The 60,948-nt window shown below is 39.7% G+C and overlaps 2 protein-coding genes across 2 annotated transcripts; one reads left to right on the plus strand and one right to left on the minus strand.

Annotated features, from left to right (window-relative positions):
• Window positions 1–11,808: 11,808 nt before the first annotated feature.
• DHRS7 (dehydrogenase/reductase 7) lies at window positions 11,809–28,701 on the plus strand. The gene is made up of 7 exons (XM_036434973.2): window positions 11,809–12,026; window positions 18,101–18,253; window positions 20,411–20,517; window positions 20,969–21,208; window positions 23,485–23,607; window positions 25,019–25,234; window positions 28,486–28,701. Exons 1-7 carry the CDS (start codon window positions 11,894–11,896, stop codon window positions 28,531–28,533), a joined length of 1,020 nt encoding a protein of 339 aa, XP_036290866.1. The 5' UTR covers window positions 11,809–11,893; the 3' UTR covers window positions 28,534–28,701.
• Window positions 28,702–31,589: 2,888 nt separating this feature from the next.
• PCNX4 (pecanex 4) lies at window positions 31,590–59,960 on the minus strand. The gene is made up of 11 exons (XM_036434960.2): window positions 59,567–59,960; window positions 50,748–51,492; window positions 47,039–47,218; window positions 46,434–46,948; window positions 46,035–46,135; window positions 45,787–45,909; window positions 42,896–43,256; window positions 39,701–39,804; window positions 36,956–37,992; window positions 36,393–36,579; window positions 31,590–32,328 (listed from the first exon to the last, which is right to left on the minus strand). Exons 2-11 carry the CDS (start codon window positions 51,434–51,436, stop codon window positions 32,077–32,079), a joined length of 3,549 nt encoding a protein of 1,182 aa, XP_036290853.1. The 5' UTR covers window positions 51,437–51,492; window positions 59,567–59,960; the 3' UTR covers window positions 31,590–32,076.
• Between the last annotated feature and the right edge of the window lie 988 nt (window positions 59,961–60,948).

Consider the following 60,948-nt stretch of genomic DNA (forward strand, 5'->3'; position numbering starts at 1 on the left):
ACTCAAATTATTTTGTAGAATCTGAAACTCTTCTATGTGGCTTAGCATCATGGGAATTTTTTTGGCCTGCTCTGTGAAGGTAGCATGACCCTCTCTCAATGAGGGGTGTGAGTTAGTCACTATTTCAAACCATACAATTGCTTCATTATGTCCACACCCACATTTTTCTGTTTTCAGCCAAAGAAAAGGCCCATTGTTGGCGCTAAATCACCATCTGAATACAAGAGTATCATAATTCACCTAAAATATCTTAGACTGTTCCTGGGAACAGTATATTTTGACTGGAATGCAATTTCCAATTATCCCTTATTTAAGACAATGGTGTTAAATCTTTCTAGATGTTTAAAGGTATTAATCTTTGCAGGTATTAAAAATTATTCTTCACAAACCCCAGAACTTGTGTTTTACTTTTAAAAAAAATGTTATGTGTCTTGCATATTAGTAGTTTATCCACAGAAACATGGGCTTCTGGCCTGTGAGAGTTGTAGAAAACTGAAGTGGTTGTAAGCCATTGTTCAGAGACCATTGCATTTCAGTGTCTCAATGGAGAGTGAGTTTTGATGCCTCAAGGAACCTTTCTTTCCTGAAAACAGGTGGTGGGATATTGTTACTGCATCTTGGGAACTGAGGCCAGGGATGCTGCTAAACATTCTACAATGCACTCAACAGCCTCCTACAACAAAGAATTGTCTGGTCCAAAGTGTTAGTGATGGGACTGAGAAGCCCCACAAAAGAGATTTTCAAAATCTTATTTGTAGGACTTTTTACATAGACCCTTCATTTTATGTTCCTTGTCTTTTGTACTTGCCTCCATCTGTCTTACAAGTAACTTATTGTATATACACAGCTAGTCAGTCCATCTTGGTTATTTACAGCTCATGAGGGTGCCCAGTAGTGATCAATGTTCATAGAAGCTCTATTTCAGGGCTTAAGGTTCCAAACTACACTAAAAACAATTTTTGTGAGCTAGCCCAAGAACCTCCCCTTCATTTAGAATGTAGAAAAAGCATCTGCTAAATTCTAGTCTTGGGATGAACTTTTGGAATGCTCATGTTTGAAAATTGGGTGCTTCCTTGAGAGCATCTCTCAGTTCAGAACATTGGGATAATAGTTCGTGTCTGCATTGCTCAACTTCATGCTCCTAGGAATTCTACAGAATAAGCTGTCTGTTGGCTGAGTGCTGAGTATCATGGGGGCGGGTTAGTGGTTAAGATACTGGGCTGTGGATGCAAATGGGCTTTGGAGGGGCAGTCTTCCAGCTCTATCCCTCAGTCTGCTCATCTGAAGACAGCGATTTTTACAGAATTGTTTGAATCATATGAAATGGTTTATCCAAAACATGTGTTCCAGTGCCTGGTACATAGTAGCTGTTCAGTTAGCAGTCATTCCCTTTTCCCCACCTATTTTTTTTAGAACTCTTCCCTTCTTCCCGTACCTCATAATGAAACAAACATCTAACCTTTGGAAGAAGTGGGAAGGGAACTTCTGTCCTTACTTCTGTTTGTTCTATTCTTCTTCAAGGGGGAGGGAAGACCCATCTGATTGTTGAGATTCGAGAGAAGCATATTTAGTAGAGTCCCATTGAGTTCCCATGGAGCTTTAGTATAAATGAGACAAAAATTCCCTTCTGGATGGACACAGCCCTCTGAACACAGAGCCTGATTAGCAGACATATGTACTGATTTTAGAGAGAGGTAGAAAGAGATGGAGAGAGAGAAAGACATCTATCGGTTACCTCTCATATGTGCCCTCATCAGGGATCGTACCTGCCACCTGGGTCTGTGCCCTGACTGTGAATGGAACATACAACCTTTTTGGAGTATGGGATGATGCTCCAACCAATTGAACCAACCAGCCAGGGCAGCAGACAGTATTTTTATATAACAGACTCAAACCCGTGTGCCCTACTTGGCTAGTGGAGTGTGGGCTGAATGTCAGCCCCCGCCTGCCCCTCAGCTGGCTCCTTGCACAGGAAATAACTTGCAGTCGGGTATGCAATCACATCTTTAGAACTGCCCTGCTGCAAAGAGCAATCCTTTCCTTCCGCCCTGGTTCTGTGGGTAAGCATCCAAGGGCCGGCTTCCAGAGGCAGGCCTGTCTCTATTCTGTGCTTGACAACTGGTGAATGAATAATGATGAAACGAATTAGGAAAGAGGGCACGGAGGGACCAGAGTTTTAAACTTGTTGCAAGCACATGATGTCCTGCGTGTCACCTTTAGTTGTCTAGTAACTGGGTGGATATAAGAGTTTGAAGAAAATACTTCTTTTTTTTTAAACTAATATATGCCAGGTACTATGTTAAATGATTGACATGCTTTATTTCATTTAATTTTCCTCAGACTCTGTGAGCTGTGTATCACCATCTCCACTTTATAGATAAGGAAAGCAAGGTCTTTCTCAAGGCCACACAAAGATAGAGGTGGAATTGGAATCCAGGTTGTCTGTGCCAAACCCCATGTCCTTCAAGGTGAGATGATGGAGGTTGGGGTTGGAGGGGCTGGTTTGGAAGTCTTTAACCCAAAAATGATAGCTCATTCTGCATTTGCATTTGTCTTATTAAGATTGCACCCAGGTGTTCTTGTCACTGTAATTTATGGCATATAGTTTAATTTATATAAGCCTTCCTTCCTTCCTTCCTTCCTTCTGTTTTCCTTCCTTCCTTCCTTCCTTCCTTCCTTCCTTCCTTCCTTCCTTCCTTCCTTCTTTCCTTCCTTCCTTCCTTCCTTCCTTCCTTCTTTGTTTCCTTCCTTCCTTCCTTCCTTCCTTCCTTCCTTCCTTCCTTCCTTCCTTCCTTCCTTCTCTTCCCAAGAGATCCTTGATCCTCATCTAGTAGTATCTTTTAATTACTGTTTATTTTTCCTACCTTATAAGTCAAAATTGGGGCTAGATTTCAGTTGGCTTTAACAATGTTACTATGTTGTCGCTCAACAAACCACAATTTAATCTGCTTTGATAGAAACATAACATTTCCAAAACGGGAGGACCAATAGCTGACCAAGCTCACAGATTACATTTTCTTTCAAGAAGTTAAAAGGTTTATCCCATGAGCTAGAATTAGCATACGCAGCATAAAAATTGCAGCTGGCAATGTCACAAAGGAAGTATTTATTTACTTGAATTTATTTTTGAGGTTGCCAAAGTTAGACAGCAGTTCCCATTTATTTTGATGAGTATTATCTGTGTATCACTCTCTCACTCTACTTATCTGTTGTCTGACTCTGTTTGTTAATGCATTAGAATTCATTTTTAAAAATTATAATTCTAAAAATAGAAAATGAAGGCTTCTTTAGAGGAACATTTTATCAGACCATACTAAGAGACACGAAGGAATATCCAGACAGCTCAGGTATCTTGGTTTTCATGCACCTTCCATTGAAGTTAAGAAAAAAATATCAAAAATTCTATTTAAATTATCTTGGACAAACTATTGAGTAATAAACACAGATCATCCAGTAGAGGGCAGTGCTGACTTATTCATGGGCACCTTCAATATGAATATGAACACAAAATCTAGTTATGAAACTCTCCTTTTTCTCTCTCTCCTTCCTTCCCTCCCCCCTCCCTTCCCTCCCCTCCCTCTCCTCTCTCCCCTCCCTCCCTCGCCTCCCTCACTCCCTTGCCTCCCTCCCCTCCCTTCCTCTCTCCCTCCCTTTCCTCCCTTCCTTCCTTCCTTCCTTCCTTCCTTCCTTCCTTCCTTCCTTCCTTCCTTCCTTCCTTCCTTCCTTCCTTCCTTCCTCCTTCTTTCCCCTCCCTCCCTCCTTCCTTCCCTCCTTCTTTTTTCCATCCCTCCCTCCCTCCCTCCCTCTCTCCCTCTCCTCTCTCCTTTTTTCTGTCTTAACAGACAATAGGTGGTTTTATCCAGGATACTTTGAATTCAGCAGCAAAAGTGCCTTTGTTACATAGGAGCACAGCCATCAGCTTTGCTCTCAGAACATCCAAGTTTCTGAGCTGTCTCACCCTCAGTACTTATGAAAAGGCACATTTCTGAATGCAGAGCTAGACTAAGGTAGTGTAGACACCATGTCCCATTCCCCCAATTCCAGTCCCCATTAGTGTTCCTTCGCTGACTTTGCTTCTTCGGGACTTGTGCTGGGGAGGATACTTCCTTCCCCTGGGTTCACGTCTAACCACCCCCATTCTTGGATCTGTAAGTAATACCGTGTTTCCTCCAAAATAAGACATCCTCCGAAAATAAGACCTAGCGCATTGAAAGATAAGACATCCCCTGAAAATAAGACCTAGCGCAACTTTGGGAGAAAAAATTAATATAAGACACTGTCTTATTTTCGGGGAAACAGGGTAGATCCTGTGACTTTGCTTCCTTTGTGTGAGTGTATTGAAACTGTGCTTTCTATCAAAGCATCTCTAAGATTTTGACTATCCCAAGAGAAAGCTTCGATGCTGATAGATCTGTTGCTGACCCAGTGTGGGTGGCTTGTGCCTTCTCATTCAGCAGGCCATAATTTGGGTATTATTAATTTAATACACCAACTATGGGTCTCCCAACACAGACATATTTTTTAAATGAGTATTTCATCATATTTTTATTGAAATATTATTGATATATCCTATATAATAAAGAGGCAATATGCAAATTGACTATCACTAAGATGGCTGTCCCCATGTGGACACAAAATGGCCACCACAAGATGGCCGGCAGGGGAGGGCAGTTGGGTGGGACCAGGTCTGAAGGGAGGGTAGTGGGGGGCGATTGGGCCTGCAGAGGAGGGCAGTTAGGGTTGTCTGGGCCGGCAGGGGAGGGCAGTTTGGGAGAACCAGGCCTTCAGGGAGGCCAGTTAGGAGCAACAGGCCTGCAGGAGAGGGCAGTTGGGGGGATAAGGCCTGCAAGAGAGGGAAGTTAGGGGCAACCAGGTCAGCAGGAGAAGGCAGTTGGGGGTGACCGGGCCTGCAGGGGAGGGCAGTTAGGTATCAATCAGGCTGGCAAGGGAGTGGTTAGGGGGTGATCAGGCTGGCAGGCAGAAGCAGTTAAGGGCAATCAGTAGGCAGGCAGGTGAGTGGTTAGAGCCAGCAGTCCTGGATTGTGAGAGGGATGTCCAAATGCCTGTTTGGGTCTGATTCCACCAGGATTCGACCTAAATGGGCAATCAGACATCCTTCAAGGGGGTCCCAGATTGGAGAAGGTGCAGGCTGGGCTGAGGAACAGCCCCCCATCCTGTGCATGAATTTCATGCACTGGGCCTCTAGTAACATTATATTAGTTTTAGGTGTAAAACAGAATGATTTGATATTTCTATATACTAAAAGCCCCACAATAAGTCTAGTTAACATCACCACATATATCTACATTTTTTTCCTTATGATGATAACTTTTAAGATCAATTCTCTTAACAACTTTCAAATACACAATACAATATTATTTACTACTAGAGGCCCAGTGCACCAAATTCATGCACTGGGGTGGGGGTGGGGGGGAGTTGTCCCTCAGCCCAGCCTGCACCCTCTCCAATGTGGGACTCCTCGGGTGATGTCCAACTGCCAGTTTAGGCCCAATACCCCAGTTTAGGATCAGGCCTAAACTGGCAGTCAGACATCCCTCTCACAATCTGGGACTGCTGGCTCCTAATCACTTGCCTATCTGGCTGCCTGTTTGCCCCTAACCACTTCTGCCTGCCAGCCTGATAGCCCCCTAACCACTCTCCTGCCAGCCTGATTGATATCTAACTGCTCCCCTAGTGGCATGATTGAAACCTAATGCTCCCAGCCAGCCTGATCACCCCCAACTATCCTCCCCTGCAGGCCTGGTCCCCCCAACTGTCCTCCCCTTCCGGCCATCTTGTGACAATGTGGGGGCGGCTATCTTGTGACAACATGAGGGTGGCCATCTTGTGATGACGTGGGGGTGGCCATCTTGTGACAATGTAGGGTCAATTGGCATACTACCTCCTTATTTTATAGGAGGATAGTCACCATGCTATTACATCTCCAGGACTTATTTATCTTATACAGTAAATTAAAGTTTGTACCTTTTGGCCATCTTCACCCATTTCACACACACTCCAACTCCTGCCTCTGGAAACCACTCATCTGCTCTCCATGTCTTTGAGTTCGAGGTTATTTATTTATTTATTTATTTAAAATTCCACATGTGAGATCATACAATATTTGTCTTCCTCTGTCTGACTTAGTTCACGTAGCACAATGCCCTTATGGTCCATCCATGTTGCTACAAATGGCAAGATTTCCTTCTTTTTATGGCTGAACAATATTCCATTGTACCTGGATTCCACATTTGCTTTATTCAGTTATCCATCGATGGACATTTAGGTTGTTTTCATGTCTTAGCTATTGTAAATAATAATGCAATAAACATGGAGTATGGATACCTTTTTGAGTTAGTGTTTTTAATTCCTCTGGATAAATACTCAGAAGTGGAATTGCTCGATCACATGATAGCTCTATTTTTATTTTTTTGAGGAGTTTTTTGCTCTTGAGGGAGAATATTCTCTCCCCAGACTTCCTCAGCCACTCTTTTCACTCATAGGATCTTTCTCTTTTTTTCCAAGAGACTGCCAAGATTGGAGGATCTGGATTTTTAAAGTTATTTTTTATAGATGCTTTTATTATGAAAGTTGACAATTTTCTTACACACAACTGCCTTCATCTTGGCTGATCTGTGCTTATAGAACTTGAGCCCATACCATCTTGACCATTACTGAAAGAAGGGAGGGTGGAATACCAATCTATCACAGCTGGAATTCCTAAAAAACTTGGTTGGGACTTTATTCAAAGCATTTCCATGACACTCAGAGAAGACTGATTTATTCAGTTTTAACAACTCTCATTCTAATATCAACTTAAGAACTTTAAAAAGGTTGAACGGATAAGGAAAGAAGAATTCAAATAAATGTTATATTAATATTAAGCTAAGTATTGTAGGTGCTTCAAAAGACACAAGTTTTGCTACTGTATCTCAAAGAGCTTAAAGCTCCATTGGGGCAATAATATATTAACCCTGAAAATGATTAGAGAACGTTATCAGATACAATGCCCATCAGAAGCAATTGTAAAAGAGGTGAGACTAGGCAGGAAGTGATTATGTCTTCAGGTAGCTCAAAAAACATTTCTAGAGAAGAATGGGAATGGGGAAAAAGAGGGAGTGAAGATTTGCAGAGGAACTGGAAAAGAAGAACTGCTTAAGGAAATTTAATTACTGCAAGTACCATTCTTTAATACATTTCAAGATGATAAGGAATGTTTGGTAGGCAAGACTGGAAAATAAAACATTGAGGGTGGTCTTTTTACTTCCATTATTGTTTTAAAGTTGTATTTGACTTCTGCCAAGGAAAATAAGCATTAGAGCATGCAAGGTATTCCAAGAATTAGAGAGGCCAGAAGTTCTGCTTTCTCCATTTGACAATCTATCGCTCTCAGCCATGACCTAGTTTCTATGCACTCTAACTGGGTCTCTGTGAGGCTTGTGGATTGAAAACTCTCTTGCTTTTAAATGCTTAAAAATCATAAAGTTGCACATGTAAAAAAGAAGGATCTCTTACCCTTTGAGACAGCATGGAGGGACCTGGAGAGTATAGTGCTTAGTAAAAGAAGCTAGTCAGAGAAAGACAAGTATCACATGATCTCACTCATATGTGGAATCTAATGAACAAAATAAATGGATAAACAAAATAGATCCAGAGGCATGGAAGTGTGGAACGGACTGATGAATCTCAGAAGAAAGGGGGAAAGGGGGCTGGAAGAGATTAACTTAAAAATGTATATGCATATATGCATAAACCATGGACACAGACAATAGTTTGGTGAAGGCCTGGGGGTGGGGTTGTGGGTGAAGGGAGAATGGGAGAAAAGGGGACATCTGTAATACTTTCAACAATAAAGGTAAATTTAAAAAAACAAATAAGAAAGTTGCTGCTGTTGCCTGTTCAATACATGCAGGTGGTAAGTAGGGAGCAATTAAATATTTTGAAGCTCTTTCTAGTGGAAATTAATCAAGAATAGCATCTTAAGCTAAAACCGGTTTGGCTCAGTGGATAGAGTGTCGGTCTGCGGACTGAAAGGTCCCAGGTTCGATTCCTGTCAAGGGCATGTACATTGGTTGCAGGCACATCCCCAGTAGGGGGTGTGCAGGAGGCAGCTGATGGATATTTCTCTGTCATCGATGTTTCTAGCTTTCTATCCCTCTCCCTTCCTCTCTGTAAAAAAATCAATTATATATATATATATATATATATATATATATATATATGAATAGCATGTTAATATTTTGTGTAATTAGACTATGGTGTTTTGCTTTCATTCTGTTTTTATAGTATTGTTTACTATTAAGATGTGAATCATGGCTTGGTTAGGGGAGGATTTAGCCCCAAACTAGGATATGGTTTGCCAAAACAGATACTTCTGCCAAGAATAAGTTTGTGTGTTGTCAGAATCATGTAGAGTGCTGAAATAGAACATATGATTTCAGTCTTTTTCCCCTAATTGTGAAAGGACCCTGTCCTAACTCATGGATCATTGCCTTGGCAATGACTCACGCGATGACCACATCACTGTTCTGGCCTCATGAAAAAAACAAACAAACACACACAAGATTTATCCACTGGCATGGCTCAGGTTTAGCATAGACATCTGAACCAGATCATAGTTAGATTCCAGGTCAGAGCACACGCGTGGGTTGCAGGCTCAATTCCCCAGTGTGGGATGTGCAGGAAGCAGCCGATCAATGATTCTCTCATCATTGATGTTTTTAATCTCCCTATCCATCTGCCTTCTACTCTGAAATAAAATATTAAAAAAAAAAAAACCACGAAAAACAAAAGCAAAACAAAAAACAAGACTTGAGGAGAAGGAGCAGCCAATAGTGCTCCCAAATGAAAATAGTCAAGGGGGACTAAGCTGCAGTGATTCTCTTTTTGTCTCCTGACAGTTGCTTAAGAAATAACGTGGCTTATGTTTGAATCGTGTTTTTATAATTATTGAAATGTTATATTTAAATGGTTAAAATTCTGTCAGCTCATGAATGGATTGATCCGGGAGAGACGGGTTCCACGGCCCCATTGAGCTCAGGAGACCCCTCATTTGTTTATCTGTCCTTTGTTTGCTTTGAGCACTCTGGCTCCAAGTTTTGTGATAAATTCTGTGCCAAGTGGGAAGAGGAAATTCTGATGGCTACTATTTATGAAAATCTTGCTGAGCATCTTCCCCAGAGGCAGTAGATTCCGAGGCTCGATTTTTCTCACCGGTGAAGAGAACAGACAATTTTGCAATGCAAAGATATTAGTTATAATAGTTGTTTTTCTGATGAGAGTAACAGATTCTTTAAACATAGTTGAATTCCAAAATGAATTATGCCTCTATTCAGGGAAATTAAAATTTCTGATATTGAAATTTGTATATTAATTTGTTTTCATTTTCCAATGCATGAACTACTGTTGAGGTGACATGACTGTCTGGTTTTATTATAGTTTGTGTATAGTCAGGGTTCTCCACAGAAATAGAACCAATAGGAAATACATATACTACACACACACACACACACATACATATATGTGTGTGTGTGTGTGTGTGTGTGTGTGTGTGTATATATATATATATATATATATATATATATATATATATGGACAGAGAGAGCGAGAGGGAGAGAGGGAGAGAGAGAGAGAGAGAGAGAGAGAGAGAGAGAGAGAGAGAGAGAGGGAGAGAGAGTGATTTACTTTAAGGAATTGGCTCACCTGATTGTTGGGGCCATCGAATCTGAAATTTGCCAGCAGGCTGAGACTGAAGGGAGAATTGATACTGCAGCTCAAGTTCAAAGGTGGTCTGAAGTCAGAACTCCATCTTCTTGGTCTTTTTTTTTTTTTTTAAGTCCTTCAACTAATTGAATGAGAACTATCCACATCATAGAGGCTAATTTGCTCTTTTCAACGTCTACTAAATTAAATGTCAATCACACCTTCATAACAACAATTAGACAAGTGTTTGACCCAAAACTGGACACCATGACCTGCACAAGGCAACACATAAAAGTAACCATCACGGCTTAAATGCATGTACATAAAACTATGCATATGAGTTTACAATAAGTATTGTACATACACTGGAATGAATGAGACATTCATACTGGACCAAATTATCAGATTAAAAAGCAAAGACACATATTTTTTTTTGTTAATCCTTACCCAAGGAAATTTCCCATTGATTTTTTAGAGAGAATGGAAGGGAGGGGGAGAAAGAGGGAAACATTAATGTGAGAGAGGCACATCGATTGGTTGCTTCCTACATCCAGAGCCAGAGATCCAGCCCCTGATGGGAATCAAACCCAGGACCCTTCAATCTGTGGCTGGTCCACTGAGCAAAATTAGCCAGGGTACAAAGACACATTTTTTGAGACTTAGACATTCAGAGCTCACATACACTTCTTAATAGCTAGAGCTGGACAGATTAGAGATCATATTCTTTTGGTGAGTTTTCCCCTGTCCTGAACCTGCTGTTGCATCTCCCACCGCCCTAATTGCAATGTGCAGCTTTGTTCCCCTTTCCTCCTCCCAACAGCTGGAGTTTGTGGTAGGAATCCGGTTACCCATCCTTAGAATGGTCTGGCTTTGAGCACCAAAGCTAACTCACCCCTTACATTTCACAGAAAGGGAAATAGGCTCAGAGGAAACAGTTTGTTCACTATCGTGAGACTCAGTGTGGTATTTTTAAGCATCTTATTTTAAAAGTCATTCTTCATGAGGAATATAAACCCCTATTGCAAAGGTGGCAAATCAAATGAGGGCAACTCTTAGCAATATTATTCCTAGTTGTAATTGGGGTAAACAATCCGTTGGGAGAAAAGTTTCTCCAGCTCACAGCTTCCTCAAGGAATCCAAAACCATATAGCAATTTCTGATTCATCACCACTTAAATATTCTTATCGCTCTCACGTGCGAGGGGAACTTTACAGGTGCAGAACACACAGGTTTGTAAACAAAGTCCCTGACTTTCAGGTTGAAGTCTAAGAAATGATCATAATTAAAACAATAAATAATTGTGATACTTAATGAATAATAAATCTGAACTGTGATTCTCTCCTTGAATTACTGTGTATGAGCCACATCACGGGCACTTTTCCATTTAAGTCATCTTCCACATACAAACTTCAACTGCGTTTGGCTCAGCTTCCCATGAGTGCTCATGGCCGGTCCAGGCCGACGTTGCACTTCCTGGTCCAGCCTTGAGGCCAATGTCACTTGCAACGTGATTTCCAAATTTAAGTTGACACGGGACCCACTTAACTCGGAGACTGTGTTAATTCTTCGATGGGGGTTGGGTCCATTTGATGGTCTGTTGGATTCATTTAGTTGAGGAAAAAGGAGGAGGCGGAGGGAGGTTGCTTCCTTAGGTCCAAATAGATGCGGTCTTCCTGTTGACGCAGCAACCAGAGCGCTGAACACTGACCTCCAAACGACCGCTAAAGAATCGCTTTTGCTATTACAATCGCAAGCCTTCGGTTCCTACCACAACCCTCTATCCCGCAGGCTGGGGGTGCGGGGCTGGGTGGGGCCCGGGGGGAAAGGGGCGCTCCCGTAGGGGACTGGGCTGGGCGGAGCCCGGGGGGAAGGGGACGCTCCCGGGGGCGGTGCGGGGCTGGGCGGGGCCCGGGGGGAAGGGGACGCTCCCGGGGGCGGTGCGGGGCTGGGCGGGGCCCGGGGGGAAGGGGACGCTCCCGGGGGCGGTGCGGGGCTGGGCGGAGCCCGGGGGGAAGGGGACGCTCCCGGGGGCGGTGCGGGGCTGGGCGGGGCCCGGGAGAAGGGGTGCGCCGGGCGGCAGTGCGGGGCTGGGCGGAGCTGCCGGAGGGCGGGGCGGGGGCGGCCGCAGGCGCCCGGAGCTGCGGCGCCGCCGGGGCGGGTCCGCCTTCCCGGCGGAGCCGGCGCGACCGCGATGAGCGGGGACCTGTTGCTCTGGCTGCTGGCGCTGGGCGCGCTGCTGGCGCTGGCGGTGCAGCTGCTGCGCTTCCTGCGGGCCGATGGCGACCTGACCCTGCTGTGGGCCGAGTGGCAGGGCCGACGCCCAGGTGAGGGCCCGCGGCCGCCCCGGGCAGCGCCAGGCCGGCCCCGGGCCGCCGGGATTGCGCTGCCCCCGCGTCCCTCCCGGGGGAGGCGTGGAGCTTCCGCGTCGCCCGGCTGAGCCTGTTCCTGCGGCTGCGGGTGGGGGTGCACGGGGCGCTTCTGCCCTTTGTTGTTGTCTCTCCGGGTGGAGTGGACTTTGTCTGGAATGGGCGGGCGCCGAGCTGTTCGCGGGGTCCCCGGGAGCCTTGGAGGAGGAGGGAGCGCATCCCCCGCTGGGTAAGGGAGGGGTCCCTGTGCGGGCGGGAGCTGCGTGTTTCTACTTGCTGACGTCGTTGATCCACGACTTTTCACTCTCCTGGGGTTTTGAAATGGTAAACGTTGAGGTTGTCAACGAAGAGAACAACTGGACCTCTATAAATTTAGGGGAAAAGGTTTTTATTTCGGTCAAATTGAGAAGAACTCCGAGAATCCTTAAAACTGTGCTTGAACTTGGGAGCGCGAGGGCTGCTGATATAGGTAGTGAAGGAGTAAGCGGGAAGTACATCCATGTCAGAGATTAGCATTTCACACCGGGTGGGAAGGATGCACAGATAAGGTTGGGTCGGCCCCGCTTGTCATTGGGAATCTGAAAACAGAGTTTGGAGATACTTACCCTTCAAGGCAAACTTTTTTTCAGGATGCAGAAAGAACAGCACTGCTTCCTATCATTTATTTTTCATGTGATTATCCCCATGGAATATGCCCAGCAAGGAATTTGAAAGGCCCTATATTCTCCTTTGGTTACTGATTTTTAATGAGAGCAGTTAAAACATTCTCCACATAATCTGGAGTTCACCTACTTACTGGAATAGTAAAGGTATAAAGTTGGCAAAAACTAAATTGGCATTTTGCCCGGAGAAAGGTCATTATTGGCATACTAAGGGGGCATTCTGCATGTCCCATCTGTATCTGTGCTCTGCTTAACATTTATTAAATACATTCTAATAAATGTGCTTGGCCCTTTATTATTTACAAGGACTCGTACAAAATAGGCTTTGCTAATGTTACCTTCCAGGTAGGGAAACTAATGGAGAAACTTAATGACCTGCCCAAAGTTGGGCTTTGGATTCATAAGGGCTGGGGGAAGCGGGGTTTCCTTGGACCCAGCTTCCAGTAGGAAAAGAGTCGTCATTTAGAGATGTTTGTTTGGAAGTGAGAACTACTATGCTTTTAAAATGGGGCCGGGAGAGAAGGGAAGCGGCATTGCTTCTGTGAGGGTTGGAAATTGGTTCTCGGGGACCGAAAAAAATCTTAGAGGGTCCCTCCAAAGCTAAACCCTACCGGACAAAATCTTACTCTGTAGTATTTCATTTCTCTCATTTTTTTATTGGGGAGTAAAACATATGCAACTGACATTATTGAGTTCATGCAAAATACACTACACATATGCAAGGGCAGTGCTACAAAACTGTGACAAATTGATGGCTGTGGTTGGCAGACTCTCTCTTGATGGTTTGCTCCATCTCAGCAGATGGAATGCACGTGCCTGCTGGCTGCTTTGCGGATGTTTGTGTTTGAGCCTCAATGCTTTTGAATTAAATTGGATTTGAGAAGTACACAAAAAATAGTTTACATTTTGTTATTTAATTCTACAAAAAGATATTCAACCGCTGATTATGTCAAACATTGAAAAGGAGAAATGTTGACAATATCTAGCAGCCAGTTAAATGAAAAGTTATTTTCACATATCAAGCAAACGTTAAAAGTTAATGTTACTAAACATAGATTTTAAGAAATTTAATTATTTTTCAATGTTTTACTTTTGCTGGAAAAATAACGATTTTGGAGGATTTTAATTACATTGCTCTTGTGTGGTTATATAATTTGCATATGTAACATTACACTAAAAGTTACCCTGCAAATACGGATGTAAAAGTTAAGTGTTCATTTTTAACTTTTAATTTTTAAATTTAGCTATTCTTACTGATAGAACTCTTTATGTACAGTATGTAAACAGATATATAGTATTATCAGTGGAATTCAAATTCTATGGGGGGAGTTATTAGGAAGAAAATGACTTACAGGACTCTTGGGGGTGAGGGTGCTACTGAAAAAAAGTTACAGGAATATGGGGTAGACTCAGGTTCCAAACAGCTCAGACTGGGCAGACCAAAGTGAAAAAATATTGTCCTTCTCATCTTCTCTGGAGAGATAGTTTTTGTTACTTGAAAAATAAGCAATGTACTCACATAATAGAAAATTAAAAATACAAAAGGTTGTTTAGTGAAAAGAAAGCTCTTGCTTCCCCAGCTAGCCAGTATGCCTCCTTAGAAGGCAACCACCATTTCCTTATGTATTCTTCTAGAGAAATTCTCCGCATTCCCAAGCATATATCTCTCTCGATGACATTTAAGGGTGACTAATTTTAGATACTGCACCTGAGTCCAGAGGAAAAATCTATGGCACAAGTCCAGAGTGGAGAAAGTCGCAGCAGCACATGTGGCGAAAACTCAGGTTTTAGTTGACAGTCACCTAAATATGAGTCAACTGTGAACTGAATGCCAGAAAAATTAGGCAAGCCCCAGAGATATTTAGTGTCTTGAGGCAACAAACGGCAAACAACAACAGATGTCTCCTGTCATCCGGGTCAGCCTCTGTGCTGGGCCCTGGGGACCCAGCGGTGACTGCTGCAGCCACTGCCCAGGCCCTCACACGGCCTGTCTTCTGGGGAACAGCCGGAGCAATTCCGTCATCTTCCCTTGCTCTGGATTGCGCAGACCCCCGGGAATCCTGTGTCCCGCTCTGCTCAGCTCCTCTCCATAGAGCCGGCCATTGACCAACTAGAGCTTGGGCCAAGGGGTGTGAGCGGAAGAGGGTGGTAACCGGATGCCCTGTCATCTGAGGGAAGGTAGCAGAAATCGGAGGTGTTTATGGATTATGTAGCCTTAGAGAGAAGCAGGAGAGGAGAGGACTTAAGGAGGACATAGCAGCTGACTTCAAAGAAATGAGGGATTGTCAAGTGCGAGACTGGCTTGAGTTATTCTTTCCGATGCCCCAAGGCATCAGGTGCTGGCCGGGAGACATTAAAGGTACATCGTCACATCGCTGTTAGAATCCTTGAACTCCCTGAGTGGTCAGGCAGGTCCGAAAGAGGCTCCTGCCTCGGAGGTTACTAGCTTCCTTATCCCTCGGGGAATAAAGTGGAGATTAGCCAACCTGAAGAGAGAATTCTCACACTGGGTTTGGGGCTGAACTATAAGTTTCCTCCCAATTTGGAGAACCTGCTTTCAGAGGCTGTTTAGGGAGACCGCGGTATATGCCAGATTCTGTGGAATTGGCAAAGGAGAGTGTGCTAAAAAAAGAAAAGATTTTCTTCGGCCGGAAGGTTCCAGAACTTGCAGGTGGACTAAAGTAAGCGTGAGCCTGGGGTTTTTCATCATTGGGTTTCAATAGTATTTGAACATTGGGGTGAAATAAAATCTTTGTTAGTCCTATGCTAATGAGTCAATAGTTATTATAAACAGACTATATTTACCCTAGGGTCTGAGAATTGCAGAACGTTGGAACAATCAGAAGTCTGTGAATGGATAAATGACTATTTGAATATACATTTTGATATTCCTGAGAAAGTCCTGTAGGAGGTGCCTCTGTTGTGCCTTTCCATGAAAGCATATTATATGATGGGAAAGCATTGTAGACAAGACATGGTATTTGGGATGTTTGCATCCTCAGTTCAGACATTTACATGAAACCTCTTTCCCGAGGACAAGTTGCTTTTTCTTGAATGGCTGAAAAACAGTTGGGTTTTATTTTTTTAATTTTTAATTTTTATTTTTTAATTTTAATTTTTTAAAATATATTTTATTGATTTTTTTACAGAGAGAAAGAGAGAGGGATAGAGAGCTAGAAATATCAATGAGAGAGAAACACCGATCAGCTGCCTCCAGCACACCCCGCACTGGGGATGTGCCCGCAACCAGGGTACATGCCCTTGACCGGAATCGAACCCAGGACCCTTCAGTCCGCAGGCCGACGCTCTATCCACTGAGCGGCCGACGCTCTATCCACTGAGCCAAACCGGTTTTGGCAACAGTGGGTTTTAAAACATTGGTTATTTTAAAATGCGGGCACCATAGTCTAGTGGACTTCGGAGCTAGATGTACCTGGGCTCATATCCCAGCTCTGCTAGGGCTCTTGGGTGATTGTTCTACAGTTATTTATATTAGTGTGCCAGGCACCGAGGATATAGCAAGGAACAAGGCAGATAGGGTCACAGCCTTAAGGGAGTTTGTAGCCCAATGCGGTAAATCAATTTCTGTAAACCTCAGTTTCCTTTTTTTACAAAATGGAGATAATTCTTACTTCATAAGGTTCTTCTGAGGATTTTTATAAGGTAATGCAAACACATAGGAAATAATGAACAAAATGGTAAACAGTTACAGTTAGTAACCCCATTGCCCCTGGCTGGAAAAATTGGGACATAAGTTATTTATGTTTTGGTTTTAAAATATCTGTTTTTAAGAGACTTAGCAATGATCACAATGGACATTTGATTAAGCTCTGAGTATGAGTCACACACTCTACTGAGAGCTCAACAGGTTTTAACTCATTCCTCTCAGCAGTGCTATAGTCCAATTTTCCGGTTATAGAAAATGGAGGCTCTGAGTCCTCACACAGGAGCGTTTCACTGCTGTGCGGGGTGGAGCGGGGATGTGAACCCTGGCAGTTCCAGGAGCTCAGACTGTCAACCTAACAGGCTGTAGAACTGCCTGATGAAAATAGTAAACTAGTTTCCTGATTTTTCGTATTTCTAATAGAAAACCAGAAATGCACATAAGTGGTTATACTGGTTTACTATTGTTTAAATAAACACTTTTGATTAGTAAGGCGCACAGGAATGCTGCATCACAGTGACTACACTTTCAGATAGACAGGCTATCATCTACATTGCAAACAAGTTTTTTTCATTGGATAAGAGGAGAATAAACCACTCATCCTTGCTTTATTCCTATAACATTTTTACAGGCTTTAAGGAGAACATGATTGGGCCAGGAGAGTACAGCATTTCATCTCACTGTCATGTATTTCATAGTGGGTGAGCCACCGGATTCTCCTGAGATGAAAGTGCAGGCATTTGGGGGAACATGATCTTTACTAAATAGGCATCAGATATGATTGACAGATGGGGAACATATGACTTTCGAAGTCCAGGGTGGTCTCGCCATACCATAGAGTAGGACTTAGCATATTCAGATTCATTATCAATACCTCCATTGCAAGAAATTAGAATAATAGAATTGAAAACTGAATAGGACCTTAGTAGTCATCTTAATCTGAATCTCTTGTTTTATGGAGAAGGAAAATGAGAAACTGAGTCTAGGCAGACTTTCTATTTACTTAGCCTTACTTTTTCCCCATTAAATATACAGATAAGTAGAGCCTTGAAGTCAGACCATGGAGTTATAAAGCTTACCTTGAAGTAAAGTCTGAAAAACTCACTCAAGAGTCTGAATACACAAAATAAAGAATTGATAATTGTTCCCTATATGATTTATATTCATGCTTTTTTTTTTAATTGGGGAGGAGTTGTTTTCTTAGGATATTTAATAATTTAAAAAAAAATTACTTTATTGAGGTATGATAATCATATAAAAGTGCACATAGCCCAGTCGGTGTGGGTCAGTGGTTGAGCCTTGACCCGTGAACCAGGAAGTCATGGTTCAATTCCCAGGCAGGGCACAAGCCCAGGGTGCGGGCTCCATCCCAGGAGAGGGTGTGCAGGAGTCAGACGATCCATGATTCTCTCTCATCATTGATGTTTCTGTCTATCCCTCTCCCTGAAATCAATAAAAACATGTATTTTTTTAAAAAAATGCACATAGTTAATACAAACAACTTGAGTTTGGGGATAAGTATACATCTGTGAGACTATCACCATAATATCAAGGCCATAAACAGAATATTTAAATTTTTATATGCCACACATTATATCTTCATAATTAGAGGTATTTTTAAAATACTTTCTTGGGGGGATAATCTTTGCATATGGGTGTAATCCATAGCTTATTTTCTCCTCTCAATCCTTATCCTTTCTCAATAGAATGGGAGCTGACTGACATGGTGGTATGGGTGACTGGAGCATCAAGTGGCATTGGTGAGGAGCTGGCTTACCAGCTGTCAAAACTAGGAGTTTCTCTGGTGCTGTCTGCCAGAAGAGAGAATGAGCTGGAAAGGGTGAAAAGAAGATGCCTTGGTAAGTAAATCTGAAACAGCAATAAATCAGAATCCAAACTCAAATACAGTTCGGGGAATTTCCTGGGCAGTATACTCAGGCTCCAAACACTCCACGTGTTTTGACCCAAATCCTCTTCCTTCTGGCATCTCTCAATTAGCTGCTCTGGCCTCTTTCTTCCCTTTTTCTGCTGTCTGTCTTCCTTTTTTTGCACTGCCTCTTGGCATTAGGAAGTGACCACTAATTCTCTCAAATGTTGATGGATTTTTTAGAAATCACATTAATGTCTTCTATTTTTCACAGTGGTTCTTATGTATGACACACATGTATGTAATCGCAGAAATTTAATTGGAAAGGATCCTGACACATTCTTGTTTTGCCCTTTGACCTGGCTGACATAAGTGCACAATATCTGCTAAAATGTCAGATATTAAAGCCATGTAGGATGGTATAACATTTTTGTTATAAAAGATGAAGTTTAAAAAAATGCAACTTGCGATGGTATTTTTCTTTTTTTTTTCTTTTTTTAAAAACATTTTTAAATTAAATTATTATCTGTGTACATATTTTAACATTGCCCCCCTCTCCCATACATACCCTCCCTCCCCAGAGTTTTGTGTCCATTGGTTGTACTTATATGCATGTATACAAGTCCTTCAGTTGATCTATTATCTCCCCCAGATCTCCCTACCCTACCTGCTGTAATTTTACAGTCTGCTTGTTGCTTTACTGTCTCTATATCTATCTTTTGGTTCATCAGTTTATAATGTTCTTTATTATCCATAAATGAGTGAGGTCATGTGGTGTTTCTCTTTCATTGACTGGCTTATTTCACTCAGCATGATGTTCTCCAATTCCATCCAGATTGCTGCAAATGATGAGAATTCCTTCTTTTTTATGGCAGCATAGTATTCCATTGTGTAGATGTACCATAGTTTTTTGATCCAATCATCTGCTGACGGGCACCTAGGCTCCCATTTGACCCAGTAATCCCACTCCTAGGAATATATCCCAAGAAACTAGAAACACCAATCAGAAAGGATATATGCACCCCTATGTTCATAGCAGCACAATCTATTGATACAATAGTTAGAATTTGGAAACAGCGACCATTTTTTTGGTCATCTTCCTATCATTCTTTAGACACCTTCTTTCACTTTGCTATGGAACTGAGCACCCAAAAATGAGTCAGTTGCATAAGCTACTAGGGCCCTTTCAGGATATTGATTTTTAGAGAAAGTGAAAGGGAGGGAGGGAAGGAGAAGAGAAAGAGGTGGGGAGAGGAACATCGATGTGAGAGGCACACATCGATTGGTTGCTTCCTACATGTGCCCTATCTGGAGCTGGGGAATGAACCTGCAACCCAGGTATGTGTCCTTGACCAGGAATTGAACCTGTGACCCTTTGGTGTGCAGTCAATATTCTAACCACTGGGAAACACCTGCCAGGGGTGGGCCATTTCTTGTGATAATTCCACTGTCGAGACCTGCAATTCCTATGCTGGCAAAGATGAATCATATCAGCATTTCTTAGTTGGAATGAAGCTGATTATTTTCCTTTTATCTGTTAGACAATGGGTGCAAACTTTTTCTTTTAAAATAGTTAATGTTTCACAATTTACTCCTTTGCCCATAAAACCTTTATATATCTCTCTACTTGCTTGTGTGTGTTTTTTCTTATTGGCATTAAGTATTGTATTCCAAGGTTAGAATTCACAAGAAAAAAAATACTTTTTTAATGACCAGAAATAGAAAGGGCTATATAGTACAACATGTATCCTGCTTGGGAATTCCAGGGTTATGTGCCCTGACCTGGAATTGAACCATCACCTCCTGGTTCATATAGGTTGACACTCAACCGCTGAGCCACATGGACTGAGCCCTCCGATTTTTTCTTAGCATGTAGCACTGTCTTGACTTCTTCTAGAGTCTGTTCCAACATTAGACTGTTTACATACAAGTTGAGGAGAGCTATTCTATTTCCTGTGCACCCAGCCGGCTTTTATTTAATAAGATGTTGCCAGTCCTCTTCTTTATCACTGAGAAACTCTTCTGCAGAGCCACTCAGAAATGAGTTTGTTGCCAAGTCTGGTTGTGGGATGGGTGTTAATGCAAGTAGCAAAGAGCTTGACTGAACTATTGCATGACCTCCTCACTAATTTTTAATGTCTTTATTTAGAGAATGGCAATTTAAAAGGAAAAGATATACTTGTTTTGCCCTTTGACCTGGCTGACATAAGTTCACATGAGGTGGCTACCAAAGCAGTTCTGCAGGAGTTTGGTAAAGTAAGTAGCATTTTGAATTGACATGCTTTGCTTTGAAGTAGCTGCAAAGAGATTCCCATTTGTGGTGCTTCATTAAAAGGGCTTTAGGCAAATGGGTCCACGCAGTGAGATCAAGGCCTATGAGTTGGGCCTTTTAATCTCTGAGTTGGTGGCTTTGTGAAATTAGTACTTTCCATACCTTAACGAGTACTAACTCCTCCATGTAGAACAAAAGAAGCTAAAAACTCAGTGCCTTTTATTTTTATCACACTACTTTCCATAAAGAGTCACCTAGTAGAAATTTAATTCCATGGGTGAATTCTAATTTTTTATATTTTTATACTGATTGGAAATATACCAATCTGTTCCAGTGATGTTTCAAGTTATCAATATAAGTAATCATCCCTAGGGATTCCATCAGTCCATCCATAGGTCATCACCAAAGAGCCTGTTTTCTAATTTTACTGTCTAGATCGACATTCTGGTCAACAATGGTGGAAGATCCCAGCGTTCTCTGTGTGTGGAATCCAGCATGGATATCTACAAGGAGATGATAGAGCTTAACTACTTAGGAACGGTGTCCTTGACAAAGTGCGTTCTGCCTCACATGATCGAGAGGAAGCAAGGGAAGATTGTAACTGTGAATAGCTTCATGGGTATCTTGGCTGCGCCCCTTTCTACTGGATATTGTGCAAGCAAACATGCTCTTCGGGTAAGTCTGCTCAAGCAAACTTTGATAGAACTGACCTAAATGTACATGGGGATATATTAATAATATGGCCATCACTGTAAGAGGTCATTGGAACTGGGCAGTTATGTGGAGAGACAGAAAGAAACCCAAGGAGACCTTTGATAGATATCACCAGAAGATGTTAAAAAAGACTTGAGCCTCACATGCCTCTTTGTAATTCAACAAACATGTATTGAGTACACCTACATTGTGTCATACACTGCCAACAGATCCTGGGGATATAAAGATGAGATATGGTTCCTGCCCTCAAGAAGTATAGTCTAGTCAACATGTCACCCTTCCCCTTCTCATTTCTACCATATCTTCTTGGCAAATTTGGGGTCTACTCCTCACTTTTTTTTTTTTTATATATATACTGCAGGATGTAGTTATCCTCCCTATTTCTGTGACTTTTTTTCCCCTTTCCCCTTTTGGGTGGGATTTATCTTACTTGGTCTAAATGTCAGAAATAGGAACTACCCACTAGATGTTTAGCTTTGACCTTCATATTCTTTGCTGGGATTAGCTTTGACTCAATTTACCCTGGGTGCTTTGAAAGAAGAAAAGCTAGTCAAGGCAGAGGCTAGGAGAAAAGCTTGGTTTGGTTTGCTTAACTTATGAGATGTGAATATTAGAAACATATGAATTTTTTAATGTTGGCTATGAGTGGATATGAAGAATTGTTATTAAACTGCAACGTGGAACAAATTAGATCATAAGGCCAAGAGGAGAAGAATGATTAAAGGAGACACGCAATTTATAATTAATGCTATTGAAGGTCAGTGTACATAGAATGTTTCACTGTTGGAAAATGAGACGAATAACTGTCTGATCATCAGCTTCATGAAAATTTGAAGCTTTAGTTCCTTAGGACGTCCTTTCTGTTGTGAAAAGTAGACAGTTGAAGAGAGTGATGAAATGGAATGCTGCACTGATGATTTCCTCATACCTGGCACTATAAGGTATCAGGCACTTCCTGCAGAGCAGTTGGGCAAGTCTCGGGCTGGCAGATGAGGGAAAAGCAGTTACACCATATGTTTGGCACCAAGTATCTCATAAGACATGCAGGATGTTTTCAGTCAGACAATATGAGTGTCTGGCCTGCCCTTCCAGACTCATTGTTTTGTTATTGGATCTGATGCTCTGACACAATGTGGCAGATTGAGACTAGCTGCTTATATCAGTAGCTGAGCTCTGAAACCAGAAAGCTCTTTGAAGAGCACGTTTCCTTCCCGGTGCCCAGAAAGCTGTAGCATGAACTTGTTTATCAATGAAAGTTCACACGCTGTACCAGATGTGATTTCAGACAAGGAGAGGTGTTGATGTTTGATGTGTTGGCTCTCAGTGGCATCGGTCCTCTCTCTTTGCTGAAGCGGGGTGGAAAGCTAAGGGTTTGGGAGTTCGTTCACTTAGCTTTTTTTCCTGCCCGTGAGTTAGGCTCTGCATGTGTCTCTGACAGCATGAATCCTCACGGGCCCTATTTGTCTGAGGTCAGCATTAAGGGCTGGTAAAACTATTTAATGTTGTTGGATCATAAGTAAATGTACCCTGGGTTAGCTGTTTAGGCTTTTCAGTAGTTAACTCAGCTTCTAGTCTTGGACCATTTCCTAAATTAGGAAAAGAGACTAGGGAAAGATGTTTACTCCCTGTTTGGGTTATAAATGGCCAGTGTCTTTAAGTCTAGAGGGTCTTTAACCGCCCAGAAAAGGTGGGTGTTGGCTGAAACTAATTGTCTGTTAAACTAGTAATAAATAGAAAAAGTTGAATTTTTCCTTGAGAGTGTGTTAAGTACTAATCCCTCTCACTCGCTCTTGCCCCAGTATGGGCACCTTAAACCACAATGAGGGATAAAAAGAAACCAAATCTGAGTGATTTTCAGTGGGAAACATGCACCCTTTTTGGAGTGGGTACACGGGGACTGGTCTAAGGAGGATGTATCAGAATCTCCAGGGGCCAGTTTTTCACCTATCCAGTGCTTGTCTGCCCTAAAAATCACTGATGGCATGACCCACCACTTCCAAACAGGTGAGCCATTCATACCCGGAAAGAGCTGAGAATGCTATTCTTGATTGCCTCCAGTCTCAAGGTTAAAAATGGCTGATAAGATCGCACGATTACATTTCATGTGCTTTATTCAGGCATTTCAGAACATACTTCATAATGTGCTGCTATTGTCCTTCACAAAGACAAGTAATTTCATGCTAATAGTAAGCATGAGATGTGTCTGTGTTTATTCTGTTTGCTTTATTTCATATTAGGGTTTTTTTAATGGCCTCCGAACCGAACTTGCCACGTACCCGGGGATAGTAATTTCTAACATTTTCCCAGGACCAGTGCAATCAAATATTGTGAAGAACGCGCTAACTAATGATGGAACACAGGTAAACATTTCTAGCTGGGAGGCGATTTGAATGGTTTAATAGCCGTGTGTAGGCTTTGCATCACTGCGCCTCAGGGTTTCCATGTTAGGGCTGCTTACGACTTCTTTGCAAACCTTCACTCGTAGCATTGGGAAAATTGTTAAGGTTAGCTGATGGTGTTTTAGCAGCCAATTTTAATAAAGGCTAAAGAAATTGCTGAGATATTATGGTAAGTGGTCCACTATTATGTGATTTTTAAAAACCAGTTTCTATAAATTCATAAATTATAACAACACTGAGAGGTTCTGTGTGGCTGAAGTTCAGTCTATTAAACTGACTGGGCTTTTAAAAAGGAGTCCCAGTGAAGGAGCTTAGAAAAACACTTGTGGCATTTTGATAATTTTATTTCAGCCTCACCCAGGCCCGTGTTTTCCTCAGCTCAGATGACACATCATAAAGCGATTTATCAAATGAATAGCACGTGTCTCACGAAGAATCCAGCGCCACTTAATAATACCCAGACCCCTCTACAGACCAGGAAATTTTTCTTCTTCATTAAAATTTATTTCTACCGAGACATAAGTCTGTATATGCTTCTTTGTAAATGTTAACAGATATAATTTATATTTTCACATTTTTTTGTGTGTGTGGAGGCTTTAAGGTAAAATAGAATAATTACCCAATTATAGGAATCAAGGGACTTGGGATGTAGACCTGGTTATTATAATGATCTGTGTGAGCACAGGTGAGCTGCTACCTTTCTGGGCCTCAGTTTGTCATCCTAATAAAAGGCTAATATGCAAATATTCATCACAGCAGGGAACTGAGACTGCATGGTGCTGGGCTGGGGCAAGGGACCTGAGGCCATGCCCCTGCCCTGGTGCTGGGGCCAGGGGACCTGAGGCCTCGCCCTCCCCAAGACCACGCCCTCTGCCCCAGCGCTGGGATGTAAGGCTGTGTCCTCGACCCAGCAGGGCTTGACAGGGGTGGGGACGGCCAGATCTTGATGTTGCCCAATGAGGGTGGGGCCTGTCGGACACTTCTATTATAGAGAAAGGGCAAATAGCAATATTAAAATACTTCCTCTACTTAATTCTTTTTTAATGTGCACCAATTTCATGCACCGGGCCACTAGTTTATTTATAGAATGGTAGTGGGTTAACTAGATCAGCAGTGCCAGATTTGTTCACTACCAAGAAATCACTTTTTGTCTTTTTGTTGTTTTACCCCCATGGACTCTAGGGGTAGCCTTGTTTCCTTTAGGCTTTTGGAAACCTTATAGGCACCTATTATTTTCCACTGGGTCTGAAAAGGCATGAGGTCACACTCAAAAGTCAACTAGATGACTTCTGGGTCCTTTCTAGCTTAAAAGTTCTGTGAAATGCCTCGGTTAAATACTCAGCATTCCCTTAATGTTTGAAATATTTCTTAGGCTGTACATAGTGATGTAGACCAGTCCCACAAGATGGCAACCGGCCGGTGTGTGCGGCTGATGCTAATCTGCATGGCCAATGACTTGAAAGAAGTTTGGATTGCGGATCAACCTTTTTTGTCGCTGGCGTATTTGTGGCAGTATATGCCAACCTGGGCCATGTGGCTAACCAACAAATTAGGGAAGAAAAGGATTGAGAACTTTAAGAAGGGCCTGGTAAGAACCATTTATAAATTTCTTAATACGTGTCAATCTTTAGGAAAGTATGAAATTTTTGAGCGCTAAAAAAACCTTTCTTATTAACTGCACTAATCTCATGATATCAACACAAAATATACCGTGTTTTCCCGAAAATAAGACATCCTCCGAAAATAAGACCTACTTACAGGTTTCCTTCTGATTGAAATATAAGGCATTCCCCCGAAAGTAAGCCCCACCCCCCTCAGGCTAAACATGAGCGATTTGGCCCACTGATTCTGAAAGAAATAGAGTCACAAGAAATTCACCAGGAAATTTAAAAATTGGATTGTTATGATGATGTTCCAGAAGATGATGACATGATTGTCATTGAATAAATGAGTAAATTCTTGATACTGTAGGATTCACAGTTTGTCTGGTTTGTGTTGACAACTACCGTACTACCGCACCGTATACAGATAATAAATTTCCTTTATTTTCATTTAACAATAAATGTGTACCGTATTCTTCTTCGTGGAAAAATAAGACATCCCCTGAAAATAAGACCTAGTGCATCTTTGGGAGCAAAAATTAATATAAGACACTGTCTTATTTTCGGGGAAACAGGGTATTAGCAGTATTCTATGCCCCATGCATATCTGTTGGTTTATTACAAATTACTGCTGGTCTTGAAGAAAAGAGTTTTCTACAAGGTAAAATCGAGTCAGAGATTGCCTTTTGCTTCTACACTCATTGTTTGACCAGCGTATGTGCCAAATGCTCTTTCTCCTCACAAACTCATATTCATCCTATAAGTCTCAGCTCTGGTGTCTCCCCCATGGGTTGATACTTTAGTTCTCCCCGGGAAGTCAACCTTGCCTGGTGCTTACCAGTTACTGTGCTGTTAAAACTGACGTACTCACGCTGGGAAGTGCTGGTTCCTTTGACTTGATCTAGAAGCACTCTGCACACCTGAGCTGTGCCTATGTCCATGTCTAAGAAAATATGCTGGTAACTCGTTTTTCCAACAGTCATTCTTTTAGGAAAGTGAGGAATAGTATGAACTGCTTCTGAGAAAATTGTGGCCATCAAAAGAGTTTAATATATAGGAAATGTGGGAGTTATGCCAAAAATTATAGATATGATTACACAAAGAAAGGTTATTTCTGTGGATGTTTTAAAAAAAAATATATTTTATTGATTTTTTTACAGAGAGGAAGGGAAAGGGATAGAGAGTTAGAAACATCAATTAGCTGCCTTCTGTACATCCCCTACTGGGGATGTGCCCGTAACCAAGGTACATGTCCTTGACTGAAATCGAACCTGGGCCCCTTCAGTCGGTAGGCCAATGCTCTATGCACTGAGCCAAACTGGCCAGGACAGGATGGTTTTATTGTTGAAGTATGTCTTTCAGTGATACTACTTATTTTTGAAGAAAGAAGTTAGTAGGGATTGACATATAAAGAGAATTCTAAAATGGGATTATACCATATGTATCATTATATAACCTACCACTATTTAAGCAATCCATGAATTGCCAGACATTTATTTTGATTCAACTTTTTGCAGGATAGCAAAAAATGAATTAGTGAAAAAAAAGCAAAAATGCTTAAAACAAAATGCTTTAAAAACACTTAAAGGTTATAAAACTTCCATGCTGCACTAACCTTTCCAGAGCTTGAAAAATCATGAAGATAAGGGGGTAGGGGGAAGAGTTATACATTTTCTACCAAATTGTACTGGGGACTAGTTTGCTTTGTGCCAAATTATTTGTTAGTATTTTGGTAATGTTGGGGCTTGGTAGTGTAGGATGGGTCTAAACTAAAGGTAGAGCTTCTTCAAAGAGAACATCTAAGTTCTATGGAATACAGCTGATAGAGTGGTATTGTGCCCACGGATGGAGAAGAATTCAGAGGGAAAGGCTAGAGGTGACAGCATTCTGGTGCCAGGCTACCTTATTCAGTCCCATGACCTTGGGCAAGTTACTTCTCTGTAAATCAATAATCCCATCTTACAAAATGGAGATTACTGATGACAATAGCATCTAGTCATAGGATTGTCATGGAGTTTGAATGAGTTAGTATGTAGAAGTGTTATACTTATTGAGGATTAGCTGTTAATGCTTTCATTTTGATGGTACAAGGCTACTGAGCTAATAGATAGTGAAGATCAAAGTTAAATAAGAGGCCAGAGAGATAATACATTATAGAAATAGTTGTTTCAGAGGGGAAAGAAGGACCAGGGGCTAGAGTTTCAGTCCTACTCTAGCAGATGTTATTTTGTTTTATTTACACAATATCTAATTATAAAGTATAAATATCACTCAGCAAATCTAGCATTTGATTACATCTATCCTTTGCTAACAGTGATGGCCTTTCACTTCCTACCACTGTCTTTAATATATTGTTTATTACATGTCTTATCGCTTTATTACTTTTTTAAATGATAAACTGGACATCATTTTATTTCCCAGGACCATTTCTGAGATATCATACCTCATTTTTCACTCAAAACCATGAGAACTAAAAAATTGTTTCTCACTTTTTTTACTCAATTCTCTCCTCCTTGCTTCTTTCCTCCACATTATTTTCTATTATATATGTCCATCTCTTTATTTTGATTTGTTTACAAGTATCTAAGTTAAGAGAATGCCAATATAGCTTTAGCTCAAATTAAATGTAGTTGGCAATAATACTTGAATTTGTTTCTGTCCTTGAGGCTAAGAACAGTATGTCTGGAACTTTGATGAATTTTTATTATTTTAAGAGATCAAGAACAATAGCTGCATTGACTTTTGTGTTTTATTTTTTATCATACTGCAAGTTCTTGGAAGTGGAAAATGCGTATCTTCCCAGATGAAATGTTACATCCGTAGGGATAAATGAGTTGCTTTGTTTTCTATTATAAGCAATATACTAAAAGTTCACAAAAACATTTTAGAGTCATCAAATATTTCTATTCTAAATATTCTGACTCTTTGTAATTATTAAGACAAGTCAGTGTGGGTACGATATGCTATTCTAGAGAAGAAATAATAGAGATTTCAGCATTTACAAAATGGCATGAGCAGATGCTTCCTAGTGATAGAGACGATAATGATGCTAAATCCATTTTCTAGCTCTAAGCTCTAGAGTTTTAGCTATGATTTTTATTCTAATTTAAGCATTTACTCAGGTTTTAAAAGAATTCTCAACAGTGAATCATAATTATATATCTCCTTAAAATAGAAGGAATTGTCAAAAACTGGGGTAAATTCAGGACTGACTCATGTTGTTGTCACTTTGTTCCAGGATGCAGATTCTTCTTATTTTAAAATCTGGAAGACAAAACATGACTGACAGAGTACTTGCATTTCAAGCCACTGGAGGGAGAAATGGAAAACGTGAAAACAGCCATTTTCTTGTGCACAGAAGACTAACTTGTGATTTTACTTCTTAATATATACAATCTCTCTTTCAACATGTAATAAGCAACAAATAAAAGATTATTATGAAACTTGCAATAAAGATGGTAATATGTACTACATTCTTGGATAAGAGATCATATATAACATATTCTGGCATTTATACTTATAATCTAGGTTAGTGGAATGCTAATCAAAGAATTATAGAAATCCATTAATGTAAATGTAGGGGCCAGTACACGAAGCTGAGTGCTGGGTAATGAGCATATGTAAATGGTTATGCCACCAAGGTACCTACACTCTCTTAGAAGAATTGACAGGAAGTAGGACTCCTAGCAGCCATGATTTATTCAATACCGGTTATATGCCATTTGCTGTACTGAAGTGCTTTATATATATATAATTTTTTTTTTTTTAAACTAGAGGTCCAGTGCATGAAATTCGTGCACAAGGATGTGTGTCTCTCCGCCCAGCCTGCACCCTCTCCAATCTGGGACCCCTCCAAGTAGGATCAGGCCTAAATGGGCAGTTGGACATCCCTCTCACAATCCAGGACTGCTGGCTCCCAACTGCTTGCCTGCCTGATTGCCCTTAACTGCTTCTGCCTGCCAGCCTGATCACCCCCTAATCACTCCCCCTGCCAGCCTGTTTGCCCCTAACTGCCCTCCCCTGCAGGCCTGGTCACACCTTACTACCCTTCCCTATAGACCTGGTCCCCCTCAACTGCTCTCCCCTGCAGGCCTGGATCCCCCTGCCCCCCAATTGCCCTTCCCTGCAGGCCCAGTTGCTCTCAACTTCCCTCCTCTGCCAGCCTGATCACCCCTAACTGCCCTCCCCTGCAGGCTTGATTGCCCACAAGTGCCCTCCTTTGCAGACCTGGTCCCTCCCAACTACCCATCTTGTGGCAGCCATCTTATGTCCACATGGGGTTGGAGTGACAGTCAATTTGCATATTATCATTTTATTAGATAGGATTTCAGAGAGGAAGGGAGAGGGATAGAAACATCAATGATGAAAGAAGATCATGGATCGGCTGCCTCCTGCACACCCATCTGGGAATCAAGCCCACAATCCGGCATGTGCCCTTGACCAGAATCGAACCCGAGACCCTTAAGTCTGCAGGCCAATGCTCTATCTACTGAACTAAACTGGTCAGGGTTGAGGTGCTTTGTATTAATTCATTTATTCCTCATGAAAGTACAGTAAGTAGGTGGTGTTATCTTCCTTTGTAGAGGAAGAAAGATACCCAAAGCAAGTAGGTATTACTTTCCCAAGGTCACAGGGCTGGTAAGGGGTAAAGTCAAGAGTAAGGAAGAATCCATTGGTAATCCCTTACTCTATAATTAATTTTATTTTAATCTTTAGCACCTTACAGTAGCTATTATGCATAGGCCACTATAGAAAATCAACAAATATTCCTTAACTATCTGCTGTCAAAATTTGGGTGTAAGAGGAGAAAATCCTGGTTCTTTATAAGCAGTTCACAGTTCAGCTATCGCTAAGGTAATATACATAAAATAACTGTAGAATACTTGTTGAGGAAGTTTGAGGCCCCCTGGTGGCTATCCTTGGGAAAGAGGGAAGATGGAAGTACACCATGGGGTACAGCAAGTAAGAACAATGGAATAAATGTACACAGCAACGTGGATATGTCCTAGGAGAATGGCGATAGAGTGAAGAAAGAACTAGAACACAATTATGTTTATACATACTTAAATTGATGTGCATAGAAGGTAGTGCTCATTTTGCAAGAAAACATACAAGAAAAACATTAGATGTATTATAATGATTGCTTAGAATGGGGAGAGAAATGGGTGTAGTATGGGGATAAAATATAATAAACGTGATGAAAATTATGATTAATAAATCAACTCTGCATCTGGGGTAAAAACAAAAGGATGGATTGTGGAACAATTCTAGAATGGTACAAAATAACATGTGGCATGGGACAGACTGTAAGTGCAAAGGATAACTTTTTGAACTAATTTTACTTAATGAATTATGCGGTTTGTATGTTAGTCAATTTTGGGGAAATAGCATAGTTGTTAAGACGAGGCCTGATGTTACTTACACCCGAGTTCAGAGTTCAGGCTTTTGATTTACGTGAGATTTACTAGCTGGACAATTTTATGTATTTTTTGTCACCTATGAAAATTCTCTCAAAAATACTCTCTGCCCTGGCCAGTGTAGCTTACATTTGGTTGGAGGGTCATCCCATACACCAAAAAAGGTGGTGGGTTTGATTTTTGGTCGGGGCACATACCCACGTTGTAGGTTTGATCCCTGGCAACCAATCCATGTTTCTCACATTGATGTTTCTTTCTCTCTTCTTTCTCTCCTCTCTAAAATCAATTAAAAAACAAAACAAAACAAAACAAAAAAAAAAACTCCCACCTAGAAAGAAACAAACAAACCACACTCTCTGTGATTATCTGATTTAATGACTGTTTAACATTGACAGATTTGGCAATACCTTAAGTAATGGACATTTTAAGTTGCTTAGAGATTTTCATTATTATCATAATGACAAGCCATGCTTTTTCTTCGCCTCCCATCCTCCCATGCCTCTCTCCTTCATTCATGGCAAAGTATCCTCATCTTCCACTTGTCAAACCATTCCAGTCTGAATTCAATTTCTACTCTTTCCCCAAAGAAAGTTTTAATTAAAATCCTTATTTAGTTTCAAATTGTCAAATCAACTAGTCACTTTTTGTTCTCATCTTATTTGTCCTTCAAATAGCTTTTGATACAGTTGAGCACTCCTTGAAGCACCTAATGTTGATAATCCTGTCAGTATTAAATGATGAAGGGGATAAATTCTTTTCCTTTAACATGCATAAAAAGGATACTTAGAAGAAAAATATTTTATTAGAAGACATTTTATTAAACATTTTTATGGTTTCTGAATTGAAGTATATGAAAAGAAAGTAATTATATGGAAACATTTAGTCATTCAGACCATGTTAAATGTTAAAATAAAACAGCACAAAGTTTGAAAATACTATAAAATTTATTTGCATTTCAAATAAATATATATACATTATGCAACTTTTAATAGCACCGTTATCATTACTTACAAACACTGATAGGAATATCTTTTTAAGTATGCAAAAATTACATAGTTGTTGACTTTTATAAGTCAAGTCACCTATCACACATTTAAGGAAGCATTAAAAAGTTATTTTCTAATTTTATACAAATGCTTCATATTTAACAAAGCCTACCACAATCCATAGGGCACAAATATTGGCCAATAGTTCTAACTTTTATGTTAGACAAAGTTCCCCGCCCCGCCCCCCCTCTTCCCTCCATTAAAATAGCTAAGAGAATCAACTTATAGTGCTTAGCTTTTCCCAGGCACCTGACTTTTGGGAAGAGAGAGGGAAGGTCAGCGAAGTTTGAAAAATCACCCAGTTACTCTTCTAGAATGAAAAAATAAAGACATTCCATTTGATGACAATACAAGTCAAAATGAGCTCTAAAGCAAATGTATATGGAGAGGTTTTGAAGAATAAATTGGATATCCCAGGGGAGGGTCAGCTGCTTGTACTGTAAGGTTTCTTAAAAGTAGTGGATGAGCTTGTATACTATAACGTTCCTCATCATCATTTGTGGCATAAAGCAATTCCCAAGAAAGATTGGCCCACTGACCTCTAACAGCTTCAGCATTTAACTTCCCAACTTGGATCAGTAGTTCTTGAAGGGTAAGTACTCTCCCAGTGTAAACTCCCTTTAAAGAATAAATGGGATGGGGGGAGGAAAAAAAAGAGATTATATTCAGGTCTTTATATTTTACTTATAAACCTAGAAAAAAAATTCCATTGTTTGAGGCAAACAGAAAGTGGCATATTAAAATGTGCACATGAATTGCTTGTCTTCAGAACTGAGTCACCTTTATTAGGTAATTTTATGGATAAGTATGCGAGAAAAGATTCCCTGACAGCCATTTCACCCATTTCACTCCATGAACAGAACAGCAAAATCTCACTACTTCTATTTCCTTTTCTATTCCTTCATCAGATCTGGTGTCAGCAATGCATAAGTCATAAATACCATTGGAAATCACACAATAGGCTCTTTAAAAAAAAAAAAAAATAATAATAATAATAAAATTATAAAAAAGCTCCAACTAAGATAGAATTCACACTCCATACAATTTATTTATATAAAGTATACAATTCAACCATTTATTTAGTATATTCAGATATATAAAATTATAATCAATTTTAGACCATTTTCGCAACCTCAAAAAAAAAATCTTATACTCTAGCTATTACCCTCCCATCCCTTCATTCCCCCAGTCCTAAGAACCATTACAGTACTTTCTAATTCCATAAATTTGCCTATTCTAGAAATTTCATATGAATGGAATCATACAATATGTGGTCTTTTGTGACTGAAGTCTTTAACTTAACGTTTTCATGGTTCATTCATGTAACAGTATTTCATTCCTTTTTTATAATATTCCACTGCATGGATATACCACAATTTCTATATTCCTAAGTTGTTGAACAGCTGGGTTATTTCCAACTTTTGACAATTATTAATAACAGTGCTATCAACATTTTTGTACACGTTTTTATTTGTATCTATGTTTTCATTTCTCTTGGGGATATACCTAACAGTGATATAACTAGGTCAGATGGTAATTCTATGTTTAATCATCTGAAAGCTGTCAGGTTTCTCAAAGTGGTTGCCCGTTTTTACATTTCCATCAGCACTGTATTAGAGTTCCAATTTTTCCACGTCCTTTACAACACTTATCTGATTTTTTCATTTTAGTCATCCTAGTGTGTATGAAGTGATGTTCACTGTGGTTATTTGCATTTCCCTGATGACAAGTCATGAGCATGAACTATCTTTCATTTATTTGTGTCTTCTTTAAATTATTTAATCACTGTCTTAAGAGATTTCAGTGTACAAGTTTTTCACCTCCTTGATTAAATTTATTCTTTGGTATTTTATTATTTGTGATGCAACTGTAAATGAGATGTTTTCTTAATTTCTCTCTCTTTTTTTAAAACATATTTTATTGATTTTTTACAGAGAAGAAGGGAGAGAGATAGAGAGCTAGAAACGTCGATGAGAGAGAAACATCGACCAGCTGCCTCCTGCGCGCACCCCCCCCCCCCACTGGGGATGTGCCCGAAACCAATGTATTATACATGCCCTTGACCGGAATCGAACCCGGGACCCCTCAGTCCGCAGACCGACACTCTACCACTGAGCCAAACCGGCTTCGGCCTTAATTTCTCTTTATGACAGTTCATTAGTGTATAGAAATGCAACAAATGTTCATATATTAATTCTTTATACTGCAACTTTAATGAATTATTTTGGTGGAGTCCTTAGGGTAGGGGTGTCGAACTCAATCAGAGAAGGGGCCAAAATCTAAAATCCAGCCTAAATCGCGGGCCGAATGGTTTACTGAACAGTCATAAACTGTCATTGTGATGGAAACGCAGCGGAGTGCAGTGATGACAGCGCAGTGCGGGCCACATTGCAAGGCCTGGCGGGACGGATTTGGCCCGCGTGCCTTGTGTTTGACACATGTGCCTTAGGGTTTTATGCATATATCATATCATCTATAGTTAGTAACAGTTTTACTTCTTTTCTGATTTTAATGACTTTTCTTTTTCTTACCTAATTGCTCTAGCTAAGACATCCAATACTGTGTTGAGTAAGTGGCAAGGAGAGGCATCCTTGTCTTGTTACTAATCTTAGATTAGCTTTTCACTATTGAGTATGGTGTTAGCTATGGGCTTGTGATATAAAGCCTTAATTACATTGAAGTATGTTCCTTCTATACCCATTTTGTTGCCCACTTTGTTGACTTTTTTAATGCATAGTTTCCTTTAGTCCTTTGAACATATTCATGTCTACTTTGAAATCTTTGTTAATTTGACATCTGATTGATTTCATGGGCAATTTCTATTATCTTCTTTTTTTTAATCTGTTATATGGATCAGACTTTCCTGTTTCTTTTCATGCTTCATAATTTTTGTTGAAAACTGGACATTTCAGATAATACTGTAGCAATTCTGGGCACCAATCCTTTCCTCCCCCTACTGCATGGCTTGTTAGTGTTATTTGCTTATTAGTTTAGTGTGGTTTTTGGATAAGTTTAGTGACGTTTATCCCTACCTCCATGCCTACTGTGAAATCTTTGATATAGCTCCTTGGGTAGTGCAGCTTTGTGAATGCCCAGTTACCATGGGACAGCAGTAGTTTTTGCAGGGTCCTCTGAGCTAAGTGCTCACAGCCAGCTGCTAAACACCACTGACTGCTCTACATTTTCAACAATTACTTGGGGCATATGTTGCTTCAGAGACTGAGCCAATTAAATTTGGGCTCCTTGGAAAAAATAACTTTGGAGATGAATGTTTGATCTGATCCCAGGAGGTCTCTTCTCTGCTGTTTCTTCCCAGGTTCTCCCTGTTAATCTACCCAGCCTGTGGTTTAGCTTAAGTTTTTTAATGAATTTACCAACTAGCTCTTTATTTTTCACTACAACCTCCATAGTTTTTGAGAGAATCTTAGGCTTCTACGTGACTACACTGTTTTGCAAATAACGCTAGTTCCTTTTGTTGTTATTTTGTTAATCATTTTTTTTCTCTCACTGGACAAAATCTCAGAGCCAGAACTCTGAGTCTAAAGGTGAGACAATGATGTGCTTCTCTCTGAGTAACTCCTCTGCTTCAGGAGATAAGCGCTTGGCGGAGAGGGGCAGCAGTAATCTCAGGTCTTCTTTCTTTCCCTCTCCCAGTGTGGAACCTCCACCCTATGGATGCACAAGGGTGATCAGGGCCCCAGTGGCACCATGTCCAGGTTCAAGTCTCCATCCAGTGAGGTGGGCTATCCAGAAAGGAAGTGTCACATCTTGACTACACATGCTTAGAACCCAACCTCAAAACAGGTAGCTGAGAATAAGATGAGGAATGCTTGAGTCCTGCCTCTTTCAGAAAACTTTAGTTCTTCAACTAGCAGCTGAGGGAGAGGAGCTCTGTTCCTAGCCAAACAATCTAAATGAGCTGGGAGAAAATGAGCCTTGGCTCAAATACTACAGTCTCTCACTGTATTTAGTGGGTTTTAGTTGATTTTAAAAAAAATGTTTCTTCATTTGCTGTATACTTTTAGGACTATTTCCAAGACTAAGTACTTGTTTTTAAAAATGACTTTCATCATTTTCATTTTCATTCACATCTGCAGAGCTTCTTAAGGTTCTAATGCCAAAATGGAACCCATAATGAGCTCATAACATTGAATCTTTCATACTTGTCCACACTCAATGCCATTTTAAATGCTATGAGAAAAGTACTAATTCTCTAAAAAAAATTATTCACTATTTGAAGTTTTTAATTTTCACAAGTCAATTATTCTTCAAATAAGGCATAACTGTCAGCAAAAGAAATACTTTGCCAATCATAAATTAATTTTTTTTTCTTGGAGTCAAACTAAAGTGATAATTTCTATATTTGAATTTAGCATAGAAACACAATCCTTTTAGTCAAATATTCTATAGCAAATGACATTTACTTGACTATCCTGAGTCAGTTATTACACCACGAATACACAACATTTTTAATTGGCTCCTATTAAGTTTCTAAAAGCAAATAATCAGTCATTTTAGGATTGGGTTATGTTGACCATAAAGTCACGATTACAAATGCATTAAAACTGTAATTAATATAATACATAGAATGTTACCTTTCCATCACTTAGTTAAAATACTTTATAATTGATTTCAGTTAAGGTAATATACAAAAAAATTTAAAAATTAAGTTTTAACCTTACCATATTAGGATCATACCCCAGAGAAAACAAGTATGGTTTTTCTTGTAAAACTGCTTCCTTCCATTTTTCATCAGATACCGAACCAATGTACCAGTTGCTTTCATAATCTTCAAGGTAGTCAGTCAGTTCTTGAAAGTCTTCTATTGGACCTAAACTTGCTTTATCAACCATCAGTTTAAGAGTATACCTAAAAAATGGAGAAACAAAGAATTTTAGAAATTTTACCAACTTTATAAATGATATAGATTTTGTTCAATCAATATTTCAAGATATGAAACTGAAATGATACAGTTGGTATTTCAGATCAAAAGAGAGAAATGATGGCGTTAAAGTGAAGAAATCCAAATGAAAAATTAAGTTCTCCACACAAAGAAAACATAAGGAAATATATATTAAAGTGTATTCCTGATATAATCACAACACATAGTAAATAATTTTTTTCATTCTTAGGAAAGTGTTTATTTTTTAAAATTAGAAATGAAGATGTATCTTCTTCTAGGTTATTAAAAAACTCAAATTATTCTTGCCAATGTTACAACTTGTATATAATCAAAATGAATTACCTGAAAGCTTTCAGTGTTAGCTGGAACAGTTCTGGCTTTTCTGTCAGCCAATTAAGAGCATTAGACCAAGGCAAAACACCATTAAAAACTCTCAATATTTGACCAGGAGTAGGGTCCATATTGTCTCCACAAAATAAACTAAAATAACAAGTCATCACTACATGAACATAAAAGTCTTTTAAAACTCTGTCCTTTGCAATTTCTTTCAGTACGTTTGGGCCATTTCCTTCTGAGGGGAAATATTCCAACTGCCTTAATACAAACTGGTACCAGTCTTCTGGAAACAACAAGCTCATCTCTTTCATTGTGGAATTAGGCAAACAGTTAGACCTCCACTCCTCAGGTAAGCTGAACAGGTGAGAATGAGAACAACTGAAGTCCATGAGAGGAATATATGCCAAATCTTCTTGTGCTCCTTTGTCAATAGCAGGGTATCCCATTATAACAGCTTTGTAAAGACTATTTTCAGTAACTTTACCTATAGAATGATCACCATCCATTTGTGATTCTACTGATCCTGGAAGAGGCAAATTTATACTTTGCAAAACTCTTAACTGATCTTTTTCTTCATTTTCCTTTTTGGTAGTTGGCTCATCACCCAAAACATCATCAGACCAGTCATCTAAAATTTCTGAATTTAAACTAACTGTGTCTTCTGAGGATTTGGTTTGTGGTGAAGCATTCAAACCAGGCAGGATTATTAGAGATGATTTTCCTTTATTTTCAGTTTTGGGAACATTTTCCTGCATGCTGGACCTTCTGGAGCAGTACTGAATAAGTATCCACACAAGTACTTTAATAAGGTCACCTTTAAATTCTCTTAAATTATCACGAAAATCTATTATGCCAGAGAGGACACTCCTGGCATCAGAATAGGTTTTCACAGGCAAAACAGTACAGGGTGTTAAGACATTTCCAAAGTGTCTGTTAATTGAACATATTTTTGCACTTTCTTCCTGTACAAAGGCACCTTCAAAAACTTCATCAACTTTTCGAGCTTCAGCAGTATGACAGGATGTCTCTTGCAATTCTAACCCCTAAAGAAGAAATTAAAAAGTACTCAAGTTTAGGATCACTTATTACATAGAGAAAAGCAACTTGGTAGGATTATTTTCCTTTGAAAGAGAAGGAAAAGGATTGGATGGGTTTCTCAAAATAAAAATATTTTAAAAAATGTAAAAATTTTCTTTATCTCAAGAGATATACCTTAACTCCAACTTAATGGTACTTAAGATATCTGATGTAAAAAGTAATTCCATTATTTCAAAAGAAATTCTAGAAATTCCACTAGAAATTACCAAAATAATTTTATTCAATATGACTGTAATTTTAAAAGACTATCTGTAGTCCAGGTTGAATCACATTTATTCAAAACCTTTAAAAGAATTTTTGGAGAAAAAAATTGAAATTATACAATATGTACAATAGTTTTATATCCGTCTCTCCTACTTTATATGAGAGCATTATTCTAATGTGTGGCTATGCCATCATTTATTTAACCATTCTCATATTCCAATTTTTTTTTTTTTACTATAATAGCATAATAATAATAATAATAATACAAATTTATGTATTTGGCTATTGTCTGTCTCCTCCCACTATAATGTAAACTTCATAAAGCAGCTCTCTTTTGGCAAAACTATAACTAAGCAAGCTTGTATCCAAAAAAATTGAAAAAGGAAGAAAAAAAAGACTGCCACTAAAAGGTATGTCCTTATATCACATAGTAGAGGCCTGGTACATGAAAATTCATGCACTGGAGGGGAGGCCCTCAGCCCAGCCTGCCCCCTTTCACAGTCCTGGAGCCCTTAGGGGTTGGAGGCAACTGGGTGATCAGGGGACTGCGACTCCCCATCACACCTCTCCTGATGCCACTGCTGATAGTGCAAGCCTCGGGCTGGCCCTGGTTACCTGAGCCTCGGAGGCCCTGGGCAGCTGGGAAGCCACCATCAGAGGCACACCTGTGTTTCCGGCTGACCCTGGGCGGCTGGGCAGCCAACATCTGAGGCTTGTCTGCGCCTCAGGCATCAGCTGGGCAGCTGGCATCCAAGGCTTGCTTGCGCCTCGGGTCAGTCCTGGGCGTCTGGGCAGCTGACATCTGAGGCTTGCTTGCACCTTGAGCTGGCCCTGGGCAGCTGGGGCGCTGAGAAAACTGGGAGACTCTGCACACCTGCTGCCCCAGCTGGGCTGAGTGGCCTGGGCACCGCCATCTTTATGGGTGGGGCATACAATTAGCATATTCCCTCTTTATTAGATAGGATGTCATGGAGCATAAAAGGTCAATAAAAGGAATCACATTATTAGGTTTTATAAGCAACTCAAATAAGGCATTTTGCTCTAAAAGGAAGGAAAAAAACACATCACAGGGTGTAGCAAGTAGAAGCATTGGGGTCAAAAGGTTTTTATTAAACTGAGAATGCTTATATGATGTAGGTGTGAAAAAATATTACAAAGTCATACTTTTGAGAGGCTCAATTAGATAGGGATAAAAAGAATAGGAGGACTGGGTGAAAAGGGGGAAAGTATGTTTTGTTACTCTGCTCTATTACACAATTAGTACTACTGCCTATAAATATGTACATATTGAAATACATTTTTTTTAAATCCCTAAGTGTTTTCACAGGTAACTAAAAGATACTCTTTCAAATTGAACTATTAAGTGTTTGATATGTATATAACAGAAAAATTTTACACATGTAAAATAAATATATTATAGTATTAGAGAGGTTTCAAATGCACACTGACCTTAATGTTAATAGAGCAGTAAGGATAGCCACATTCTAGAATCATTATCCATATTAAACGATCCTGAAAACGGCCCAAGTAGTGAGAACCAGGTAAGGGGAGACCTAAAATAAATTTGAAAAAAAGAAAAGTCATTGTTCAAACTTTTTTCATTTTTCCACATCAATCTTCAAAATTGATTAACACACTTTCAGCTAATTCACAACTCCTTTGACCCTCTCTTTAACATCAAAAATAGAAATAACTATTCATTGCATATCATGAGGCATTAAATTGAGCTCTCAAAAGATGACAATACATAAAAGGTCAAAGATATAGTTTCTAGAAAGCAATATATTAGAACCTGCTATATAAAACCCTAACTGCATGTTAAATGTATCAGGAAAAGTATTAAATACTATATATAAAAGCCAACTTCACATTAATGATTTAAAACGTGGACATTTTAAATGAATAAAAATGAATACATGAATAAAAATGTTTTGTGGGGCCCTGGCCAGGTAGCTCAGTTGGTTAGATACACCAAAGTTCACGCTTCAATCCCCAGTCAGGGCATACAAGAATCAACCAACGAATACACAGATAAGTGAAACAACAAATCCATGTTTCTCTCTCCCCCCCTTACCTTCTCTCTACAAAAACCAATAAATTAAAAATGTCTTATGGTACTAAAATTTACATAACATGCTACTTACTACACTGTACAAATACTTTTAAAAGTATTTTTAAATTTGTAGTTTTTCTCACAACATTATGTCTGAGATTTGCCCATATCCACTGCAAACAGCTTAGTCATTCATTGTAACTACACTGAGATATCATTATGTGAATAGAGCTGAATTTGAATATTCACTGCCCAGTTAATAAACATTTTGGACGCTTCCAATTTCAATAATGCTGCAGAAATTATCTCTGTGCAAGTCTGCTTATACAAGGCGTAGTGCAGGAAAGTTAACAAACAGAACTAACTGATATGCCTGAAAGGCCTGCTTATGAAGTTGGCCCTTGACAGGCATTTGGGAACTTGTATTTCAGTGCAAATAATACAGTTTATACCGAACTGGCTTTCCTTCTGGGAGTCTGGAATTTTGGTATGCATTAGGCAGAGAGGGTACCTCATGACCAGCTCCAGCAAAAGCCTTAGACTTTGAATCTCAAATAAGTTTCCGTAATAGTCAACATATCACACATATTTTGACAATGCACTGCTGGGAGGACATTCTGTGTGACTACACTGGGGAGGACACCTGGAAGTTTGCATTTAGTCTCTTATCCAATGTGACTTTTCCCTTTGCTGATTATGCTATATATGCTTTAGCCATAAAATATATATTTCTTTTTTTAAATTTTTTATTGTTAGAAGTATTACATATGTCCCCTTTTCCCCCCATTGTTTTCTCCAGCCCGCCCTTGCCCCCAACCCAGGCCTTCACCCCCCTATTGTCAGTGTCCTTTGGTTATGCTTACATGCATACAAGTTCTTTGGATGATCTCTTACTACGACTATATCCTGAATCCTGTGGGCCCTCCTGGCAAATAATCAAATCTAGGAATGGTCTTAAACCAAACAAACGTACAAGTTTCTCTAGAATTGGAATCACTTGATCATTGACTCAAACTGGAATCACTAGGTGATGGGATATGTACATTTTTACTACAGACTATAAGTTTATTCTTCAAGGTAGCTTACAAATTTACACATTTTCTTCTAGCGAGGTTTAAGAGTTCCTGTTCCCATTACCCGTTGCCAATACTTGGCAACTTTTTATGTTAAATTTTTTATATTTTTGCCAATCAGATGTGTGTGAAATGTTACCTCATTTTTCCCCAGGAAATACTTTATAACACATTTCTTGGCTGAGTGTTACCGATTTGGTAATAAAGTATAATTTCTACTTTATTATTAAGGTATTTATCATTTGAGATGTGAGTTTAATCTTACAGGTATTTTAAAAAGTGGCACAGCACTGCCACTTAAAAGTGGCATAGCATTGCATAATAAAAATTAATTGGAACTGGATAAAAGTATTAAAAGTATAAAATATTTCCTATAAAAGGAAAATGATTATTCACAAATAAATTGTACTACAAAGGTACAGATTTTTCTAAATAATCTAACATAATCATAAAGAAAAGCCCAACCCAAGTAAATATTACATTCATACTGTAATCTTAATTGCTATTCTGCCTGGCATCAGTTTGCTAGAAGGTCATCACTCATTTCTAAAACAAGATTCAGGGACCTATGATAGGAGGTTATAAAATATTGTCATCAGCTTATATCTTATCTAAAACTAGCCTTTAGAGGCATATCATAGTTGAATTTGCAGTTACTGTACAATAAAATTATAAAAGTTACATAAAGTTATAATTATCATAAAATTAATTCATTCTCATTGAAAATATTGCTAATTTACATAGCACTTCATTTTGGGAGGCAACCAATCACTGACCAAAGCCTTTATCTTACCCTGTAACTTTATCAGATTGCTTAAGTTGCTATATAAGAACTAATAATATATGAGCAAACTCCCTTAAGCTCTTCAATCTGATACTACATAAAGTAAAGTTAATTTTCCCTATTTATGGGTCTAAAGCTACTGCATCTTCTTGCTATGGATTCACAAATACATAACAGTTTGGGAGATAAAAGTGTTTTCATGTTTCAATGATGAGGCTACAACATGATTTTATTCAAGAAAAAGTTTTTCAGCCAGGCTGGTGTCTCTCAGTGATTGAGCGTCAACCCAGGAACCAAGAGATTGCGGTTTGACTCCCAGCCAGGACACATGCCTGGGTGGCGGGCTTGATCCCAAAAGGGGTGTACAGGAAGCAGCTGATCAATGATGTTTCTCTCTCGTGGACGTTTCTCTCTCTCTATCCCTCTCCCTTCCTCTCTCTCTAAAAATCAATAGAAACATATAAAAATGTTTTTTAAAAAATTGTCAGATCATCTTAATAAAATTTTCCCTTAGTATTTTTATTTTATAACTTTACCTCAAAATGAGGAGTAGGAGAAAACAATAACAACAACGAGCAGGAGCTATACATCCACTTCTATTCAGTCTTCCTGCCGGTACATCCAAGTTTTATAATTTGTTTAAGTAGTTGGCTCAAAAGACTGTTTTGCTGTGTGTTCATATTTTTGTACTTTATGTACATTAGTGAGTATTTTAGCACAAGCCATTTACTTACCTAAACTTCCAGCTACCATTGCAGACTGCAGAGCAGCGGTCAAACTTGGGATCAGTTGGGAGTAGACCACTGTATCTGCACACACACAGGCTGCAGTGCCCACCACTCCTGGCCAACTCTGAACAGGTCGGGGAAACCCCGCCAGGAACAGAGGAAGGGTGAATAGGGGGACCAGGGGAGAAGAGAGTAGTGTGGAAAAAACTATGAAAACCAACAAGAATGGACAGAAAACAATGTTGAGTATAAATAAAGTGGTGGTTGACTGTCTACGATTTTTCTCCATCCATGATGCTAAAAGTACAGCCACAGCAAACTGCAATTTAGAGATGAATTGAATCAGACGGTCACGCATGATACCAACCTGTAGAGGCATAAAAATAAATTTTTTTTTATTCTTAAAGAATCTTTTATATTTCTTTTTTATTATTAAAATTGATTTTTAATTCTTATTCTTTCTCATTTCATGAAATCTAAAATTTATTAGAATAAGAATTTAGTGAGGTTTCAGGACATAAGATTAATACTAAAAAATCAATTGTATTGTACATTGTAGTAGTAAATAAGCCAAAAATAAATGAATGAAACAATTCCATATATAATATTATCATAAAGAATACAATAGTTAGAAATAAATTTAACAAAAGCATAATATTTGTACTATATTGAAAACTATAAAACACTGTTGAAATAAACTAAAAAGGACTAAATAAGTATAAATATATCTCATGTTCATGGATAGGAAGAAGAAACATCATTGAAGAAAGAACAGTTTTTCCAATAAATGGTGCTGAGAAAATTGTACATTCATATACTAAAGAATAGATTTGAAACCCTACCTCATATCCTCTTATCTAATAAAAGAGTAATATGCAAATTAACTGTCACTCTGTCACAAAGATGGCAGCACCCATAGCCACAAGATGGCAGTACCCAGTCCTCTCAGCCCCGCCAGAGTCCCCCAGTCCCAGGAGGAGGGGTTGGGGGGGATGGCCTGGCAGAATGCTTGCCTCGTTGCCCTAGTGATGAGGCAAGCATTCCGTGCTCGGCTGCAGATGGGCCTCTGGGCTGTAGAGATCCTTTGGGCAGCGGGCATGGAGAGGCCAGGCCCCGCAGAGAGCTGCTGGTGCACGGATTCATGCACAGGGCTACTAGTCATATATAAAAATTAATTCAAAGAGATCACAGACCCAAATGTAAGAGCTAAAACTGTGAAACTCTTAGAACATAGTAAGTCTTTCTGATCTTGGAATGGGTAGTGTTTATTGGAAATAAAATAAAAAATACAAGTGATAAAAGAAAAATTGGTAAACTGAACTTCATCAAAATTAAAAACTTTTTTTTTTTTTTTTTTTTTTTTTTGCTTCAAAGGACATCAAGAAAGTAAAAAATAATCTACATAATGTGAGAAAACTTTTATCATATATTTGTCAAGGAACTTGTATCCAGAATAAATAAAGAATTCTTGTAGCTCAACAATAAAATGATAAGTAATCCAAATAAAAGTGGACAAAGTGTTGGAATAGACATTTCTCCAAAAAGCATGCATAAATGGCCAATAAACATATGAAAAGATGCATCATTAGCATTCAGAGAGATACATATCAAAATCACAAGAATGCAGTTTACACTCACTATAATGACTATAATAAAAGGTCAGATAATAAGTGTTTGTGAGGATTTAGAATAGAGGAATTAGAATCCTCATGCACTGTTGGTGGGAATGTTAAATGGTGCAGCCACTTTGAAAAAATATAAAAATGTGTACACAGATGTGCATAGTAGCATTATTCATAGTCAAAAGTAAAAAACAACCTAAATATCTATTTTTTGATGAATGAATCAACCAACCATAAAATGAAATATTATTCAGCAACAAAAAAGAATAATGATACCTACTACAATATGGATGAACCTTAAAAACATAAGTGAAAGAAGCAGGATGCAAAAGACTACATTGTATAATTCCACTCATGTAAAATGTCCAGAATAAGTGAATACATAGAAACAGAAAGTAGATTAATGATTGGGGGGCTGGATTGGGAAGTGGGTGGGATGGAGACTAGGAATGATAAATACAATGTGTATGAGGCTTCTTTTTGGATGTTGAAAATGTTCTAAAATTAGATTGTGTTGGTGGCTGAAAAATTCTGAATATACTAGAGGTCTGGTGCACCAATTTGTGCATGAGTGGGATCCAGCTGGCCTGCCCCGATTGGGGCCTATCGAGCCAAGCCAGCTGGGGGAAGGGGCCGCAGGGGGTTCAGGATCCTGGTCGAACTCCCAGTTGAGGGGACAATTTGAGTATTAGCCTTTTATTATATATATATATATATATATATATATATATATATATATATATATATATATATAAATTGCATATTTAAAAAATATATTTTTATTGATTTCAGGAAGGAAAGGGGAGGGAGATATAGGAACATCAATGATGAGAGAGAATCATTGATTGGCTGCCTCCTGCACACCTCACACTGAAGATTGAGCCCACAACCTAGGCATGTGCCCTGATCGGGAATTGAACCATCACCTCCTGGTTCATAGGTTGATGCTCAACCAATGAACTGCATATTTTATTTTTATTTTTATTTTTTAAAATATATTTTATTTATTTTTTTACAGAGAGGAAGGGAGAGAGATAGCTAGAAACGTCGATGAGAGAGTAACATCAACCAACTGCCTCTTGCACACCCCCTACCGGGGATGTGCCCGCAACCAACGTACATGCCCTTGACCGGAATCAAACCTGGGACCTTTCAGTCCGCAGACCGACGCTCTACCACTGAGCCAAACCGGTTTCAGTGAACTGCATATTTTAAGTGGACAACTTTATGGTATATGAAATACATCTCAATAAAGTGGTTAAAAAATACACTTACCAGTAAGAGTCTGATTCCCGTATTCAGGCTTCTGTTCCACCATGTGTCTGTACTGGAGGTCAACAAGTGCACTGTGGATACAATGACTATCTCCAGTAAAGCATTTTCTGTATTCTGCCATACCTGCAGCACACAAATAATCCACCTGATTAGGGAGAATTTGATAACCTATGTAACTTATTAGAGTAAACAAAATCATGATTAAATTTAGAAATAGGAAAGTATTATTAAGTGCATACTAGGATTACCATTCTAAAAGCTCTTGTGAATCCAATGGAGACAGGCAGAGAGTGGAACCCTTGTAAGGAACTGTCCAATGAAAGAAATGCTATCATAGCAAATGGTGACACTAAGACAAACAAAAAAAGACAAATTTAATCAAGGCAATGTAACCCCTTCTACCATATTTTATTTTGGTCAAAATGAGGCTTGATAAATGCCCATTTAAGCTATTAACTAAAAACAACAACAAGCACATAGTACACACACACACACACACACACACAAATCACATCAAACAAATGAACAAACCAAAACATAAAATAAATACTTATATGAAGTATATATTACACAGATATGGGAATTCCATAATATTTCTGTACACTTTGTAGATAAAACATAAAGTTAGTAAATTTTTACCTTCCTACCTAGATTTAGCAAAATCCGTCTGACAACACCAATCTTCATGAGCCTTGCTTGTTTTTCTAAGAACAATGTCTCAGTTTGCACATCCTTTGGAAAGAAAGGGTTTCGGAAAATTCCAAAGATATAGACACTTTGAATTTCTCTAAATATCCATAGTACTATAAGTAATATCATCAAAACATAGCCAACAATAGCCTGAGGGCTGTTTTTGGAAATCTGTGAAGAACAAGCAAAGCGATGTAGCAAAATACTTTCTAAGAGAGCCAAGACTAACATAATGATGTAGAAGAGGCATTCCTTCCAAGTAAACTGTTTTTCGGAACCAAGGGGTAAAGTCTCAGATTTGATTCCAACTCTGCGTCCAATTACACTGTGTTTGAAGATAAAACCCATCTCACTTAGGTTAAGACTCAGTAAGAACCCAAGTCCAGTCATGAAAAGAACCACTCCATCAGTGCTGGGAATGAAATACGATGTTACGGCTGTTCCAACAGAAATGATGAACATTATTAATAATCTGCAGAGAAAAAAAAAAAGGATTTGTTTGAAAAGAAATAATGTCCTTTAAGAGTAAGTTACATATAACTTTAATATCTAAAATAATTACCGTAGATGGGTTGACATAGATGAGCCTCCAAGGCCAAACTCTAAAACCTGCTCCATTGCCCATAAGAAAAGTGCATCGGGTGGGGGCAGAATCCCTAGTGCCCACAGAAAGGGTAAAAATATAAACAAGATGTGTAAAATCTGATTCATTTGTTCTAGAGCTGGTATATTTACCATAAACCTATAGGGGAAAGAAAATATTTAAATCATACAAAAATAATATATAGAAGAGAATCTTTTTAGGAAAAACAAAATGTACATACACCCCTTCCCTCCCACACCAAATACCACCCCTCCTCAAACCAAAGAACACTTACAGAAAGGTCCTAGGCCCAATTTGCAAAAGATCAACACATATAAGTTGTCATCATTGTCCTTCCCTTATACTAGTAACTACTCTCTCTACTCAGCAGTGTACAAATTACCACTTAGAGAATATGTGGATTCAAATGTGGAAAGAAAATGAAAAGTAATCTCTCTCTCTCTCTCTCTCTCTCTCTCTCTCTCTCTCTCCATATATATATATATATATATATATATATATATATATATATATATATATATATATATATATATGTGTGTGTGTGTGTGTGTGTGTGTGTGTGTGTAACTGAACGACCAAACAACCAGTTGGTCGCTATGATGCACACTGATCATCAAGGGGGTAAATGATCAACACAGGAGCTGCCCCATGGTGGTCAGTGCACTCTCACAGCCATCCAACCTCCTGTGGTCCCTTCCCCTGGCTAGCCGGCCCTGATCTGTTCCAATTGGGACTGGGCAAGATGGCCCTGATTGGTCCTGACCCCGAATTCGTGCACTGGGCCTCTAGTTTACTGAATGAAATTGAATTTAGAAATCTGTAAAACTGCACCGAGCCCAGGGCAAATACATTTCTCCCTAAATGTCTAAACTACATTGGCTATATTCTACCAATGATTTTTTAGAGAATAAATTTTTTAAGTTTAAAATTGCAAGTAACTCTGGGAAAGCCAAAGCCTTCCTGCTATTTATACATTAGTAGCTGGAAGAGAAGAAGCTGTTCTCTTTCTTCAGCTCTCTCATACTGTCTTGCTCCCAGGCAAGTTGGTAAAGTTAATAGCAGAAACCAGCAACATTAGGTTATGAATGTGTCTCTGTGGGTAAGCCTAGAAACTTAACTCACACTTTTTAACATTGTTTCTATTCTGTATATACAGTGGTATGAATTTGAGAACACAAACTGGTACTATATAATCTCATAAATCAGAGATGGCTTTTCTCCTAAGTGGAGAAACTGGTTCTTGATATAGCACTGACCAGTTAAATATAACATCATTCAGTGACTTCAAATAATAAAAACTTTAAAGCACACAAGAATAAAATTATCTATTTTACTAATTTTTTGAAATGAGGCTAACAATCACATTGTCTGAAAAGCAACAATGTCACAGTACTCATGGAGTTTCAGAGATAACTCAAAAGAGATGAATCTCAAAACTTGTAATTGTACTTGAATACCCAAACTACTAGAAGTCAAGAAAAAAGGCAACTTCTGTAATAGTCAACACTTAAATGTATGTTAACAGTCCAGAAGCAAATGTATAAAAACTACAAATATAATAATAGCATAAGTGTTTGGTCACACACATAGCAGGAATATGCTAGCTAATGCACTCTGCATGATAATGTATGTCCTTCACATTTTTATAAGCAGAGAATTAATGAACACAAGGTTAACAATGTTATGCTAAATTAGAGGATAATACTTTGTGTAGTATAGTTTAAAATAAAATTAATCTCCTCCTGAGAAGAAAACACTGAAGTAACAAAAAAGAAAATCGAACCATACAGAATAAGCCACAGGAAGGTCAAGGAAAACATGCAGATATATGGAGGGTTTTTTGTTGTTGTTGCTGTGGGTTTTGTTGTTGTTGTTGATATTTTTTAAGATAACACTTCTTAGATTCATTGAGAGCAAGCTGACAGCTTTCTGGCATGTGTGGTGGTGGGAGGGAAGGGACATGGAGGGATTGAGCAAAAAAGAAAAAAAGAGAGAGAACTCATATACTAAGACAAAAGTATGGTGATTACAGGGGAGAAGGGAAAGGGATAAAGGAGAAAGAAGGGATGGGGGGACAAAAGGTGATGGAAAAATATATGTATTGTTAAATTACATCTTTAAAAAAAGATAACACTTCTCGTGCTAACATAGTCAAGGATAACATGTAAAATAATGTATACTCAATAAAATTTTTTATCCAAATTACATTTGCTCCCCAAATATTTTTTTCCTGAAAGTAAATATAAGCAATGGCACAGAAAAGTATTTATATATAAGGAGATCATAAGTAAATGATCTCCTTGCATATAAATAAAAGCATATGTAACTGAGGTAACTAAACATTGTGATTACATTCTTGTGTATATAACTCAGCCCAAATGGGTTATTATTGTGGTTAATTCTTTTATATAGAAATGTTTAAATTCTAATGTTTCTGATAACAAGAATTTTATATGGCAAAAAATATGAGAGAAAATACTTCAAGGGAAGGGATCAGGGGAAGAAAGAGGTCCTAATATGAGGTGACAGGAAAATATTTGACTTTGGGTGATGGGCATATGGTCTTATAGACAGATTTTATAAATTAGCAATCCACACATGAAACCTATATATTCATATTGACTAATGTCACCCCAATAAGATAAAAACAAAACAAAACAAAACAAAACAAAAAACCTTCAAATTCTATGTACTCACTACGCGATCCTCATGCCCATAAAAGATGTTCTTTATAGTGGCTAAGAGGATATAAATATGCATAATTTATTCAACAATTCCTGAGAGCCTATGAACAAAGCATTATAGATTTAATACGTGTCTTTGATAAAAAAAACAACTGAGTCATTTAAAATTAATATAAAACTGTACTGGGTAGAATAAAAAATGGGAAAAGATCACTACACTATAGGATTCACCTCTTCAATGTTCACATTCTCTGAAATAAAATTAAGACAATTTGATACACTTGACTAATGTCTAAATTTGAATACTTTACAAACATCTACATTCTTTATCTGCAGTATCATACCTACTATATAAAGATCTTCTTGATTCTTTATTATTTTATTAATCAGAAGCTAAATATTTTCTAAAAGTGAAGTGGGAGGTAATTTTTTTGCACATAATGTCATTCTTTAAAAATAGATTTGAACACTGCCTTTTCTTTTAGTTAATTAAAAACACTTCTTTGTAATTACTATAATCACTAAAATTGTTTGAAACCAAAATAGAATATAGCAAAAACATTTTATACTCTTGTTTAAAAATGAAATAATGCAGAAAAAGCAAAGTAACCAAATTATAAATTAACTGAGATATTTTTTAATTGAAAGAACCTAGAGCATCATTTTAAATACAAAGATATATATAATTTCTAATTTCAGAAATGCCACAGTGAGATAGTAACTTAAGAATTTGTATCCTTGGGGGCAGGGGTTGGCTGGGAGAGGTCAATGGGGGGGGAAAAGTATTACAAAGGGACATATGTTTACTGCTTTAGTATATATGTTTAACAGAAATTTTTCCTAGAGTTTAATCATCAAAGCTATCACCCAATTGTTTATCTTGACTTCTATTTCAAAGATACATTTTTTAATATTATAGAGAGGGCTCCTCTTATGTCTGCTTTAACATAAAGCAAGTTATAAAGTATTTGATAGCTTATTACCTGTATGCAAGATCTATAGAAACAAAGAAAAAAATATAAAGAGGTCTCATAAGAGGAATGATTTCATAAGTATCCTGGGTTTGAAAAGTTGCAGTCTCTATGGCTGTGTTTACAATTAATGAATATTCTCCTGTGCATAATGTTATCCATCCAAAGAAAAACAGCAGAATAGCGCCTCCTGCATTGCCATACAGCAAGATCATCCTATTTGGGAGCAGATACCACGTTCCAAGACCACACATTAACCCAGCAAGAACAGAATGAAAAACCATATTGGCTTTATATTTCTTCCCAGGAATTAGAAATTTTATAGTCTCAGCTCCAGTACAACTTGAAAATTCATGCTCATCTTCCTCTGCTAAGATATCTGTGCTTAGCATTCTTTTTACCACTGATGATTTGTTTCTGGCGTATAAACTTGTGCACTGGATGACAAATGCGGTGAAAAGCATTAGTCCACCTGAGAGTGCTGCTGTGTAATAGTCTTCCAGGATGCCCAATTGGTACAAAAGCGTCCCTATCCCACCCAAAACCCATGGCATCAGAAAAAGGATAATTTGATTAATATATACGTAAGGGGGGGCACAGAAGCCTAATCTGAGTCGAGGGCCTCCAAGAACAGTCTGTGGAAAGCGCTTCAGAAGGAAGTCCTTTTTGTAATCATTCAGGAGGGGCACATCAGGACTCATCCTTCTCACTCAGGAGGACCCTGAAAGTCACATCATGTTCTGTAACACCGCAGTCTCTAAAAAAAAAAAAAAAGAAAAGAAAAAAAAGAAAGAAAGAAAAAAGTCACTTTTTGGAAATGTCATACTTAAAACATGTAGGGGAAACCCCACATTTCTATTTTATCTCCTCAATTCCTTCAAGGGCAGGTTTTACAACCTCATTTCTCTGCCTCCTTTCCATTGCCTGACACATAGTTGGTACTAAATAAATAATGGCTAAGTTGTTTTTCATTTGGAAAAAAAAAACAAAAAACGATCACCACATTCATTTTTAATTTATCTAGAATGTAATATCTGGAATTAAGTCTTACATTAACTCACAATTTGAGATTTTTGAGACCAAAGGAAAGTTTAAAAAGTAAGTACTTTCAACTCAAATCTGGTTTAACTGATCATTTCCCTCAGAGCTTCTGTTGTTTATTAACTTTTCCCTCTATTACAAGGGGCAGCAAATTTTTTTTCTGTAAAGGGCCAAAGAGTGAACATTTTAGGTTTGGGGACCGTATGGTCTTTGTTATAATGAGTCAACCCTGCTGTTGTTGCCGAAAAGGAGCCACAGACAATACATACGGAAGTAGATATGAATGATTGTGCTCCAATTTACCCAAACTGGTTGTGGGCCAGATGTGGTCTGTGAGTCACAGTTTACCAACTTCTGCCCTAAAATAAGGATATTCTCTATAAATACCTTGAATTAAATTAGAAATAGAAATGAAAAACAAATACTGTTAGGCATATCATTTAATAATTATAGTAAATTTAGGATTTTCCGATAATTTAAAGAGTTAAATCCTGCTAAAATAGTAGCATTCTGAGAAAAAGCCATTGGCTGCTCATCATGTAGTAGGAAGAACAATGATTTCATCATTCAGCTCAAAAGACCTCAGGTATCAGAATAATGCTTATTATTATCTACATTATCATAGGATAAAAATTTTAGTCTTTCTTTCTATTGTCAGTTTTCAAAAATCTATCTGCACTAGGAAAGCATTTGAAATAATAACAAGAAATATGCATGCGTTAGCCTAGATCAGTGATTTTCCACTGGTGTCCTGCAAGAATTTTTAAAACTATGTATTCAGGGGCACTAACTCCCTTTTCCCTTAGACTAGGGGTGTCGAACTCAATCAGAGAAGGGGCCAAAATCTAAACTCCAGCCTAAATCGTGGGCCGAATGGTTTACTGAACAGTCATAAACTGTCATTGTGATGGAAACGCAGCGGAGTGCAGTGATGACAGCCCGGTGCGAGCCACATTGCAAGGACTGGCGGGACAGATTTGGCCTGCGGGCCTTGTGTTTGACACATGTGCCTTAGACTATCAAATAAAAACAATGACAACAGCTAACACAATACCTTAGACTATCAAATAAAAACAATGATAACAGCTAACACAATACCTGGTATGAATTCCCTCTCTTGACCCATAAATATATAGGTCATATATATTAGAGCTGCATCTTATTGGTCACATAACATAATGAGGTTGCAGCTGATTGGTTAAGTCTTGGTACCAGAAACCCTTATTTACAAGTGTAGACACCTGATTTTTTAAAATCACTTTGGAGCAAAGAGGATAGGCAATTACTATTATTATTATTTTTTTTACAAATCAATCAAAATTATAACTATTTTTTTTGTCAGATTAACAAAAAATATTTTTTAGTGTGCCACAGAATTTTAGTAATTATTTTATGTGTGCCATGAGATGAAAAAGGTTGAAAATTGCTGGTCTAGATTATTTTAATTTAAGGGTCACAAATATTTATGTATCAAAACAATGTGGTCTTTCTTATTTTCAAGTTTTCCTTTTTCTGGGATATACTCAGTAGCTTATCAAGAAAAACAGTTGCCGCTGAAACCAGTTTGGCTTATTAGGACTGCGGACTGAAGGGTCCTGGGTTCAATTCTGGTCAAGGGCATGTACCTTGGTTGCGGGCACAACCCCAGTGGGTGATGTGCAGGAGGTAGCTGATCGATATTTCTCTCTCATTGATATTTCTAACTCTCTATCCCTCTCTCTTTCTCTCTGGAAAAAAAAATTAATAAAATATATTAAAAAAAGAAAAAAGAAAAACAGTTGCCTAACACAAGGCTAGCTAATGAAGGATTACCTCAAGGATCGTATGTTGGAAATTATGTTTAAATCCATCTTCACAACGACAGACATATATACCAATGTAAGAGAATAGAGAGCCCAGAAATAGACTCTTACATATGGTCAAAGATTTGACAAAGATGCAAAACCATCCAATGAGGAATGGACAGTCTTTTGCAACAAATGGTGCTGAGAAACAGGATATCCAGATGCAAAAGAATGAAGTAAGAGCCTTACCTAACACCATATACAAAAACTACTTCACATGGATCAATGACCTAAATGTAAGAGCTAAAACAATAAAACTCTTAGAAGAATATACAGGAGAAAAGCTTCCAACATTGGATTTGGAAATTATTTCTTGGATATAATAAGAAAGGTATTAAAAAAAAAACAGACAAATTGGACTGAATAAAAATTTAAAAGTATAAGCATCAAAAGATACTATCAACCAAGTCAAAAGGCAACCATAGAATGGGAAAAAATATTTGCAAAGCATACAACTGATAAAGATTTAATATGCAGAATATATAGAGAATTCCAAAAACCCAACAATAAAAGAACAACCTAATTAAAAATTGGCAAAGGACTTGCATAGACATTTATTCAAAGAAGACATACAAAATCCAATAAGCATATGAAAAGATGCGCAACATCACTAGTCATTAGGGAAATGCAAATCAAAACTATGAGATATTACCTCTCACCCATTAGGATGGCTACTATAAAGACAACAACAAAAAAATGACAAATATTTATGAGAATCTGGAAAAACTATAACCCTTGTGCACTACTGTTGGGAATGTGTTATAAAGTGGTACAACTTCTGTGAAAAATAGTATGGTAGTTCCTCAAAAAATTAAAAATCATATTACCATAAAACCTAAGAATTCCACTTCTGGATATATGCCCCAAAGAATTAGAAAAGCAGGGTTTCAAAGAGATATTACATACTCATGTTCATAGCCGCATTATTTACAATAACTAAGATGTGGACTCAATGTCCATCAAAGGATTAATGGAGAAGCAAAATGTGGTATATATTTATAGGGGAATATTATTCAGTCTTAAAAAGGAAGGAAATCTTGTAATATGCTACAATATAGATGAACATTGAAAAATATTATGCTAAGGGAAATAAGTCACATTTCAAATACTGTATGACCCTACTTATATGAGGTACTTAGAATAATCAAAATCATAGATTGAAAGTAGAATGATGAATGTCATGGGCTGGGGGACTTTAGAATGGGGAGTGTTTTTTAATGGGTATAGAGTTTTACAAGATGAAAAGAATCATGGGAAAGGATGGTGGTGATGGCTGCACTACAAGGTAATAATCTTAATATTACCGAACTATACACTGAAAAATGGTTAAGATGATAAAATTTGTTATATGTATTTTATAACACATAAAAGTATTTAAAGTCATCTTAAAATAACCTTTATTCCCATCAGTTTAAAAGTTTTTCTGCAAGCCAATCAAAATCAGCCCTGGAGAGAGCTTTTGGGCATCACAAAAGATTTTTGGGTCACTATTAAGAATTATTGCCTTACAACCACTCTTGTTATACTGTTAGGAAATTCTTTAAACTATAAACAGTTATCCTATACTAGAGGCCCAGTGCACGAATTCGTGCATGGGTGGGGTCTGGCCAGCCCACCCCAATGAGGGCCAATCGGGGGCTGCAGGTAGTTGGGGGCACCGATCAGGGCTCAGATCGGGCCCGTTGGCCACCATAGTGCCCGTCACAGAGACTGGTTATTCCAGTCATTCAGTTGGTGGGCTTTTATACTAGAGGCTTGTTGCATGAAATTCATGTATTGGGTGGTGAGGTTCCCCTCTCACAATCTGGGATCCCTTGGGGAATGTCCAACTGCTGGTTTAGGCCCTATTCTGCTGCAGATCGAGCCTAAACTGGCAGTTGGACATCCCTCTCACAATCTAGGACTGCTGGCTCCAAACTGCTTGCCTGCCTGCCTGATCACCCCTAACCACTTGCCTGCCTGCCTGATTGCCCCTAACTGCTTGCCTGCCTGCCTGATCACCTCTAACCACTTGCCTGCCTGTCTGATTGCCCTGAACTGCTTTCCTGCCTGCCTGTTCACCCCTAACTGCTCACTTGCATGCGTGATCACTCCTAACTGCTCACCTGCATGCCTGATCATCCCTAACCCTTCTACCTGCCTGCCTGACTGCCCCTAACTACTTGCCTGCCTGCCTGTTTGCTCCTAACTGCCTCTGCCTCGGCCCCTGATGCAGCGGCTTTGTCTGAAAGGATGTCCAGAATGATGTCTGGAAGGTTGTTTGGCTGTTTGGTCTAATTAGCATATTACACTTTCATTATTATAGATAGATCTATATGTATAAAAGCCAAGCAACCATACAGCAGAATGACCAGAACAACTGGTGGCTATGATGTGCACTGTGGTGGCCAACTGGCCTGGCTGGGGCTGGGGCTGGCCAGCCAACTGTCATGGCCCCTCCCCACTGCTGGGCCAGCCCCTGATTGCCACCCCTACCCCGATGCAGTCAGTTGTCCAGGGGAGGTTAACCACCATCTTCCTGTGTTTTCTCTCCACTGCTTACTACCAAAGCCACATCACACCACAGCCTCTCTTTACAGGGTTTGTCAGGAGGGAACTAAACTGCATTACTTGTCCAGGGGGAGGCTTAGAAACAGAAGCTGTAAGTATCCCTGACACTAAGTGCTTTGAAGCTTCAACTCATCCGAAGGCCAACAGCAAACATGTATATACCCTACAAAGATCTTTGACACTAATAATTACCCCTGGCCAGCCCTACCCCTCATCAACTCCCCCACCCCAATCAGGGGCTGAGCTGGCCGGCCAACCACTTGCTGTCTCCTCCTCCCAACAGGCCCGGCCCCAATCCACCCTGATCATGGCCAGGCTGGCTGGATCCCATCTGTGCATGAATCTGGTCTTAATATATAAAAACCCAGGATCCGTAACTTCCAAAACGACTGAAGGCTCGACTGATTGGAAGTCAGCCCTGCAGTCAGGCGACCCAGCACTGACTGCCACTGCTGTGGACGTGGTGACCATCACTGAGAGGGTGTAGGCTGGGCTGAGGGAACCCCTCCCCCCAACCCCTGCACAAATTTTGTGCATTGGGCCACTCGTAGATAATAAAAGGATAATGTGCAAATAGACAGAACGATGGGACAACCAGAACAAATGAACAACTGGTTGCTATGATGTACCCAGAACATGGCAGGATGGAGGAGGGGGGGTGCCAGACCAAGGTGGGGCGCCGGTCGCTGTCATAAGGATGAGCCTCTGGTGGTTACTGAAAATTCTTTGCTTTCATGCGCTGCAGTCCCACCTGGTGCTTGTACTTGCTGCGGGCGCAGACCCCGCTCGTACCCACTGCTGGAGCCAGAGCCGCCGCTCACACCCACTGCTGGTGCTGGCCACGACTGCTCAGCACCATCAGCAGGTGTGAGCAGCAGCTGTCGGCCCGATTGCCCCTAAGGGCTTCTCTACCTCCCCTACTCCTGAGGGGAGATCGGGGCTGGTAGCCGCTACTTGCACCCACTACCAGCGCCGGCCCCACTCCATCTGCAGCCAGCGACGGAGCTGCCATTCGCACCTGCTGCTGGCGCCCAGCACTGGTCCCAATCACGCAGTGCCATCAGCAGGTGTGAGAGGCAGCTGCCAGCCCTGATCTCCCTGAAGGAAGGCTTCTCCACCTCCCCCTGCTCCTGAGGGGCGATTGAGACAACAGCCATTGTTCGCACCCACTGACTGCCCTAGCCCTGCTCACACCCACTATTAGCACTAGCCCCAATCACTCTGTGCCATCAGTGGGTGCAAGCAGGGCTGGTGCCATTAGAGCATGGGAGCAGTGGTGGTGGGAGTGGAGCTTCCGGCAGAGAGGGGACCGGGGGCTATGGCGGGAGGGACCTGGTAGGTGCATGGAGGATGGGCCGAGACCCGCCCCTGTGCCTACAGCAGCCTCGTGGCCCACAGTTCCTTTCAAGGTGCACAAATTCGTGCACTGGGCCCCTTGTTGTCTTATATCTTCAAGCCATTAGTCTTCATTCTGCATAGAACAAATCATAGCTTTTACTCACGTGGCAGCCCTACAAGTACTCACAAAACAGCGGAACTTAGGTGGTTGATGGTTCAATCTCAGGGAATGAGAAGATTTCTTCCTTACCCTCTGGCTGAATTTATCTCCTGTACTGACATCAGGCTTAGTATTCTGTACATTGAGTATACTGTATTCTGATATGATTGTTATGTAGAAGCCATAGGGTAAGTAAAGGCACACTCTTGTAAGCAGGGGTAAACATTCTGGTTTCAATTATCTATGAAAGACATCATCAGACAGGAAAATAAACTTGGATGGCTGGCCTGGGCTTTTTTAAGTCTTTGGATGTGCCTGAAATTCCCCAGGAAGTTAGGAAAAGTTGCCCTCTCTTGCTCCACCCGAGGCAAGCTAGGAACAAGGTGAGATGGCTTGTTGGGAAAGGAAGCCAAAAACTGAGGATACTTATCAACCAGATTATCTAGCTGCATGCATGTTACTACTCATGTTCATTTAACTTTGATAGGATACTCTGTGATTATATCCCAAGCAGTGAAATATTCTGAAGGTCTATTGTTAATGTGAAAGCATGGAAAGATTCCCATGATAATATTGCAAAGTAAAACAAACTCAGGAAGACCCATTTGCATTTTAAAACAAGAGGATGTATAATGGCTGTATAATTTGTATTGGTGTAAAAAGTTTTAGAAGGCATGCACACTATGCTGTGTTTGCGTGTGTGTTTTATGTATGACATTTTCACACCTCTTAAGTTTGCCAACATTCTCTAGAACTCTCAGCCCCATGCCCAGCAACACATTTTGTGCTTTTCATTGTGGGTGCCTCTGCTCAAAGCCTCCCCTTTGCCTGTGATACCCTCTACTCCCTTCCCTAGTTAGTCATCTCACTCAACTTTCAAGATTAAGCCTATTCCATTCCGAAAATTTTGCAGAGTACATAAGCCAAACTGTGCCCCTCTTCTCTCTGTATATTAAAAACATTGCTTGTTCATATTATTCATCTCGTAACATATATCAACATAAGGCATTTGTTGTACTGTTCACTCTTCACATGTTATCTTTTCATCTCTCTTTTTTTTTTTCCCTTCTCTCTATTAAGTTATTTGTGAGGGGCTAAATCTTGAGATACTTTTGATTCTCACTAATATTTAGTAAAACACCTTGGCATGGAAAGGCATGTAATTCATTAATGACATAGCTTAAATATGCCGATTAAAATAGAAAAACGTTAAACATTGCTGTTTAAAGGGGAAGTTGGGAGGATATCCAATAACATAAAAGATGGCTTTTGCCCTAATTGCAGGAATGAGTTAACCAAAAACAAAACACCTAATATACAGCTAAGAAAGAAATAATAATAATAGAGCAGATAATTAATTCAAAAGCCTGATTGATAACCTCTGATGGAGCAGACGTCATAGAAGAAACCGCTGGTCCCTGACAGAGAACTGTGGAGAGAGGGAGTAGACCAGTGGGTAAAGGGTTATTCGTGGTCAGGGGGCCAGAAGTTGACCAATTTGGGGCAAAACTGGTTTAGTTGGAGATAAGAAGAGATAATGTCCATTACCATCTAAGGAGAATAATTTGTAAGCTTTATTGGGGCAACAAGGCCATCCACAAATCAAGACTTAAAAGGCCATTCTGCACTTCACAAGTGTCTCTTAGAAACAAAATGCTGTTCAGTCGACAGGCTAAAAATATAGTATTTAAAAAAAAAATTAAAATCACTCCAGACTGCTATCTCTAGCGACTATAATTCACCTTACGTCTTAGAAAGTTCAATCGTGGCCTTTGCAGGTTTTATAACGAAGGACGAGAAACCTGTCGCAATTTAAAACTGCAAGGACAACGTGGCTCTGCACTGGCTTGGCTATTGAGGCGACGAAGGAGTCTCCAGGGAGTTGGGATCGAACGTACCTCGAGTCACCCGAGGGAAGAGGTGATGCACAGGCAGGCATTGGGCTGCATTTCTGCGGGTGAACAAATTGGGCCCTCCCGCCGGGAGAAGGTCTGCGATCCCGACGGGGAGACAGACGAGCTGCAGGGACGTGACAGCTCCTCTCCGTCCCGCCGCAGCCCGCTGCGTGTTTCCATGGTTAACGTCAACTCCCGCTGGCGTCGTCCGGCGCGGGGCGGGCGCTCGGATGGCCACGCCCCCAGGCCAGAGCACTTCCGGAGGGCTCCCTTCCGGTCGCCTAGGCGAGGTGGAACGGGGGAGTAAGCGTGCTGTGTACGCTCCAGACGTGAGCCCAAGCTCGCTGGGCCGGGGCTCGGGGTAGTCGCTTTTGAAATGGCCTTGCCTTAAAGCGGCGAGGGGGTAAAGCGGCGAGGGGGACACTCAACAAGTCTTGAACTTTCACCGGGACCAAGGGCGTCTTGCTTACGCCAGAGCGTCGTTGCCCTGGTGACGGACGTTCCTTCCCGGGGTCGTGTTCTCGCGCGGATAGAGACGCGGCCGCCATTTTGCCAGCGTCTGGGTCACCCGCGGTGGGACAGGCAACTGTGGAGGGCAATGCGGCTCCTGAGGCTCAGGGTTCTACGACTAACGTTAGTCACACCCGCACTCCGGCCGTCACCACCCCACACCCCGACGGTAATAAATGGCTTTTAAGTGACGCTTCATACATCCTCTTCGGGTGGCTGGCTTGTAACTGCACACAGTGCCCCCTATAGCCCCGTTATTGCATTTCCCCCTCCTGAGTGGATTTGACTGCGTATTTAAATGCAAGGGACCAAACGCCCATCACTGAAACATGTTACTAAGGTCTCTCTCTCTCTCTCTCTCTCTCTCTCTCTCTCTCTTTTTTTTTTTTAAATAAAATAAGGTAAAGTCCCCGTGTTCCAGCGGGAAAAAAGAATTCTGGTAGGCTGTTATTAACATTCATTTCAGATCCTGGGATCATTACAGGCGGCCACAAAGTCCTTAGGTTCTCTGGTTTAAAAGTTACCCTTACGCCCTGTGTCCACGGTCTCCATTTTCCATTCTCCGATTTCTTCCTCATGTTCTGGACGCCTTGCAGATTGCCAGTTGAAAGTCTGCAAGGAAGCCCCTGAGGACTTTGAATTAGTCTTAAATGATTTGGGCTCTCCGTAAAGGGAACTTTAGTGCCAATTTGTGGGTCTCAGTATGAAATATGGTAGCAATCATACTTGGGTAAAAACTGCTGTTTGAGTATTAAACCTGCTGAGGCAATTTTCCTGTGCCAGGGACAATAACCTTTGGAGATTAACCAGAGTTCTGCTTCTGCAAGATGGGGCCACATTCCAATGTCCAGCAGGATGTGACTGGGAATGACCCT

The sequence above is a fragment of the Pipistrellus kuhlii genome, unplaced genomic scaffold, assembly GCF_014108245.1.
Source record: "Pipistrellus kuhlii isolate mPipKuh1 unplaced genomic scaffold, mPipKuh1.p scaffold_m20_p_1, whole genome shotgun sequence".
NCBI classification, from domain to species: Eukaryota; Metazoa; Chordata; class Mammalia; order Chiroptera; family Vespertilionidae; genus Pipistrellus; species Pipistrellus kuhlii.

Excerpts from the sequence above, each read along its gene's own strand:
- DHRS7 (XM_036434973.2), top strand. The coding sequence starts at position 11,894 with ATGAGCGGGGACCTGTTGCTCTGGCTGCTGGCGCTGGGCGCGCTGCTG. Across the intron at positions 12,027-18,100 it reads GTGGCAGGGCCGACGCCCAG|AATGGGAGCTGACTGACATG; the intron begins GTGAGGGCCCGC and ends CTTTCTCAATAG. Across the intron at positions 25,235-28,485 it reads AGAACTTTAAGAAGGGCCTG|GATGCAGATTCTTCTTATTT; the intron begins GTAAGAACCATT and ends ACTTTGTTCCAG.
- PCNX4 (XM_036434960.2), bottom strand. The coding sequence starts at position 51,436 with ATGAGTCCTGATGTGCCCCTCCTGAATGATTACAAAAAGGACTTCCTT. Across the intron at positions 46,136-46,433 it reads ACGGATTTTGCTAAATCTAG|TGTCACCATTTGCTATGATA; the intron begins GTAGGAAGGTAA and ends TGTTTGTCTTAG. Across the intron at positions 45,910-46,034 it reads TCACAAGAGCTTTTAGAATG|GTATGGCAGAATACAGAAAA; the intron begins GTAATCCTAGTA and ends TGTGTGCTGCAG.